Source organism: Dermacentor silvarum, chromosome 5, assembly GCF_013339745.2.
Source record: "Dermacentor silvarum isolate Dsil-2018 chromosome 5, BIME_Dsil_1.4, whole genome shotgun sequence".
NCBI classification, from domain to species: domain Eukaryota; kingdom Metazoa; phylum Arthropoda; class Arachnida; order Ixodida; family Ixodidae; genus Dermacentor; species Dermacentor silvarum.
Genome location: NC_051158.1, coordinates 78497277 through 78569365, shown reverse-complemented (window position 1 = coordinate 78569365; position 72089 = coordinate 78497277). Strand labels below are relative to the sequence as shown.

Below are 72089 nucleotides of genomic sequence, written 5' to 3'. Positions count from 1 at the left end.
TATAGATTAAGGAGCGGTACAACCGCTTTAAATACGGCCGCACATCGGTGGAGAGCGAGCCACGCTCCGGTCGGCCATCAACATGCCGAAATGACCAGGTCATTGCAGAAGTGAACGCAGTGGTGACGCGGGACCGTCGTGTGACTATCCGAGAAATTGTGGAAGAGGTGGGCATCAGCACTTTTTCTGCACATCCCATTATGACCGAAGATTTGGCTATGAAGAGAGTTGTGGCGAAATTCGTGCCGAAGCTGCTCACGGTGGAGCAAAAGCAACTTCGTGTTGAAGTCTCACAGGACATGCTGGATTCCACAAACAGTGACCCCGACTTCATGAACACCATAATCACTGGTGACGAGTCTTGGGTGTACGGGTACGACCCGGAAACCAAATCCCAGTCGTCACAGTGGAAGCGTTCCACGTCACCAACACCATAGAAGGACCGCCAAGTGCGCAGCAGCGCCAAAGTGATGCTCACTGCTTTTATTTGACTCCCGCCGTGTGTTACACCACGAGTACGCACCACAGGGTCAAACAATCACCAAAGAGTACTACAGGGATGTCCTCCGTCGCCTAAGTGATGCTGTTCAGCGCAAGAGACCGGAGTTTTGGTCACAAGGAAATTTGTGCATCCATCACGACAATGCTCCTGCACATTCCTCGCACTAGATTCAGACTTTTCTGGCTAAAGACCAGACTCCTGTCGTTCAACTGGCTCCTTACTCTCCTGATATGGCCCCCTGCGACTTCTGGCTGTTTCCAAAAATCAAGAGGTCATTGAAAAACGCGCGATTTCAGACAAGAGAGGACATTATGGCTGCAACGACTGCTGAGCTAAACTCCATTCTGAAAGAGGCCTTCTCGGAATGCTTCCAACAATGGCAGCACCACCGGGAGAAGTGTGTGGAGTCCCAAGGAGACTACTTTGAGAGTGATTAGGTTTCCAACGCTCCAGTTATGCCAGTTTTTTTTCTTCGGCCAAAGGTCGGATACTTTTATAACAGATCTCGTATGTACAACGGCGGGTTATTCGATGTTCTCAGTAGTTACAAAAATCTGAAGATCTAAGTTGATGAAATATCTTCCAAAATATATTTCATGAAACACGGTGAGCAGTGCGTCAGATCCCCTTCTGTAAGATTGGATCAAAATGAATGTAAATTTGTTTTAGCTGTCATCTCCAAACAGTCCCCCATGATACTGAATTCAAAGGGGTGTGCCTATGTCCCCTGCAAAACTGTACGCGCTGCTTAAATCAAGGCGTTATATTAAAGTGTAGTGCTCTACACTCTCGCTCTATTTATAGATTTTTCTTTGTGTTAGTTGAGTCACATAAATCACTTAAGAACAATCTTAGCGCAGACAGGGCCGACAGTACTGCGAGCGATTGCGAATAGTCTGACTGCTTCACGTCCACACATATCAACATCGGCAAAAGTTAGGTTCAGTGCTTAAGCACGCTGCGGTGTCACCATGTTTTGAGATAGACGACAGTGAGTCCACACGTCACATTTCACTATCCCAATAGCGCAATACAATAAATAATACAATACACTCAAGATGCCACAACGGGTAGCCAATGCACGCTGACTTCTAGCATGGAAAGAAAACCATGCCTAGTCCAGCAAGCCAATCCTTGTGCTTGCTTGAAGAGATGTGTTTGGTGTATTGAAAAATGAAAAAATACTACACGATGATTTCGAGTGTGTAACGCTAATGTGTAAGTGTTAGTTGGGGTGTGGGCTAAGAGTCTACGCGTCTGATCTCAAGCTCGCCAAATTGCATGAGGGTTTGAAGATTTTACTTCCTCCGCGAAAATTCAGTGCAAAGGATGTTCGGTAAATGGAGTTCTGGTTTAAACTACTGCACTCCTATCCGATACACAACCTTTCTGATCGAGGAGCAGTTGCGTGTTGAGGGTCAGTTTTTGTGGGTCAGTGAGAACGGTGCCGCTACCATAGCCTCTTCTGGGGCAGGAAGGGAGCATTGAAACGGCACATGTGACTTGTACCATTATGTATGCTGGCAGACTATAGGTGCGGCACCGTCTTCTACTTTACGCAGAGGCATATTCATTTGAATGGTGTAATGATCCCGCCACCAACCTTCTTGCGCCATCGTGGCCTACGACGCCCTCAACAATACATGAAGGAAACCGCATGAGAACTTTCCCCCACCGATTAACCCCCAAAATCCCAACGGCCCATTCGTGATACGACAAACTTATATCTCAAAATTCTGACTTAAGTACGGGAAAATAGCGTAAAACGTACTGTAGCAGAATTGAAAGCGGTAGCGAGCTTTTCCCCAGTTGTGGATAGCTCGAAAAACCAATCACTAATAACCCTTTTGCTCTACTAGTTAGGCTTTAGGTTAACAACATTTATTGCATTTTTTTGTACGTACTCTCCGTGGCTGGAAATGAGGGCGGTAATAGTGTTTTAATTGTCTTCATGTGGAATAAGGTGTTTAGCTTTGAAGAGTTAGCGCACAACCATTTCAGAATTGATTCTACAAAGTAAAATTCTTTTTAACGTCTTCGTGATTGGAGATAGAAGTGCATGCATATTTTTCTTGCATGCACTAGCAAGAGCGATACTTTGTAATGTTTAAACCTCCCTGTTTTTCCGCCTATTCTATTGTAATGCTTGTTTTCTTTTTGCTCACGATTGTGGAGTGGCTCTTCCTGTGGATTTACTATGATAGCTAATTACGAAGAGGCTTTAGCTCGGGTTTATTTTTGATTAGCCTATTCGAATACATAACAAACACAGTAATCCTGTCAGCAAACAAACGTTCAATTGCTTCAAATGACAATTGTTGCATTAAGGAAGAAATAATATGTTTACTAACTGCTGGAGCAGAAGTTTGATTTAAATCATCAAAATACTTAACGCGAGCAGCTGAAAATTGGTTGGTCTAAAAAGAATTGAAGCGCAAAGCCTACAACCCACAACTGTGAATCAAAAGTAGTTATCCCCAGCCTGTATACTACATTTTAGATCAGCAAAAGGGGTGAAATATGATTCAATAATTTGCAACATAAGTGAACTCGCTAAATTTCTTGCGTAATGTTTGCAAACAGCCTTGTCATAAGCATGGTAAAATTTTTAGCTGCGCTAATCCACACGGACAAAGATGAGGCAGACATAAGCATTAGTATAATTCCGAGAAATGTATCACTTATAAAATTCCTCAGATTTTATCGCCTCAATCAATACAGTTTTAGGCGTTGTACGCGATGCGTTTTACTGTTGAGTTTATGTAGTCAGGGTGCTTCGGTTTTCAATAATTATCTGATGTTCGGTATTTTTTAAAGAACATTGATGCATTCCTTTTTATGCTGCGATCATAGCTGAACGCGCTTTGAGCAAGATGGTGATTTCTTCGTTCGCATCTGTTTACGGCCAAACTTGCTCTTATTGGACGATGCAGAATGCAGATAACAAGTGACTGGCACTGTTTCCTAGGTGACCTCACTTGTTTGAAGTATGTGTCTTTGAAGTATGTGTTAGCATGGATTGGTTAGAGAAGCATGCACTTGCATGTGTGTAAAGTCTTCAAGTAGGTGTATTCGCTAGTACTTTGGTGGACTTCACGAACATTGTGTTCCATTGTTGTGTTGCACGAAAACACTTTCTCAGAGTGCTAATTCACAAATCAATTTTTTTGGTCCTAACACATTCACAATTAAAATGGTTTCATGTATGTACCTGCCGTCTATCTGCTAGGCATCATATGGGTGACACTATTGAAAGTGAATAAACAAACACATGGAAAGCGCAAATGTAGAAGTCAGAGTAACTCTTCGTTCAATATAACAAATTTGGCGTCATAAAATAGAAGTGAAGATAGCTTGTAATCTACCACGTCCCCTTTCCCCAGTTTTTACTAAACGTTTTACAACAGCAGTCTTCTCTTACATTAGAGATGCAGGTCACTTGTAACATTCAAGAATGGATTCACTTCAATGGCACTCATTTGCTATAGCTCCACTTATAGCCGTCCCTACACTTTGCTTCAAAATGAAATAACTTCATAACCACATTTACTAGTTTGTCCTTTCATTAATTAGTTATTATTTGAATATTTATTGATAAATAATTCATTCATTTATCCTCTCACCTTTTACAAGTGAAAGAAAAGCGCTATGCACAGATAGGATGGTTGCCCCAGACTACAAAGAATCATCAGCCTAGTAATGTTTAAGTCAGTTATATCCGGTGAAAATTTTGGGTTCGACGTCCTAGTTCAGTGCGCACAACATAAAATCTTAGACAACACGACTGATCACTTTTTCAATGGCATTGAGCTGGCTAGAATGTTTCCGGTAAGCTTCGTATGCTCGGCTCTTGTGAATAAGCCCTTTTGGATTCATCGACCAGCATAGCAGCAAGGACCGTTTCGTCGACGCAGTGACAGAGCTCCGACATGTTTTGTAAGTAACATGTGAGCGCCTTGCTGTGAAAAGTATTCACACCTTTCTGAAAAGTAGATCGAACTTGATCGGCGATGCGTTATAACCGTAGCCAGATGCTGCACAGACCTCTCCTGTACACATTTCAAATTTGTTGGAAAGAAGGAAAGTAAAGTAAATATTTCTCACCTGTAACAGCAACAGTTGTGATACCTTTCTCGCCAATGACATAGCGGCTTCGGCTTTCGACTCTCACGCCACTTACCAACGGGATAATTAAGGCTTTTGTGAAATAAGGTTGTGAAATTTGTAGGCTGAAGTGACTTGGGCAGATGGTATAATCAGTTTTGATGCGAAAGTATCAAATGGCCCATTGAGAAATAAAGCCGGCGTCTGCCATCTGAACAAGCAAAAAACGGCACCTAAATTCCCATTAGCTGCGACGCCAGACCACGTGCACGCCCCGACGGAGCCGAGCGGGCGAAAGCGAGCACTGGCTGCCGCGCTGGTGTGACAGGTGCTTCGTGAGGGGAGATGGATGGCATCGCCACGACGCCACGTCACCCTCGCTCTCCCTCTCGGAAGTCTGCGTTTTCCGCGCAAGCTCTCGCCTTCGTTCTAACTTCCCCTCGGTAATAGCCATAAAGAAATTAATGTATAAAAAGCAGCGAAAGTGGATGTCTAGCAAAGCTGTTGAAAACCACCACTACAACTGCTGATGGGGGTAGGCAATGCTTTATTTCTTTAGGGTAATAGTAGTAATTTTAATTTAGAGTAATGGCAGTAATGGTAATTTTGACAGCACGCCGCCGCTCGTCGTATTGCAGCGTGTTTTCCCCTATGCAGCTCATATTAACGCTTCTCCTTGGGAGTCCTAACTGTGCGTAGCGTGCCCATAGCGGTACTACAACAACATTGAAATTAGTTGCTAGGCTGGTTCTTTTATACGAAAAAGGCAGTGACGTAACTCCCCACGTCGCAAGCTGCCGTCACCGTGGCAGCTTGCACAACAGTAATATTTATCGGGGGACATGCGGGGAGCGCTACGTGCTTCGCATTGTTATCAAGAGCGCCTTATCATCAATTATGTGGTTCAAATGCTGGTTTTGTGCTTGTTCTTTATTGGAGCGAATGCTGTTCTGCATGTTGTATGCGTTATTTCAATAAATTTATGCACTTTTCACTTCACTTGTCTGATTGCTTAAAGCCTCTGCCTTACGGTGATACGAGCCACTGCTCCTGCCCCGCACTACCTCCAGGATCACCCCACATTTTTGCTCACGGACGCGAAAAATGCCGACCACCGAGAGGCCAACAGCTTCGCTATAAAGCGTTGGCGGTAGTGAGTTTCGAACGTAAGACCCCACGCTCAGAATCCCAGGGTTTTACCCACTGGCTAAGCCGGCGCATCCTAGATAGCAGGCGTGTGCACTCTGCCTTATGGGCAGGCGTAAGCTACTTGAACCAAAATGTGTATTGCCAAGCCTGGCGTGACGAAACCGGTGACGTCAAAATGCCCGCGGCTTATTCGGGAGTGTCCCAATTAGATTGCATGGCAATCGGGAAAGGTAGCATGACATCACGAATCGACTGGCCTTGTGCTATCTAGGAGGCGTTGACCAAGCGTCTCATCGCGCTCGCTTGCTCACGAGGATTTCAGTACTTGAAGGACCGCTCACAGCTGCGTTCAATCGGACATTAATGCTTTAGCATTCACAACTCATAATGCTTAGGTGTGCTCGTATTTTTTTATTGCTCGAGTTTTGTGCAGTGCACGTGATACACGGCAACTTGAATACAGGATAAATCCCTGTTAGGATAGTATTCTTAGAATGCCATGTTTTGTATTTTTGGTATTTATTACGAATTAGTTGTCGCTTTAGATTTCATTGTGGACACCTAACAGTGACTCTCAATTATCGAAATGAAGCAAAACTGGGTTTTGTGGAGCAGATTCTTTTGTAGCTTTCTTTATTGCGGTAATTTAATTGTCTTAAGTCGAAGAACAGGCAACATTTCTCTGGGGAATTTCATGGCCAATTATTCAGTGGCTGCTTAAACGTTCAATTTGCCTTACTGAGCATATCAGCGTTGAATCAGCTTCTTTGCCTTTTGCAAGCTGTGACTGGAGTCTCTTGGATAAGTGTGCAAAAAGGCTGTCACGTGACAACCTTTATTACTTTTACATGGATGAAAAATGCAGCACTCGTTATGTTGTCTATAATGGAATGTGGTAATTGCTCAACTAACTGCCTTATACGCAGTCTCTAGAAGAGAAAGGGTAGAGTTGCGTGCGCGCCTGTCCATCAAACGTCACGGCAGCACACGTAACAATAAACTCGAGAGACAAGTCCATAAACAATCTGCAGTCGCGAATCATAGGCCACAGGTGGCCACCATTTCGCTCCACTATTAATGTTCTCACATGACACGGGCCAGTTTTTTAATGTTATCCTAGCTCTCCATGAGAAACAATACCTTTAGGTTCTGGCAAAGGCAGACTATTTCGTTCACACGGAATGACAATGCATTACTGACTGCATTACCGATGCGATTGAAGAATAGCGAGATGATTCATGGCACAACTATGAATACACCTTACGTCCGTGGATGAATGATATCATACTTGCTCTTATGAAAAGGAAATGCTATTGATATCATAAGCTATAACAGAACGAAACTAACTGCTACAAAAGCCAGTTAAGATTTTCTGGAGCAAATCAACTATGTAAATTAGAAAATCAAGCAACGCCTATTACACCGCAACACGGTGATGAAACGCAGATATGGAAAATATAAAAAGAAGTCGCAGGAATAAAATAAAATACAGGCGTTAGCCCCTCTAACCTCTCCCCTCAAGTCGGTAACAACATTTCTGATTACTGCTTAAAAACTGACGAAAATATATATAAATAGTCCGTATTTGCAGCTACCGTAACCAGGGATCCGAGAAATGTTGTAAGATATTTTTTTTGCAAAGCAACACTTTATGAAATGAAATCTCTTTCAGACCAATTATCGGCTAATCAAGCATGCGGTCTTGGTGTATTCATGATAAAACCAAAATTGATATCTTATGAGTGCCCATTTGTCTCGTGTTTTACCATGCCTCAAACAGTAACACTTACCTTAAAGTAGTGAAACTCGCAAAGGTTATCTCTGTATAAAAAACTGGTGAACCGAGTATCTGAGTGCCTGTATACAAATTTCTATTACGGCGAAAGCCTTACGTGTCTATGTTGGCAAGCGATGCAACTGGCGCAAGTGCGCGGTGAAGAAAAATGGCCGACGCCACCGAGTAAAAACACGTCAAACAAAGCCCCGGTTGACGTCGCAGTTCTCAGGAAGGTTCCTGTAAACAGCGTAAATTAGTGGCTTTGAAAAGAAAATTTCGTACATTTCAGTCTAGGTGTGAGACGAGCACGCTTACCCCAAAGTACGGCTGCTTCACGGTGACTGCTTACTAAAGGTGTGCCTAGTGCGTACGTGACTGCACACGTGACGTCGCAGCCATCTCGCGGTTTTTCAACATATGCAGCAAAATATGCAGGACCCTGTATATGCAATTGATAATGCTTTGTCTGGCTGTATTTCACTTGGCCCAGCCAGACAAAGCGTTCTCGATTCCTGAGTCTCGATCACGCCATACTATCGATACAGGACGTCCACGCCCGGGTCATGCAAAAAGCCTTATCGCGTCTCGCCCAACGAGCACAAGATAATCAGCGAACAAGTGAGTGACAGGATGAAAAATGGAATAATACAAGAGTCCTCGAGTCTTTGAGCAGCTACGGTCATACTGGAGCTGCCCAAGCTCCAATTTAACCGGAGCTGGAAGAACGCGAACATTATATTCATCCACAAGAAGGGAGACCTTAAAGAATTGAAGAATTATAGACCCATTATCTTGCTTTCAGTATTGTATAAAATATTCACCAAGACAATTTAGAATCGAATCAGGGCAACACTTGAGTTCAGCCAACCAAGAGAACAGGCTGGCTTCAGGAAGGGATATTCTACGATGGATCATATCCATGTCATCAATCAAGTAATAGAGAAATCTGCAGAGTACAATCAACCTCTATATATGGATTTCATAGATTATGAAAACGCATTTGATTCAGTAAACATACCAGCAGTCATACAGGCATGTGCACTGCGAAATCAAGGAGTGCATGAGGTATACGTGAATATCTTCGCAAATATCTACAAGGATTCCACAGCAACCTTGGTTCTTCACAAGAAAAGTAGAAAGATACCTATCAAGAGGGGGGTCAGGCAAGTAGACACAATCTCTGCAATGCTATTCACTACATGCTTAGAAGTATTCAAGCTCTTAGACTGGGAAGGCTTAGGAGTGAGGATCAACGGCGAATATCTCAACAACCTTCGGTTTTCAGATTACATTGTCATATTCAGCAACAATAGGGACGAATTATAGCTAATAAGTGAGGACCTTAACCCAGAAAATCTAAGAGTGGTGTAGGCCCACCGCCACGAACGGCTGTAATACAAATAGAAAAGCGCAGCGTGGGCCATCTGGGCAGTGGGCTTGCGTCTCGCCGAGCTCGTTGCACACCGACGCCACTTGAGTAATGGGCATCGAAGGCTGGAACAGATGGCTATCTTTCACGCAAGTGGAAGAAACACGCATGTTTGACTCCTAACTACCGCATAGCTCGGGGAGCGGAGAAGACCACCGGCGCCACATTAGCGGTCGCGCTTTACAGTGACGAGGGGCCTCGCACCCCCTTTTTGCAGTGCGCTTTCTCCGAACCGCCGCAGGCGTGCTCTTCGCGCGCGGCAAACGCGTAGGGTGTGAACAGATTCACAACTTGAGGTTGCACCAATTAGTTAAACGGGCGGCCTCCCCTAAAGGGCGACAAACAACCCCGTCTCGCGTCCGACTTCCGCACCGGTGTTCTGGCATCGTAGCCTTGGAATAGGCGCGGTTCGGGTCTCGACACGGGCAGTTTGAATCGCGCCACGCCGACCGGATGCGCGGCCACCATTACTTTTTAGGGGCGCGCGAATGCGCGCACCGGCGTGTGGTTTCTGAGCCGCATGAGAGCATATCGGTTTTGTCTCGGACCATAAGCGCGGAGAGGATGTTTATTTCGTCTTACGGTGGAGGCACGAGGTCGGCATTTGACCTGAAAACAGTTATCCCGCGCACTTCACTGACAGGCTTACTCGAAAACAAGTGGTTGTTTATGACGCCACATGGCCCTCGACTCCTGGGAATCTGGTCGCTTCGCGCACGTGATTCGAGGACTGGCGCCATGATTCCTGACTGGCGCCATGATTGTACATGTGTGTTGCATGTTATTACTTTGTTGCACCAGCTGCGCTGGCAGGCCGTTTCTTGGAACTTTAGACAAATATGGGCAGCGTGACCCTCTCCCATTGGTTGTATATTGTATACTTTGGGTGAGGATTCTACACTGTGAACTGTGCTAAAAAAGTGTTCTAAAATGGTTGGTTGACGCACTGGCCAATCACGCATAGAAATTCTAACGAACCCAAGGATTGATGAACTGATTGTCCAGTCACAAAACAAACCAACAGCGATTCATCAGCAAACATTTTAGGCGGAGCGTTGGGCCCAGAGAATGAGGCCGCAGCGCTCCGATCAAGTAGAGTGGTTGTGGACCTGACTTCGGGTGCTAAGCACCATCGGCTCGGCCGAGATAGGGTTGCCCTTTATATTGTCCAAACCTGTGTAACTCTTTGTAACCAATGTATCATTGCAACCAAGCTTGGCGCACACCCGAAGTTTGGCGCACACCCAATCAGCGGCATCTGTGCTTTCACTGCAGTGAAGTTGACCACTTGTACCGCCAATGCTCATACCGGTGCCTTGGCCTTCGCGGCTTTTCCGAATACTCACCGTCGCCCGATACGGCCAGCGACCCCGGGACATTTAGGACTACCTCTCTCAGCAGCGCTTACCACCGCCTGCAGGACAGCAGTCGCGATCGCCGTCTCTGGGACAATTTTCACCTCCGCCCCAGCGGTATTCTCCCGAGCGGTCGCCCAGTTCGCGCCGGGAAAACTAACTGAGGCGATCTTTGGGGGCGAGGTCGCTGACGGTCGAAGTGCTGAAGACCTCCGATCGAACGCAGATACGGAAAGATACTGATCCGCCATCACCTCCAGCTGAACGGGACGACCGGCTTTCGCTCGATATACCAGTGACTATTGGCGGTTACGCAGTTAGTGCTTTAGTGGACACCGGCGCCGACTACTAAACATTAAGCGGGAAAATGGCAGCGCAGCTGAAGAAAGTAATCACGCCCAGGCATAACTCGTAGATTCGGGCGCCTGGCGGCCACGTCGTTACTCCACTGGGCGCCTGCACGACTAGAGTTGTGATTCAAGGATCTACATTCGTAGTGAGCTGCCGTCTTACGCGAATGCTCCCGCGACGGTAATCTTGCGGTTGACTTCCTGCAGGAGTACGGCGCTATTATTGATCTCCAAGTGCGTCGTATCACATTCTCAGCGGAATCAGCAATCGACGTGTAGGACGGCCAACAGCGTGACGACGTACTTCGTGTTTTTGTAGACAGTGTAAAGCTTCTTCCGCGAGCCACTGTCCTCGTCGACGTCATATGCTGTGGTTTATGCGATGTCGAAGCGGTGGCCGAAACTAACTTAGAACACCCACTGAAGCAAGGTGTTCGTGTGGCTCGAAGTGTTATAGAGCTTCGTGATAGTCATTCGCAATTGCAACTTTAGCGACGAACACCCACACCTGTTCCGCGACACTTCATTAGCGTTTGCGGAGGCAGTTGTAGTCGTTTCTTCTAACGTGAAACAACTGTTTCACGTCAGAAGTAGTAGAGACAGCAGACACGTCTCTGGGCCATATCGACCTCAATTCTGAACTGTCCACCGAAAGCCAGATAGCGCAAGCTTGAATTCAGGACCTGCTTCGCAAGTTCTTCAAAGGTACGCCAGATTTCCATCACAGGACACAAGATCACCACGTACGAAGACGATACACCAGCAGCCTTATCGCGTGTCGGCAAAAGAACCCGAAGCCATACGTACGCAAGTCCGGGAGATGCTTGACGATGACATCTTCGAACTTTCCAACAGCCCGTGGTCGTCTCCGGTCGTTCTTGTCAAAAAGAAAGACGGAATGCTACGCTTCTACGTCGACTACCGGAATCTTAACGTGACTAAAAAGTACGCGTTCCTGGTGCCGCGTATCGACGACTCGTTAGATAGACTATGGCGTGCCCACTATTTTATTGCGATAGCAATTATATGGACACTTTAACCGGATTTCTGCCGTCAGCGTCGCCGTCGCCGTGAGGTTCCGCATAAAGTCCAAGGGCGCTGAAATCGTCGCCGCGCGCCGTATGCCCGAGCGGCGCGCTATCACGGAGAGCGAACGCACGGCGGAAAGCAAACGCGACCGTCGCGCGAAAGGCCGTGGGGGTATGGGAGGGAGGCGGGGCGACGCTGTGCTCCGGCACCAAAGGCGTATATTGCAACCGGACGCAAGGGGAACTTGCCACTCAATCTCCCACGCGCAAGCAAGAAAGCGGGAAGGCAGCGTGGGAGGGAGCGGGGGGGGGGGGCACTTCTACTCTGCCAACAACCGCGCTCGTACTTTGCCCAGCTGTGTCGCTCGCCCGCACCGTCTCTTATCTCCACACGGCTCTGACCTTTGTATGCGCTGTGCATTCACCACTCAGTTTCTGTTGAATCTATAGACCGCACCAACCTTCACCCTGCTGCGGCGGGTGCGCTTGCTGCCAGCGTTTTGACAGTCGTCTGCGGTCATTCAGTGGGATCTATTCATGTTTGCTTGTGCGCGCTGACACCACGCTTGTTAATTCAGTTAGTAATAGTCGAGCCACATTTTACATAGCACGCTACACATGCAATGCTGCCCGGATCTGCAGTGCAGCGCTACAGGTGTGTCCCTTCGCACGCGCTGCCCACGGGAAGCGCTTCTCATCAAGGCCCACCGTTTCACACGCGCCTTATCGTGGTCAACGTTCGAGCAGCATCTTCACCGCCTAGGGACTGTGCTAGAAGCCATCCGATCGGCAGACCTCACACTTAAGCCCGAAAAGTGCCACTTCGGTTATGAAGAGCTCAAGTTCCTCGGGCATGTAGTAAGCGCCAAAGGGGTCCGACCCGATCCTGACAAGCTTGCCGCTGTGGCCGCATTTCCAGCTCTTGCTGATAAGAAGGCTGTCTGGCCCTTCCTAGGTTTGCGCGCCTACTATCGCCGGTTTATTAAGGGCTTTTCGAAGATAGCGGAACCCCTGACACGCCTTACAAAGGACGATACGCCATTTGTGTGGCATAATGAGCAACAGGCGGCTTTTTGCTGAATTACGACAGCGCCTGCATTCAGTACCCATTCTTGCACATTTTGACGATGATGTTGATACTCAGGTGCACACCAGTGCTAGTAACATTGGCTTTGGCGCAGTGCTCGTCCAGCGTCAAGATGGAGTGGAAAGAGATAGCCTATGCCAGCCGCTCCCTGTCCCGTCCCGCGGCGAATTATTCAACTACGGAGAAAGTGCCTGGCAGTCGTGTGGTCGATCATGAAGTTGCGCCCCTACCAGTATGGCCGTCCCTTCCAAGTAGTGATGGACCACCATGCCCTCTGTTGGTTGGCAAGCACGCGCGACCCTTCAGGACGACTGGCACGGTGGAGCTCGCGGCTACAGCAATTTGATATCACCATCGTTTATACGTCTGGCCTTAAACACGAAAACGCTGACACACTGGATCCGTTTTGCGAACTCCTCAGTTCAAATTTCTTTGCAATACGTGCCATAAGGTAATTAGTTAAAAACTGATTTATTGAATTGTTGGTTATTAGCCCATTATGTATTAAAATCTTTTTTTTGCATGTAGTCTCCGCCTCTTCAAATAGACCAGCTCATGAACTGAACTTTGGTATCTGCCACAGGCAGTTTTTATCATTTTTTGTGTTCACTGAAACACCTGGTGTAGGTTTACTAAAGGCTATAGCTACAATGTCTATTTGAGTAACGCTGTCTCTAGTAGGAGGCTGCATCAATTAGAGCGGCTGTATTGTTAACACAACACGTACGGTGTGAAGTAAATGCAGCGTGGTAGTTTACATCTGGAAGGACCAAGTTCAAAAAGGGCGGCAAAAATATCATCGCCCAAATTACAAGCTAAACATCTGATTTAAGGAGAGGGCAAAATAAATGCGCATTTGACAGATCTCTCCTTTACTGCATCGGCAAAACTCACTCGCATCCTTGCTGTCCACAAGTAAAAATGAAGGGGCTGAAGCTGTTATTATTGCGAAAAACTTTATTATGTTCTGGATGAACGTACAAGTAGGAAAGCCAAAGTAACCAACGCCGCACGAAGTCGGAAGTAAATTGGTAATATTATAGAAGCGAAAACTGGACCACCAGACGCAATCGCAACGCGTACACATTGTTTTATCAAACAGTATCTGGTGTACACTTTGTAGGTATTGACAGACGACACTCAATCTCATCAAAAACGTGATGCCCTCCGTAGTAGAATATTGAAAGCTTGCATATTTATGAAGATGCAGCAAAGTGTGGAATTGTTTTGCCGCATTAGTGGCGGTGTTTCCAAAACGAATGCTTTGTTTTTAGGCCCACCGCGCGGGCTCCGTCGTATGCGTCGGGACCGACAAACAAGGACATAGTCCTTGTATCGCTTGACTGGAACCTATCAACTGGAATACATAGACTCGGATGCACGTGTTTCTGTTAAGCAAAGACAGCAGCTATGCAGTATAACCTTAAGCCGCTGGGCAACCTTTCACTTTCAACTGTGGCAACACATCGACGACAGCCAATAAGAAAGCTTTAAAAACACAACTTTCATTGCAGTGGAAGGCTTTACTATTACGAACATGTGCTGAAAATATTTGGGGCATCATTATGCACAGTGACGTGTGAAAAAAAAATTATGGGGTTTTACGTGCCAAAACCAGTTCTGATTATGAGGCACGCCGTAGTGGGGGACTCCGGAAATTTAGACCACCTGGGGTTCTTTAACGTGCACCTAAATCTAAGTACACGGGTGTTTTCGCATTTCGCCCCCATCGAAAATGCGGCCGCCGTGGCCGGGATTCGATCCCGCGACCTCGTGCTCAGCAGCCCAACACCACAGTGACGTGTGTTCGTCGTTGTTAGGCCTCTCTGCGGTATATGTATGTGTTCAGAGCTGCGGAAGTGTCATTTGCATTATTTGTTGATTTCATTGGCTTTCGTGACCAGATTCATAATTTTCGTATAGCTAAATAGAGTAGTTGAGTGCGTGCTGTATCAGACCTCCCTAGTAGGACTACGGTGAATCCCACTTTTTTAGCCATTTGTCACAACGGAGCGTATTATTCCTGACTTTCGTGGCTATGTTCCAAACACAGTGCATATTCCAAATGAGCGATATGGTCACACTTAAAACAACAGTGCGATAAGGCAAGGACACAACGCAGGCACGCCATGTTTTCGCGTTCTTAGAACCGTGTGTTGACGCGATGTTATAATCATTGTCACGATAAAAATTCCAGAACACGTTTTTTTTTTCTTCTTGGCGATCAGTCCATCCACGGAGCCCATGTCCCGTTGTGGTATTCAGGAGAGCTGGCTGGGTCGTACAGCACGTTCGAAGCAGGCACGGCGACTGAGCGATATGCATCTAAACGCTTCATGAGGGCCGACACGATCTGTAAAATAAAGCATAACCATAAGCACCGCAAAATTTTGGTAAAGATGTGCTGAGCAAAATTAACGAAAGCGAGTTTTTACGCCCGCTTTATTGAGCACTACCAGGGAGCATTTGTTATTACATCACTTTCGGGAGGATTGCTCTGTGCCTTGCTGTTCGCTCTTGACATTCCTACCATGTCTTCTGGTGTTTTCCTTGAAACAAGGTTTTCAAAAGGAACTGAAAAGGAACTAGCGCTACGTATTTCTATAAAATAAATTGTGGGTACTGATGTCCCGAAACAGCACACTGAAGTACGAGGAACGCCCTAGAGGAGGGCTCCAGCTTATTTTTGATCACCTAAGGTAACCACGTTCACTTCGAATTATCTTTTGCGTTCTGCGCCACAACTTACAACCACGAAAAGAATACCTGAGTTAGAAATTGTTGAAGGGATGTTCTCGACTGCGGTGGGTGCTTTTCGTTCGCAAGTGCTGTTTCTCTTTACAACCGGCTTTGCTAATAATATTTGCGGTGTTACGATTGAGTGACAAGTGCTCGTGAGAGCACTTTCACCGAACAGCTTTTCTGTGAATACGGGTCCCTATTCTGCATCGAGCCGAAGTGTACCCGCGCGGCAGCCGTGGGAAAAAAGCTGCTCAGCATGGAGCCGTGGGTCGAAGTGCCGGCCGCTTTCCTGTTGGGCTGGAAATAAAATCCGCCGTGTCCCTAAAATTTCCTTTAAAAAACACAGCTGTCCCAAAAGTTAATGATACAACAGCAGTCCTATAATCGTGATCAATAAAAGTGCTTGGCCAGATAAACTTACTTCCGGATGCTCTTTGGCCAAGTTGTTCAGCTCGCACGGATCTTTCACAATGTCGAAGAGGAAGACGGTGTCGTTAGCTGAGAAGTTTTCTTTGGGTTCTTTCCCGCACGTAAGCGTCGCTCTCCGCCTCCATCCTCTGGGAAATCTCAATTTCTTCGTGTTGTAAAGCTTCCTCAGAACGCGGGCAGTTTTCGATTGAGCGAGAAGTTTGTCGAGGTCATCGGAAGGACGGCGGCCACCCGCAGTTTCGTAGCGGCCGTTATTGTCACCCGTGGTGTCGAGGAGCAGCTTATAGCGGGAGTTGCGTATCGCTGCCACCGAGAGCTCCGGCGGGTCGAGGGGGTCAATGTTGTACACCATTTCGGTACGTGGCGAATACGATCCATGCGAGAGATGTGGCCACATGTCGACTCCGTCGACTTCTCCTAGTCTGGCGATATCGCCACCTGAAATGAATACGTGCGTCATGTAAATAGTGTAAAGCGAGGCGTTGCGCTGACCATTATTAGTATAGCGCCACCACAATTCGTGCGGTACTGTTCTTGATTGCTCTTGTTAGGGTTTTCTTATGTTGTGTTCCTTTTTGGCACAAGTTATTTCTGCTGACGTGCTGCTCTGTTGCGTATCTACAGTAATTCGTTTTGCATAACTTCGTATCGATGGTCCCATTTTCAGCATGACTACTTTGGTATCCTCGTCTATATACGCGTATTTTGTCAGGTTTGTGTCACGAATTATTGAAAAGCTAAGTACTCTACTGAATTGTAAAAAAACTACAACAGTGGAAAACTTAAGGTTCCTCGCATACAGGATTGATTGAAAGGACCATCGAGGGCATGCTCAGATCTCATTTGCCCCTTGTGCCACTCCCGTATGTGGTCTTACACATAAAGTGCTGCATCAGGTGCATCATCGGTGAACTTCCACTACCAAGCCGCTGATATTGCGCGCATTGGTGAAGCCGCTGCGTTTGTTATTGCAAGGTATTGTGGCGCCATCATGCCCTTACTCATTGAATCACTACTCTTGCCTCCGAGATCTTGGTCCACACATTTGCGTCTTTCTCCACCTTTTGTTAGATTTATCATTGTTTTTTCCTTGGTTATACAAATAAGCACAAAAGGCGTGAAAGATTATGCACAAACCAGTGCAAGTACTAAGTGTACCTTGCGATAGGAGGTGCAGTTTTGAGTAATTAAGCATATCAGAAGTTCATAGCACGCGTGTGAGGTTTGCAAAAGAGGCCTCACGAACCTGTGCAATAGCTATGCATATTTCGCTATGACAAATAATTGTGAACACTTGTTAAATAGAAGTCAAAACCAAGCACTACTCTTTGTTGAAAGTCAGAAAGCTCATTAAAAACGATAAATTTAGTAGTTACTTCGATTATTGCTAGGTATTTAAGCGAATATTTAAAGTGCTTTCACAGTGTCCGCACAGTACGTTATATTTGTACAATGCTTCAGCTAGGTACCCGTAATTTATTTCTCTCTAGCATTTGTTTGAACCACATAAGTTAGTGTTCTGAGCTCTGCACACTGTTCTGCCCTTTTCTTGGTGACTTATTCGTAAGCCACGTAAAAAAAAAACTACTTAGCGCCTTATGCAGGAAAGTGTGGCAAACAACGGGACACAGAGAAATGCTTCACCTTATTTTTACTGAAGGTACTCAGAAATAAGCGCGTGCTAAAGCGTTCTAGAACTCTAATAACTAGCATGAAAGTCAGTTAATTTCCAAGTCATGATTATCGTACGCAGAATGTTGCTACCGACATGATTTGTCGTAATTGCGTGAAGGTGGTCATGTCTGAGGGAAAGAAATCATCACGGGCTTTAACATTCATGCAAAGAATCACAGCCACGTCATTTCAAACTTGTAACGGCTGAATCACGTTACCGAGTGCCCACCATTTCACGTTGAGACTGACGAATTTGCAGTACGACAAACCAGAAACATCCTTGAAGACCGTCCTTCGCAATTGTGTTAGTAATTTTGGGTTTCTAAAAGGCGAACAAAGCCTTGATCTACGACTAACCTGCCACCCTGTACAGTGTGGTGAACCAGTCTGTGAAGTGCATCATTTGGTTGGACACCCTTCGCTTGTGCTCCAGTAGGGGACTCCAGATGAAAGCAGGTACCCTGGTGGACCCTTCCCAAACCGACAGCTTTGTCCCACGCAGCGGCCAATTGAAGCTCCTGCTTGAATGCTCGCCGAACGGTGTGCCACCGTTGTCACTGGTGAAGACCACGATGACGTTCTCCAGCATGCCGGCTTCTCCGAGCGTCTCGAACACTTCGCCCACTGACTGGTCCAGCGTGTCTATCATTCCTGCATCGAACATCTGACATGTACGGTATGCCCGTAGGACTTCAGGCAAACGTCGATTCGGCCTCCGCCACAGACAGATTGCAAGAAAGTAGTTACGTGCCAGGCGGTTGCGTAGTTACCTGCTCTGCGGCATCGACGCATCTCTCACCTTTCCCGAAACTATACTTAAAGTGGGCAAAGTCAGACACTTAAAACACTAAGATAGATAAGTAATGTAACGTTGAATAGGCTGGCAAGCGTAATGTGATTTGTTATTTGTAGTGAGCAACTTGAAGCTGTTCAGGAGGGTGCCTGCCTAAGCCAAGTAGTCACAGCTGGGCTAGACCATAAGAAGAAAACCTCCACACACATAAGGTGCACAGGATGAGCACTCTAAAGTAATGATCACCAGCATACCAACGTCGATAAAAGGAAGAGCCTAGATTTACTTTATGCTACCGTCACCAATATACGTATTTAGGATTGATCAAATAATGTTCAGGGTTCAACGTCTCAAAGCAAACGCGGTGGAAGTAAGAGATGGCGTAGTTGAGGGCTACGGATTAAATTAGCAACCATGAGTTCTTTGACGTGCACGTGACACCGACGCTTTTGCTTTTCTCCTTACAGACGCGGCCGCCGTGGTTGGGATTCGAACCCATGACCGCGTGCTTAGATGTCGCAGCCACAGAGACAGTGTGGCAGGTAAAAAATTACAAGAAAACTTTGTAGCAGCTCAAACTGCGCACCGAGCTATGGAACGAGAAATGCAAAGCTGTTAAATTTGCGCATTAGGGAGCTAATGTGAGTATCTGATATGCTAGTTTCAATAAGAAAAAAAAAACAGACCGCAGTACAGCTCTGGCGATGAGCAGATTGGATAACCGGACGCTTATAGGGCACAAAAACTATAGTACAAAAAGTGCAAGTTTCAAGAGCAATGAATGGCTGACAGTCGCAATCATGAGATTTAAAAATTTTGAGGATCAATATTTAGTCAAGTGACCCAAGAAGTAGATAACGACATTGACGGAAAGGGCCTTTGTCTTATTGTTGGTAAAAACATACTGCTGTGTATGGTGATGAGATGCGCAACGAGTGTAGCTTTTAGGCTTTTATTTGAAGGACTGTTTGCGCTCCTCATTCAATATTGTTTGCGCCTTCTGCTTTTATTTCCCAGTATATATTATGACGTCAAATAAACTTGAACCAAGCCCTGCAAGAACTGTGAGTTAAGTTTCTAATGTTTTGTTAAATGATCTCGTAGCCACAAAAAAGCAGCACTGGAATCTTATAACAGTGACAAGGAGAGTCGTCGTACTATGAGCACATAAGTGAATTTTGTCCCATATTTGTAGGGTGAACATTTTTATGCTTTACAGAATTTTAAAAATCGCCTGTTGCAGATAGCATAATTCTAGTTCATGAATTGGATTATTCAAAGAGGCGGATATTGCTTACGCGACAAATCAACACACATATTCAAGTAATCAAGAAAGAATCAATAATTAACTTCATTATTTACTTTGTGGCCCATATTGCATTTGTGAATTGTAGCCGGTTAGCGTGTAAGGCGTATCCACGTAGAATGAATTTTGAGGATGACACCAGTTTTGACATATTGATTGCGAAAGTGTGCCACAAAATACATGGATGCTCCAGTTACTTTTGTGCTTCAATTCATGAAAGAGCATCTTGTTGAAAAAAAGTCGCCATCCCCGCCCTACGAAAATAGATATCCAGCGAGGCTATTGAAAACCACCAGTACAACTGCTGAGGAGAGTATGTACAATCCTTTATGGTTTTAGAGTAAGGGTAGTAGCGGTATTTCAGAGAAATGGTAGGAATGGGAGTAATCGTATTTTGAGAGCACGCCACCGCCAGTAGCGGTGCCTTCACAACATTACTATCAGTTGCTAAGGAGGTTATTTGATATACGAAAGGTTAGGGGCGTCACAACCCACGTTGCAAGCTGGCGTCGCCGCGGCAGCTTGTGCAACAGTAATCTTTACAGGGAAACGTTTGCGGGGAGAGCTACGTGCTTCGCATTGCTATCACGAGCGCCTTATCATCAATTATGTGGTTCGCATGCTTGTTTTGAGCTTGTTCTTTATGGAAACGTACGCTGTTCTGTATGCGTGATTCTAAAGAATGCATGCACTGTTTGCTTCACTTTGCTGAGTGCTTGTATCCTCTGCTTTCGGGGGTATGAGCCATTGCATTTTTTGCCTGCTCACGGGGGTATGAGCCATTCATGATGATAGTTTTCGTCATGCTTTTCTGTATGTTGTATGCGTGATTCCAGAGAATGTATTCACGGTTCGCTTGACATTGCTGAGTGCTTGTAGCCTCTGCACTATGGCGCTATGAGCTATTGTATTTTCGTTTGCTTAAGGGGGTATGAATGCTTACTGGGGTATGAGCCATTGATGATGGTAGTTTTTTTTTTTTGTCGACGGTCGCCGAAAAAATCCCGGGATCCTAGTCATAGACAACTTCGCTATAAGAAGTAGGCGGAGCATTGCATTTGTGCATCGAGTAAGATGAAGCCCATTTTAAAACATATGCTATCTTTAAAATTTGCTCCGCAAGCTCACCGACTGCAATTGTTAAATTGCAATGCGTGCTATAAAGTAATTAATCAACTTAGTGATTTATTGCCAATTATTTAATGGTGGATCGATATCTGGTGGAAGTGATGTCCGGCTTCTAATATTACTGCTCGATGATTAGAATTATGCTAGCTTTCACAGGTAATCTAAAGTGCTATTGCTAGCGGTCGCTTACATTTTAGAACATATACGACAGTATTCGTGAGGCATTAGGCACGCTCTTGCTTTAGAATTCGCTCCAACACTTAAGAAATTTAGGTTACTGTAGGCACGTCTTTCCCTTTGCGAGAAAATTATATAATAGCCATAATCTGGTGAAAACGAAGACAGGCATAAATATAACAATAATGCATGGCAATTATTAGTACTTATATTTCACCGCAAAGTCCAGTTCATTTTCGGCGCGACATGAATTAGCCGTAGTTCTTGTGCACTGTCATATGCCTCTATAGTGTCGGTAAAACTTGCTGGTGGTTAAAACTAACGTGATTATACTGACACGTAGCTTAATAATCAATCACTCCTCATTCACTCAATCAGATTTGATAGCAACTTTACTGATATTTTTCTTATAAAATGAGTCGCTGACTCGAACATTATTCGTACTTGATGATTGCAAAATTCTACATTTATAACTAAATAACGTTTACTAGCATCTATTTATGTCATGCGTTAGGATGATGAGAAACGAAAAAGTTGTAATGAAAGTTATGCGATACGAACGTGGAATTTTTTGGAGAATTACGTAATTGTGAATGGGAGACATATCGTTTACCACAAAATATAAAATTCACGCAAACGCATATGCGAAAACTGCATGTTCGTCATAAAAGAGAAAGTACGCATACGTCAAAGTAATACGGCCGAGAGAATAGACAGAAATACTAGCCTGTGCAAGTGCGCAACACATCCCCGAAGAATAACACCAGTGGGTTGTCTGAGAGTTTTTGATGCCTGTATGCTAGCGAAATGCCGTTTGATAGACCACTAATTTATGATAAAGAGCGAGGCTGACAGTACTGTCGAGCTCAGTATGAGCTACAAGGCGAAAGGGTGCGGCAAAAAGATCTCGTGCAGTAGATCATACTGAGCGCGATAGTACGCTTTGTTCTTCGCAATATAAATGAATTTATGGCCAATATATGTGTGGCTTATGAGACAGAGAAAGGTGAGACGTGCTTCTTTTTTAAGCATTCTGACGGCTCTGGCCGAGCAGGTATGATTGAAATGATTTGTGCTCGTGTTTCTGAAACAAGAATTCAGTTGCTAGTATCCGATCATGTGGGGTGCCTCGTCGTTATCACGGTCTCTCCAGCGACGTTAATAAAACAAAAACACTTCCATACATCAAATTACGAAAGAAAGAGCAGCTGGCAAATAGTCACACAAAGTTTGTTGTAAATAAATCTGAAAAAAATCTGGAGATACCTTGTAATCTGCCCACACCGATTAGCGTTGTCTCCGTTTCGGCAGAGTGCGTAGTGAGCTATGTTTTTGTCAAGCTGAAACGTGTTTGTCATTCGGTTCTTTCCTGAATTCACGCCATTTGTCAATATATTATGTACATTCCGGTGATAGCAGTGAACAAGAATTCCGACAACGAATGTGAAAAAGGTAATTGAGTATGATATATTATAAGCTTAATGCGAGAAAATACAATCAGTTTAATGTAAACTCAGGTTGGCAACTGTGATCTAAGAGTCCCCAAGACTACAAGGTACACTTACATATGAAAAATTAAAGAGCTGATACGTCGTTCCAGTTACTGCTATTTTTTAAACGAATTTCTTGTGCTTCGTCGCCGCCTAGCAGTCTCAGAGCCCCTTCAACCACAGGCACCGTGTTGTAGCCTATGTTGAGCGCGAGTGCACATATCACGTACAGGAATCTCTTCATTCTCGCCATTTAATGTAACAATAAACACCTTGCTCACCATAGGCTTTACAGACCATTTTCAGATATCTTTTATTCGCATATCTTGCCATACGTCACAATATTGTTAAATAAATGTGAGCAGTTTTTGCTCGTTAAGAAGCTGCTTGAGTGGCCCGTGAAACTTATCATCCATAATTAACTTTTCGCAATCTGTGGGCTCCTCATTTAATATACCGGTATCTCTAAACACTTTTTCTCTTTAGGCCGCAGATGTGCTCTAAGTTTCCTAATGATAGGGACGACGAGATAATTATTTTTGTCGAGTTGCTTTTACCCCCGCAGCCAACAGTTGACATTGAGCGGAATTACTAATTAGAAGAGCAATTATAACCATTATACTAACATTTTAACCAAAAGGAGTTAGGCATCGTTCGTGATGCCTGAATTAAAACTCGCGGTTTAAAGAGTTCAGAAATGCTTCCGGACTTTCAAATGTTGGTGCTACAATTTTTTTTTCATTGAGAAAATAATTTTCTATTGAAAAATCAACTAATTTCGAACTGAAACACAAAATTAATAGCCGAAGCGTGAAACTGCTACTCTGTTAAGCTGGCGCACATCATGTACATGACTGTTTCCGCCTCACTATTGTGGTTGAATGATCAAGCTTTATGTTTTTCGACCTGCGGTTTTCTTCGCTTCGCGCTCGCTAAATAATTATCCGTTCATTGTCATCCAGGCATGTATCTTATTGAGTAGCACTTTGTGTAAATGAGAAGGACGAGCACAAGGGTGGCTATGTTTTGTGTTTTTGAATTACCAGCAAAGAGAGTCCTCTTCTCCTCTCCAATGTAGGGAAACTTGTCAACGTTTTCTTGTGGTGCCTGGAGAGGTTCAGGGCCTCCTGACCCGTGCGGTGCCTGTTGGCTCAGGACCAGGAAGAGTGGCTGCAAGCGGAAATAAGTTAACTTCCCATCTCTTCGACTTCAGTCGAAGACGTTCTGCATAATGTGTTGGTAGTGTCCGGCAGTCAATCTAGAACGGTTTCTTGCACTCTAATGGAGCGTTAAAGAAAGCCACCCAATCGGGCTAGTCTATAGAGAATAATATTTATTTCTTTGTTCTTAATTTTTACAGGACCAAAAAATCTAAGGTTTGGATCCAGAAGCTCGGCTTCAATGACGTCAGTGCCATGCTTTAAATTTCACAGTATTTAACATAAGTATGTCTTTTCTAGCACAGGTTAACTTTGCAAGTGATGCCATGCCCAGTTATATTTTTGAGCGCGTGGTAGTTGTCGTAAAAAATATTTCACTAGCCTTTCCCAGCGGTAATAAAGACCTATAATGACTTGAATATCTGACGCAGCAGGTGTAATGTTGGCGTCCCCAAGATATCTTTACATATTGCAAGTGTTTCTCTAGGCTATTTTTTGCTTCTCTAGTGAGGGTAGAATGCAATGTAATGCTGTTCCTAACACATTTATACTGTAAAATGACACGAGGAACGCATCTTAAGTTTGCAGAAGTGCGTGGGTATGTGCTGATGGATGCCTATAACATAATGCACGAACAAAATTCTGTAAAAGAATTCAGTGCAGACGAAACACTTTTGCTTTGTCTACACAGACAACCTCCACTGCAGTGCATCCAACTGGAGACAACACTAACATATGATTCTTTCTACAGCTGCAAAATGCTGCACCAATCTAGCAATGATAATCCTTTCATGGCGTTCTAAGGTATTGCACTTATTCAAAAAATTTCCAGCTGCGTATCGTAGCAAGTTCTGCCAGATCACTGATGACAGAGCCTATGAGTGAGGGCACGTACTTGCTCACGTATTTGTCCGTTGATATATATCCAACAGTTTAAGCCTTGTCTGCAGATTCCAAGCACTTATACTGTTCTGTGCGACAAAGCTTTGTGCAGTTAGCTAGTACAGTGATCGATTGGGAAATCCTAACTCTTCAAAGATGACGGAGCTTGTGCCCATTTTACTGGCCATCGGCTTCATTAATATATCGAAGAGGCCAAGAAATGGGGTCGCCATCACTGATCTTTGGAGGCTCTTACATGCATTGAAAATGGCACTCCGGGACAAATAGAGGCACGTCTAACCTACATTCTAGCAAAAGAATGTATTCAAACTACAGCGTTGAAATACACGTAGTATGCCAGTGTGTTCAAAATCCTTGGGGAATCACAGGAATTGAAATTTGTTTTGATTGTGGGCAGAAGTGGCTCATACGAATAGAAAACCTGCCTCACTTCCATGTCCCAGTCCGACACCTTGCCCATCTTGAGATGCCTCAAGCGAGAACTGTGCGTGTCGAACACGTTCACAGACAGCACAAAGGAATCAATTTGACGTGCAGTTCACCCACATCTTGAGTACCAGCTAGACCCTCCGTCACCACGATACATCGAACAGCTTCTTACACCGTACCCTCCTCGGAAATGCTTACACAAATCACTTTTTATTCAAAATTTGGCGTACGACGTTTCCAACGTGTCCTCGCGGCCACGACGGCGAGAAGCACACCACACACAGCGCCTTCAACAAAAACTGCATTCATTTGACTCACATCGGCCTTTTTCACTTGCCGAGGTGTTAGGCCCTTCGCAATAAAATATTTATAACAAAGCTATGAAAGCACTTCAACGCTTCTTTGAAACTCCGCATTTGTGACGATTATTGACTCTACTGCGTCATTAGTAATTGTCTCATTCGTGCTTGTTCACGTAAGACAGCCAGGAACTTCATTGTAAATTAGAAATTCGCGAACGAGACATTCATCCTTATTGTGTTAGACTATTAAAGCATTACCCAATACAAACATTTATATTTACTTTATTTTTATTCTGTATTATCAATCAAGCGAGAATAACGTGGCTGTCATCAGCAAACGGTCACACGAACTCCTTTGTTTATCTTTATCTCTTTAAAAAAAGTGTGGTACACAATGTTTGAGAATGCGCATTACGCTCATACTGTTAAGTTCCTATAGGAATGCTTGAAATGCTTACTTTTCTTTCCCACACGCATCATTTCCTACAAGGAGACCTTCAACATTCAAAATTAGGGTGGCCAGATAAGACCATGCTTGTCGTCGGTTCTCAGTGACCTACTGGCATGGTATGACACATGCATTAAGATAAGCCTCCCAACGACAACAAAACGCCTAAGTTTTCCTTCACTTGGGAGATATTTCAGCATTTTACTCCACTAAGTAAACGAGTGAGCATCATTAAAACACAACTTTCTACGTGTTTTACTATGAAATAAAGCCACTAGTATTTCCTTCAGAGATGTCATCTGACAAAAACTTTGAAGTAAATGTTCGTGTTGACGATGTGGGCTTGAACAATGAGCCTCGTTCACCACGTGGTTCCCTCCGTGTCATGTCAACATACACTAAACCTGCCAAGCGAATCATTGCTGAATACAGTCTCAGTTCGGCACGACTCAGGTCGTGGCCCCAAGACAAATATATTAGAGCTCAAAGTGCACAGGCTAAGCAAACGAAATTTTCGATTGCATTTCTATCCTACACTGTGATAGAGTTGGTTTTCCTGATGGAGAAGAAGAATAAAAACAGAAACGATGCAAAAGCGTGTGCCGCCATTGCAATTAGTTCATGCATGCATGAAATCCTTCCCCGGCTGAATAAAGCTCTAGGAAGAGTAAGGGCAAAAGTTTGGTTCAGTGCCGTCACAATAGATCTCTGCTCTTTGCCGTATGATCAAGAAAGAACAAGACGTAAAAGCGAACGCGCTAAAGAGCACTGAAGTTTCGTTCAATGGAGGTGTGTAGCTCTATCTCTGCAATGGCACTGCCACATTAATAGAACTGCTCGGTACATCCAACAATGGCTACCGGATAAATTGTCTGTGGCAACATTATAGAAAATGCGGTTGTGAGCCCTTGTTTCATAAGTTCACTGCCATAGGACCTCACAGAAAAGCAGCCTGCTCGGCAGGTGAATAAAGTGTTTACATTCCCAAGAAACACCGAAACAGTGACTCATTTACGAGTGGGCCATCAATGCTGCTGTGCTAAAATGAAGCTCGTGGTTTATGAGAAGTGCGAAAGCCCTCCGATGGTATTGAATTCGTTAATGTTTTTCAGTGCTAGCATTCCTTGGGAACTTTGCCAAGTTTGCGGTGTGTATCTATATGTCTGCTCACGCCTAACCTCTTTTCCGTCAACTTGGGTCATCAGATAGTCCATGGTAAAAATGCCAGTTTGGGTCACAAGGTATGGATCAATGGGATGTGCCACTTTGTAGAAAAAAAATGTCGCAGTTTCGCCCGAAAGGCGAAGCATCGATTGCGATAGCAAATTAGTAGAGAGCTATTCGGAGTAGGGATAGTAGTTTTATCGGCTGCATAAACTTGGACACATTCGCTTACTAACTGAATAACCAATCGTGGTGTCAGCGCGCACAAGCAAACATGAATAGATCACACTGAATGACCGCAGACAACGTCTGTCAAAACGCTGACAGCAAGCCCAGCCGCCGCAGCGGGCGAAGGTTCGCGCGGTCTATCGCTTCAACTGAAACTGAGCGGCGAATGCACAGCGCATACAAAGGTCAGAGCCATGTGGAGATAAGAGACGGTGAGGGCGACTGCCACCGCCGGGCAAAGTGCAGAGGAGTTTTGCAGAGGAGAAGCTGCCCCTCCCCGCCTCCCTCCCGCGCTGCCTTCCTGCTTTCTTGCTTTCGCGTGGGAGATTGAGTGGCCTGTTCCCCTTGCGCCCGGTTGCAAGATAAGCATTTGGGGAAGCAGCCCAGCGCCGCCCCGCCTCCCTACCTCCCTCCCTCTCATACCCCACGGCCTTTCGCGCGACGGTCGCGTTTGGTTTCCGCCAGTGCGTTCGCTCTCCGTGATAGCGCGCGTCCCCCGCGCACTTTCGCTCGCGCATACGGCGCGCGGCGACGATTTTATCGTCCTTGGAATCTATACGGAACTTCACGGCTACGGCGACGGCGACGCCGACTCCAGAAATCCGGTTTAAGTGTCCATATAATTGCTATCGCAATAAAATGTCACGGAGTAAGTGTCGCTTTATAATGATGCTCTTTCTCACCAAGTTGTGTCAATGAGTGTGCATCACTGGGTATGTGGCGTCTTTGATAACAATCACTACACAAAACATATCAACAATTACGCACTGACTATCAGATATAGATTGCTAATACCATTAGCCACCAATCACGTCTAAAGGAGAAATGAGCTGACAATCGTAATGCTATTACCCTTCTTATGGTACTTCACGAATATCCCAGAAACTGTCTGTCTGTCTGTCTGGCTGTGTCTGTATGCCTGTCTCTCTGTGTGTCTGTCTGGCTGTGTCTGCATCTGTATGTCTCTGTCTGTGTGTATCTGTCTGTGCCTATATATTGTCCAGCTTGTCTCAGTAAGATTTATTGCAGGGAATATGAAACAAACATTGGTTGTCGGGCAACATTGTGTGTGCGTGTCGTCCTTAACTTGGTACTGTTTGGGAGGTGTTTCCACCAGCTTCAGTTCTAATTCTTCAGCAGTAATTTGAAGGGAAAGTTCTTCCGATGTTTTTTCACATTCCCATGACTTTCCACGTAACATGCTTAAAATATCTCATAACATTCTTATTACGCATGAGAGCGAAACAAATGCAAATTGCATGGTATGCACGAGTACCCAAGCTCAGCAGTAGGCGGTGTTAGCAACGACGCTTGCTTCGTTCAATGTTATAAAGCAATGGAAACTGCGGTGTGGACGATTGGGACCCGTCCTTGACGATATTCATTAAAATGGCCCTAAGGTCTCGTATCCGACCTACTTGGTAAGGAAACACCATTGAACGATACAGCGCACAAGAAGGGACTTGGCGAGTGGAAATCGAACATACAGAGCGCTGAACCTAATGTTGCCACTCGCCATGTCCTACTGTTTGCGCTGTATATTTAAAGTGTAGTTAATATTAGCAGGGGGCGAGTGCAGCTTGGGCTTGGGGGTTAGAAGGTTACCCGCGTTCAGAGAAGTGGTGCGAACATCAAACACGGAAACGAACTCGAAGCACTTTCACTCTGAAAATTATACTCACTAAGCATGGAGTTACAGGACTTTTCTTGCTAGAGTTTCCGGTCATTGGTTAAAAAGAACGAATACAAAAAACAATCACCAGTTACACATGCAGCTTCAAGTTGCCTCACCTTTTTCCTGTTGCGAATCAGGTACTGCGCCCTTTGTGTGAAGAGCGTTGTGGAGTACTTCCCAATATCCGACCACCGGGGCTCCGTCCCAAACCAGAAGTCAAGACCGGTTTGGTTTCGCTGCGCCAGAAATTGATCCATCATACATGGACCACCAAACATATCTGGATCGAGGAGGCCTCTAGAGCGTGCCTCCTAAATTGCCCCTGCTGCAGTTACTAGTAACGTGGCTGTTATAATGCACTGCGAAATAAGGTAGACGTTTCTTGATAACGTACCCAATAAAATTATTTTGAATGTAATTCTGGGCGAAAATTGCAAAACTACTCAACACAAGGCATATATCTGAAAAATGAGAGAAGTTTGTTAAAAAGGAACGTATATCGTGGTTGAAACCTGCAAGGTGGAAGGAGTTTCATGACCGCAAACATTCGTCATTATAATTATTCCTGGAAATTCGTCGGTTCGACTCCCGGAGAGAAGATAATTGCCCTTCAGCTGTGTAGCTTTCTTTTCGAGGAACTTCTACGGGTTTAGTTCGTGTGTTGCTGCTACTTTAAGATACTGGCAACTTTTTTTTCATAAAAATATATGCTGAAACCGTCACTGACGGAGACACTAAAATAGACCTTTTTCGCATTGTCGTGCCGAATCAACTTACTTCTTAGTAACTCTGCTACTATGTGTGTACATATGCAAGGTATATTTCGCTACAAATATTCCTATAGTCTTTATGTGTTGTTGGATGGTTAGCTGAGGTTATTCCAAAGGCGTGGTGAACAGTTTCGGCCAAGATATTAGAACTGATAACTGCCTCTACTCTTCGGAAATTCGAATGAAAATTCTGCTGAGTTTCCGTTAACTTTTTGTTACATTTAAACACGTTTTTGTTGTAACTGAATGCGCGCATCATTTTCGAGACAAGAGCTCTATACTAATTGGTGGACAACTTGTGGAATGGCGCAGCGTTCGCGGTACCAATGTCCCATAATTTTCACCTATGGACATCTATAACATGATCACATGTAACGTTTAGTTGCTAGGGGCATGCACGTGTGAAAGTGCTTAATGTGTCCGCCACTGAATGGTGTCCAAAAACTCATGTGCTACTTTTAAATAAGAAAAGCTGAAATTCAGGAGACTTTCGCTAAGACGACTTTTACTTACCAAGCAGGATACAGAACTTTATTGCATTCTTCTTAAAGCGAAGCGTTCTATGTCTCACTGATTCGTCCGTGAGCACCGAAAACACACTGCAGGAAAGCCTACTTACACTATGGAACTATCTGCGTGTCTGCGCACACAATGGAACAATGGCTGCGCATCTGCCAATGTCAATACAACGGTGCACGACATACGTATCGCATTTTTCCTTCGCAGTTGTACCGATAAGAACAATGGGAACTGCAACGCCACGCTACCCAGACGAACTGTATATATCTGCATTGCATTACACGCGTCACGCAATGCATTAGCGGCCGTCACCACGGGTAGGCCGCTGGTGCAGCGAACGGCAGAAGAAGCTGCCGTACGTGAACATAAGTGCGAGCGCGATCGTGTCCGCAAGGCCGATCCCGTGTATCCGCATCGGCAGAGCCTCTGACCATCTAACACAGCGATCACAAGGCAAAACTGTGCAAGTGTAGAGTCGTCCCTGAAAGTGTGAATGTGTGCGTGTAATCAATGGCTACACGATCGAAAGTAAAGGCTATGCAACTTAACGAAATGTGTCTTCATTGAAGTTCAACATTCCAAAATACAATCCTAAACAAGCGATCAAATCACATTTGCATGGCATCGGGTCGCTCGCATTTCTTGGGTTCGTTGCGTGGTCGTTGGCTTTGCGTTTTGACTTTGATTCGGTTTGCATGGAAGAAAGCTTCGCGTCCAACCATATTTTTTTAATAAAGCGGCTTTGATTTTTTTTCATAGACACCGGAGCCACAGGACATGCACATATGGAAGATGCATAGTGCGTCTTTTAATGAGTGGTGCCGGTAAAATCACGTGTCCCTCTCAAACAAGCAGCTCAGATATAAGGCTAATTTTCGTGAGACGAATTTTCTTTTGCCCAGAAGGATTGCCTACATTCATTGCCACCATCTTTATTTTACCGACAACAGCGCTACAGGACGTGCTCTTATGACAGATGCATAATGCATATATTAGTGAATGGCACAGAAGTTATGCGCCACTCTTAAAATTTAAAACTGACGTTAAGGCAAATTTTTGTAAGGAGAATTTCTATTGGTCCAGCAGGAATAAATAATTGTAATGTCGCTTTATTGTTTTACATTAACACCAGAAATGCCCATAAATGGAAATTTGCTTTAAGAGGGAATACGCCTTCTTCATATTCAAAATTGGTGCGCGAAGCTTCTAAGCGCATGTGAAATCCTCGTTTACATCGTTCCACAAAAAGAAATAGAAACTGTGTATGATGAAAAATTCTAGCAGCGACATTTTATGCCCGGAAGATAGGTGAGCACGGTAAACCGTCTCGTTAGTGCATTGACTGCCACATATGAACTAGCCTCCCACATTTTTAACTATATAGCGTGAGCCTACACCTGAGGCTGCATTGGTGCCTTGCGCCGCTGATAATCTGTAAAACTGGCAGCAGAATGCGCAGGCGCACATAGCACTTTCCAATGCGAGCGTGGTCACAGATAGTAACGTAATGAAACTTCTTCAGAAAGGAATACGTAGTCCTAAAGGAAGCAGCGTAGCGTGCGAAGATTGCACTGGAGAATGTTGTCTGTAATTGTCTTGCAAATTAACACTGTTGCAATATGCTCACTGAGTGTGCAGTTGATGCCAGTGCGATATACTGTTATAATTGCGAAAGGATGTACAGAAAGGATTACGATCTGTTCTTAATAGGGTGTCGTCTGCCCGTGCAACAATTCGCTGGAGCTCACATGCGGCACAATGTGTGTTTTACACAAACACACGCAATAATTCTTGAGGTAGAGAACGAGAAAAGCATGAGAAAGGTAGGGAGGTTAACCGGAAACAAGATTGCTTTGCTACACTACGTTGGCAAACCGGAGAGGGGCAGGTAAAGAGACTACGACTTAGGGAACGAGAGCAAAGACACACGATCACACCTGGTAAGTTCTGGAAGCTATAAAGACAATTGAAGTAAGTTGCTGATTCTCAGGACGCCACTACACCATCCGAACCAGTGTATTTAACTTCGATCTTTTATCCGCTCAACGGAAATGGTGTTAGACTGAGTTTAATAACACTTTATAGAGACCAATTGTTACAAAAAAATACTCCTGTTACGGTAAATGTAGGTAGAGAAAAAAACACCTCATCAAGGAGCAACCAATGTGAGTTTCGGTGGAAGCGGTATGGAATACGGGGCAGCATCGAGCACACTTACGTAGGTAACGCTGTGGGTGTAGTAGTCTTCCTCACCGTAGTGGAAGCCATAGAAGCTGTCGAAACCACGATAAGTCGGCGTGACACTTGTCTTGTAGGCGCCGAGATGCCACTGCAGTACGGAGATTAGTGAGACGATTACAAACGTACGAAGACAGGTAAGATTTCATGTATTCACATCATCTATCTGACGTCAAATAGTTACGAGAACTAGATGGATGATGGAACTAAACAAAAACACGGAAGAAGAACTGAGCTACAGGTAGAACATCCAACTTTCGTGGTAGGAAATAATGGTGGTGGCAGGCTTGTGAACAAAGATGTACGACACATATGTAGCGACATTTAAGGAATATGTACCCCTGTTCCAGTGTGGCACATATATGTTCTGAGAGATTGCCCAAGAACGTAGTGGCACATACCTTTATGGCTAAATCAAAGATGACACGTAAGCTGTTCTGTTGAGACGTTGGTGTGCTTTAAAGATAACTGGCCGTCGACCTTATATACTCAAGCTCTATGTAGGAATTATTTTAATTAGAGATCAAAGTTGCGCCAACTGGCGCTATTTTGTTGGTCAACATACTGGTTTTATATAAACCTGTTTTCCTGCTACTAGCATACAACACACCTATAAACTTTCTATATGTACCCAGAAACATATCCGCTGATTATCAGCTGACCTAGCATCAGAAAGCACGCCACCACTCCGAAACAGCAGGGTAGACACCGCAAGCCTTAATTAATTTATATTGGCCCTAATGTTACAGAAATATCAGTGGCTGCGCCTCTGTGTGCACCGTCAACGGCCATAGAGAGCACGCACCTTTCCAACCAGGTGAGTTTCGTAGCCAAGTTCTTTTAGGTACTGCGGCAGAATCGGCACGTCCTCGGGCAGGCCCCATGGCTCACCTATTTCGATGGGGTAGCCTTCCATGCCTGAGACAAATAAGAAAGATGAAATAGATGGCATTTGACGTTCCTACGGCATTTGGCCCAAACGCTTCATTTATTGTTACGATACCGTCTATTAAGCAAAAAAGCTTTCCTTACCAAATGCCACACAGCTCTAAATGAGTGACTGTCGCTGTGTTATGCCTCTTGGAGAAGCATTTCTACTACCCGCAGCGGTAGCTTTGCGGCTGGGGCGTTGACCTGCTGAATTCGAGTTCGGAGGCGTGACCCCGGCCGCAGCGGCCGTATTTCGACGGCGAAGAATGGCAAAGACCCTCGAGTGCTTATTGTAAAAAAAAAAGCTGGTGTTAAAAACTGACTACGAGTCCTCCCTTACGGCGTGCCTCCTAATCAGATCTTTGTTGTGGCACGCTGAACCGTATAATTTTACATTTTCGAAGCATACATCCGCCGTTGTATTCTATAATTAGCCTCTTATACGAGAAAACAGCCTTTTTAAATGTTCATTCTATCGTTGTCCATTCTGTGGGTGCAACTAATGTGGGGGTCCTTACACAGTACTGAGCTGTAGTTATTGAATCATGATTACGTCATAGCCTCCTATGTACTTCATGCCTGCCCATCGGCGCCGAGAACGCAGGGAACCGGTCGTCGCGCCTAGTGCCGTCACTCACCACCAGTTGGCGGTGCTACCCCAGAATAGAAATACAGGACACTCTACGGCGGCGTGCGCTGTAGCATAACTATATATCACGCAATTTTTTTTACCGGTGCCGATTCTATTGTTTTACAACATCTCCGGGCGTTTAACGCCGACACAGAAGCGTACAGGCCGCCGCGCATTGCTTCTTCCAAAAGAAAAGAACGATAAAAGGAAAACCACAGCTCTTATCTGTACTAGCATGAAGCTTCATTTTCCTTCTGCTTATTATTACATATGTTTTGTATGTCAGTGTCGAAAAAAATAATGTCGACTCTAATAACTGCACAACAAAAGCTTTTAATGCCATCATTTGGATTTAAAGTTTGTGGAGCTTTCGTGACAGGGGCTTCTGTGAAAAAACTTTTGCGATTTCGTTCTTGTCCGTTATCTTCAGCGCAAAATTAGTGATTAGAGGGCGGAAGAACTTTGTCACCATGATCTCAAACAGCTTCTCGTGATGCTCAGGCACTGAACAATTACATAGTTCACGCTCTGGCAGCACTTGAGCAGCATTCACGGCAGTCTCCCTCAGCGGCTGCGTAAAATTTCTTAGCTTAGCGAGCACTACTTCAACCTACTTGTGCAAAGAGTTCAGCACAACTACGAGTTCGTCTGACCGATACAGCAGACGGCTTCTGTCTTGAAGCTTAATCAGAGAATCTGATGGCGCCGAGGGCTTGGGCTTTGTCAACAAACTCAGGCATTCTTTGCAAGACACCCGCTCATAAACAGCTTAACAGCTCTCGATAGGTATCCGCCAACTATCGCTAGTGCTGCACATTCTGGCGAACGAAACGTTTCCTTGCGCCGGGTAATGTGGTTGAACAGCGCTGCTGTCGCCTCTTTGGGAAATTTTTTGGATGGTTCTGGCGTAGTACTTACGCTCAGTTGCCGGCGTAGCGACGAGCACGTGCTTTCTTCCGTGTCCATCACGTTGCTGTTTGTCGATGTTGACGCAATGCCTGTCTTCAGAGACTTTTCTGTTCCGCACAAAACTGCCCGTGAGTCTGTCTGATCGTTGCTTCCAGCTGACCTCCTCAACCACCCAAAAAAATCGTTGGCGTCAGACGAGAGCTTTCTAGTCAGAATAAATCGAAAGTGCATCTCTCTCAGCAAGTATCTGACGCATTCCACGTTTGACACATTCAAACTTGGAGCCACTTCTCTGGAAGTTCTTCATCGCTCGGAATTTCATGAAATGAGATGCCCGGGATCTTTCTCTTACTGTACGAGGTGCATCCAGGTCCACAACAATACGCCATACTATTGGGTATCAACTCGCAAAGCGCCCTATCAAACCATTTAAAGCAGCACAATTCACTCGTGACCACAATGTCTTCTTTTCGGCCAGAAGGCTCTCATTTGCGCTGCTGCTAGACATCCTCGATACCGAACCGACAGTGTCACCACAGCCACAGTCCTTCAATACCCTGCCGCAGCTCACCGCGTCAATCCAAGGCAAAAGGCAAGTTGTTTTCCCAGCCGTGGACTGCTGCAGAAAGGTGATCTCCCAGCAAACCAGCGAACCGTCGGCATGCGAGGCAAATTAATATTGTCTCGATTTGACACTAATGGAGACGCGCACACGCAATTTTTACCGCCTTTAACCTTGCACGGCGGCTAACGAACTATTCTTAAAGCCCCTTGATGTTAGAAAGTAGCGACACGCTTTGATCTACGCCGCCACACCCTCGCCGGCGCGGTCAGCCTCCTCCTTTTCTCCCCCTCTTTCGCGGAGGCAGCGCATCCGCCACGCTGAATGGCTGCGGCGCGCGAGACTACCCGGTCAGGTGACCCTGACGTCACGAAAACTGCGCGGAACTTGCTTTCGCGCGCCTTTGGTTTCTCCCGCTCGCCATGAGCAGTCCAAGTAGTGGTCGCCCTGCCGCTCCGAACGTGTGTTTCCCAAGTTTTCCCATCCTGTCGTAGGAATCTGAGCTTCGTTTTCAGTGAAAATGCCTTGTTGCTGCGCGTTTCAATGCAGCAGCAGGTCAGAGAAAGGGCAAGCCTTATTTTATATCCCCCGAGGTGAACGGGATGTCGTGCGTCGGAAGCAGTGGCTCCATAACATCTGGAGAAGGGATTTCGCCCCTTCTAAGCACGCCGTTCTTTGCGAGGCGAATGTTGCAGCTTTCCTCATATTTGCGGATGAAGTTGCATGAAGATTTTAATGCTCTTCGCATAGCCGGACTCTTCGTTCAGTTCAATACAGAGCACCGATAACTGTGCATATAGTTTTTTTTCTTAAAGTGAGTCGGCTCAAATTTTTGTTCACTCTTCGACCCGTGACAAAGCTTTTTGTGTTTTCGCGCGTGCGTTAGTTTTCAAATGTATGTAATTTGTGAGTTAATGCCTGTAACTCATATTTTGTAGTTGTGTGCGTGTGTGTGTGCGTGTTTGTGTATGTGCGTGCGTGTGTGCGTGTATGTGTGTGCGCGCGCGCGCGTGTGTGTGTGTGTGTGCGTGTGATCCTTGCGCCTGATACTTGTGAAGCCAAGGAACTATATTACTCTTATTGCGTGCTTATTGTATCTTTGCAAAGTTTCAATACTGCGAGCATTTCTTTTTCTTTACGTATTTTATGTTGCGAAGGCATGAACCGCAATATATATGTAGATAAGTGGTATTATGTATTATTCGCGCATGCTCATTAAGTACAAGCCACGCGCTTCTGATAATCTCCCTCAATTCTGATTAACTTGCCATCTTGAAGTCTGTGAGTTAATTATCAAGTGCCAGTCTTAGCAGTTTCCGTGTAAGCAATCAGCCTTTTGTTGTTGTTGTTGTTGTTGTTGTTGTTTTTTTTTTTTGAGAGAGAGACTTAGGTTACTCCCAGAGGTGATGGAATGTAATTTCTCGTCGTTTCATAGTGACGGAATACAGGCGCGTGTGTAAAGTTCTATGTTGGCTGTTTCGCAAACACAGCACGTATTTTGCACCGTGGCATTGGTACAAAGGCTTTTGGCCCACTCATTTTGGCGAATTCACTTTAAGTAAACTATCACATTTCTTCTTGGTTACCTTCTCTGAGCATTTTAAGAGCGAATATTGTGAACCAAATTCTAGTTTATACTCTACGCTGCTTATATTGTATGCACCCAATACACCTCCGCGTTACGGACTATCCAAGTGGCGACGTAGAGGTAAACAGCTCAGCCACTGCTTGGTACTCATTTTTTGGGAGCGCTTCCGCTTCTATTTATCGAAGCGTCCTCAAAAAAAAAAAAGTCACGACGTTCTATCGGAAACGTACTTTCGTCATGACAGTTTCACAAGGGATAAATTCCCATACAACGCTTGAAAGGGCCGAATAAACAAGCGCGCGCATTGATTCTAATGCGGCTGCAGCGAGCCACTGGAGGGTTCAGCGCCGCGCCGGCCCGGTGAGGGGGAGAATTCCGAGGAGAATTGAGGAGGAAAGCGCGCGCGGGGGGGAGAGTGTCGCTACTTTCTAACATCAAGGGGCTTTAACTATTCTGGGGTAGCAGCGCCCCTAGCGGGCGAGCTGCGAGGAGGTCAGGAGAGGAGGTTGAACGGCGCTCCCGGAGTGATTGCGCGGGCACAGAAAGTATATAGGAGGCTACGGATTACGTTTTGCTTTATTATCAACGTTCCGTGTACTGCTGACATACAATTTTTTACAACGTAAGCTGTTATGGGCTCATTACAGAAGCCGTTTTGGCTCGCGATGATGCCGCCGCCAACGGTGTACGCCGCCGTAACCGCTATCGCCGGAAATGCGCAAAAAGTACCCGATTCCCGCCGGGATTGAACCCGCGCCCGCTGCACGGGAGCCAGATACTCTGCCACGCAAGCGCTTGCTATCGAGCAGCGGAAAAATTCCCCATAAGGCAAGCGCGCAGGGGCAGACGACTTGAGCCTGCGTCAGTATGGTGGCGCCATCTAGGTAAGGCGCCTGCAAACGCAGCGTGCGCAGGCGCAGACGACGAGATGCGATTCATACGAGGCGCGCAATCAACGCGATCACGAGCTGCCCGAGCTCCCGAGTCTCCGCAAGTATGGTGGCGCCATCTACTTAAGGTGCCTGCAAACGCAGCGTGCCCGACATGTAAGTTGCAGTTGTAAGGTTTGATCGGGCTCACCAGACTGCTGTGCAGAGAGCATTACAAGCCGCAGCTCGCCGTCGAGGCCGGGCGGACAGTTCAGATCGTTCTCGTCAAAGTGAGGCGAACAGACTGCCGCGAATACCGTATAGTGCGTGGTGCCCAAATTGAAGCTACTTTTGAGCCGCTCCACCAGCTTACGCTTTGACTGCTGCGTGTGCCGCGCAGGCCTGAGACTTTTTTCAGCATAAGCGCCTTTTCCTGTCCTAAGGAGAAATCTGCCGTCCATGCCTGCATCATGCAAGTTTCGTAACCTTAACTATTTCTGCAAAATAAAATCAAAGTTAATGTCATTGTACAGCAACTTCAACAACACAACTAGGCTACTGCTTAGTTTTTCCGCCTTAAAACACACATGAAACTGTATCCAAAGTTTTCGTCGAAAGAAACACAGGAAATCCCTGTGCATGTTTTATAGTATTTCATATCGCAGATTATTAGTTTATCTTTTTTTTCTTTTTTAGTGTCTGCAGTATTTGTAGTTCGAGAACGCCTGTCAGCCCTTCGCTCATACGTGCGTCGTATTTAGGTAAAACGCGGAAAAACGACGACTCAAAGATAGACTGACACACGCAAACCGCCAGGTGTATCTCGGTCTATCTGTGTGTCACTGTTTTCGGCGATTTTACCTAAATATTCCAAACCAACATGCCCAAATATTCCTCCTAACGTGCGTCAGTTCCTATTGAAATCCGTCCTCGCGTGTATGTTTCCAAATCGCTGCAGCGCGTTAGGGATTTCTGTCCGATGTATGAGCAATGTAGAATCATTTCAATGTCAATCACCTGTGCGTATTGGGTAGAGGCCGGACATGAGAGCCGATCTCGAAGGTGTGCAGGCAGGCTGGGCGTACAGGCTGTTAAGTATGACACCATCTGCCGCCAAGGCGTCCAAGTTGGGCGTGGGGATTTGCGAGGACCCATGAAAGCTGACGTCATCCCAACCCTGAGAAAATGTACCATTTAGAATTCCTAATGACAGGAGTGACGGTTTATAAAACGTGTTTAATTACTGCATGTTTCTATAACCCTCAATATGGCCATTGGGAGCTGCTTGTCTAAAGCTCTGATCGCATTAACGAAGGGTCCAGCAAAGCGAATAATAGTGGCTCTTGCGCAGTTATGGTAAAGTTGTTTAAAAAATGAGAACTGTTCAACTCACTTGTAAAAGAAATGATGATACAAGAAGAGCCTGAAAAAATGTCGCAGTTTCGCCCGAAAGGCGAAGCATAAATTGCGATAGCAAATTAGTAGAGAGCTATACGGAGTAGGTGTATTAGTTTTATTGGCTGCATAAACTTGGACACATTCGCTTACTATCTGAGTTAACAAGTGTGGTGTCAGCTTGCACAAGCAAACATGAAAACATCACACTCGATGACCGCCGACCACCATTGTCAAAACGGTGGCGTGAACAAGCGCGGCCGCCGCAGCGAGCGACGGTTCGTCCGGTCTACCACTTCAACAGATACTGAGTGGCGAAAGCACAACGCATACAATGGTCAGTGCCGTCTGGAGATGGCTTTCAAGTTAGGGTGCGCGACAGCCCACACCGGCACAAAGTACGTTGTTGTGACAAGAGTAGAAGTCACCCCCCCTCCCTCTCGCGCTGCCTTCCCGCTTTCCTCCTTTCGCGTGGGAGATTGCGTCGCCAGTTCCCCTTTCTTTATTTTAATAATTTGTAAATACTGCGTTCGTAAACAAGATCTTAGCAGCGTGGTACACGAGTAAGTTTACAAAACAAAATAAATACAAAAATTGGGAACTACACTCAAAAGTTTCTTCACACAAGCGCTTCACACAAGCGCAAAGAACAAGCGCAAAAACAAGCGCTTCACACAAGCGAGCAGAAGTAGAAAAAAAAGACAAAAAATTAAAAAACGTTACTTCAGCGATTTTCCAATCCTACATAGAAACAGTGCTACCACTAACAATCTCAGCAAGTGCAAAATGTTTTTTTAAAGATATGTCTGGAAAAGTGACAATGAGTCCTGTGTTACAGTTCTATCGGCAAGCTTATTCCTATCTACTATAGTTCTAGGAAAAAATGAATACTTGAAGCAGTTGACACGTGTTGTAAATGGACTTACAGCTAGTGAGTGTCGCTGTCTCGTAGCGTAACCTGTTGTATAGGTGATAATGTGAGACGTGTCGATGTTGTAGTGACCATTTATTAATTGGAAAAATAATTTTAAATGACATACGCGATTTCTATCACTTATAGAAGGCAAGCCGCTCCGAGACAAAAGGTCCCATATGTATTGTAGATAAGTCGGACGGCCTTTTTCTGTAAGCTTTCTAGCTTTCCAATATCGCTTTTAGTGAACAGGTCCCATATAACTACAGCATATTTAAAACGCCTGGTTGCGCCCGGTTGCAAGATACGCATTTGGTGCCGCAGCACAGCGTCACCTCCCTCCCTCCTACCTTCCCTCCCTCCCATATCCCCACGGCCTTTCGCGCAACGGAAGAAGTCGCGTTTGCTCTCCGCCGTGCGTTCGCTCTCCGTGTAAGCGCGCGTCCCCCGCGCGCTTTCACTCCCACATACGGCACGTTGCGACGATTGTATCGCCCTTGGACTTTATACGGAACCTCATGGTGGTGGCGACGACGACAGTGACGGTGACGCCGACGGCAGATATCCGCTTGAAGTGTCCATATAATTGCTGTCGCAATAAAAGAAACACATTGAGCAAGGACTTGTTTGATTTTATGTCATGTTTGCGATGTAACTTAAGATGTACGGTATAATAGCTACGTTCCGATCTAACGTAAGCAAATAGTGTTCAAAAAATTTTTTTTCTGCTTTATGCTTCTAGAACGGTTTTGATTTGAGACAATACACCAGCTAGATACTCAGAACGCTAGCTTCGCATTAAAATGCGGAAGTCTCGACACAAAGGCGAACTCCTTCATGTGGCATAGCGGAATGCATCTAGCATCCCAGTCTAGAAGCCGGGTGGAACCTGATAACTGTTGCGCTACTATTAACTATTACCGGGTGCAGAAATCCCATCAAATCACGTGGACGCCGGGCCACGCGGGACTGGAGGGGAATGTAAGGGCGAACGCCTTACCTCGAGCGCTAATCAACCGAGCGGGGCAAAACCAATCGTCTCATCAATCCCCACCCTTTACCTTCGTGCCCCTGCCATCAAATTACTGCGACCGACTCGAGATCCAGTGACTCAACCGCAGGATTTATCCTCCCCCTCACAAAAAGCTCAGCACTGAAGAGGCAATAGCCCTCAGACTTATCCAAACAAACACATTCCCAAACCTACACAGATACAGCAAAATATATCCACAAACATATCGTGGCATCTGCCCCTGGTGTGGTGACACGTGCCCTACACTCTTTCACATCTCGTGGGGGTGCGGGGGCAAACCTCAACATTTAAAGACGCCTAACACGTCATTTGAGCGGTGGGAGGTACAGCTGACCGGCGATACCCTGGTGGGACAAGAAGCTCTCGTCCAGCAAGTACGTCGAGCAGCCATGACCAGTGGAGTCCTGGAATGAGGACACCACCCACTCGTCCTCAAGATCAACGACCTCGATGGTCTAAATAAATGTTTTTTTCTCTCTCTCTTGCGCTACTACTCTCTGTTACCGAAATCAAGAGAAAAATGACTTCATAAGCTACATTAAGAACAAGTTAAGGACCGTACAAAAATGATGAACGAAAAATGTTAGGCCTAACGTCAAGAGACAGGAAGAGAGCGTTGTGGATCAGAGAGCTAACGGGGATAGCCGATATTCTAGTTGAGATTAGGAGGGAAAAAATGTAGCTGGGCAGGCCGATCTAATGCGTAGGATCGATAACCGGGGATCATTAGAGTTACAGAATGGATACCAAGAGAAGGGAAGTGCTGTCCATGGACGGCAGAAAACTAGATGAGGCGATTATGTTGAAAAATTGCAGGCGCGAGTAGGAATCTGCAAGCCATGAAAGGGGTAATTGGAGATCACAGGGAGAGGCCTTCGTCCTGCAGTGGACGTAAATATGGGCTGCTGCTGATGATGAAGCTACATGGCCGGGTTTGTGGTAGGGTTTGTTAAAGCGAAACTTGGTTTGCCTAGTTTCCAGGGTTTCACGTGGCTGCCTGGCTGCATGAATGCTGGGTGTTGGGTTTGTCGCTATCTCTGCGGACATATTTGTGCATATGTACACCATACTTATGGAACAGTACCAGCGATCAAAGTGACTTGTGCAACCCGTGTATGCTGAAAAAGTATGCAGGTATAATATAAAAGGTTACTATATTAACTTCCCACATAAAACCTGAACATAGAATGTCGGCTCACAGGCATCTCTAAGGCACCCTGAATTGTTAATGGAATTGCGATTATATTTAACGAGTTCCTGGATTTACTGTATTTTCTTTGATTTAGCTACTCATTATCTTCGCTCGACAAGCATCATACATCGTCTTTGTCCTTGCGATTTCGGCGCAGCTTGTGAGCGATGCTGTGCAAAACAATAAAAATTGCATTGCAATAAAGTTGGCCTTTTTGGTGGATAAACTTGAACATTCAATGATATTACTCGCTGCACAGGAAGAAATTATTCAAAATTTCACGCATCACCGTTAGTTGTAGCGCATTTACCGTACTTTTAAAACTATAGGTAATGGACTATGCTAGTTTAAATGATTAGATTTTGCGGGCTGCCGAATATCTATGGATGTCAACTATATATGAATTTTTTTTTGAGCTCGCAAGTGTACTTGAAAAAATCAAGTTCATATTGCGGCTGTTAATATTGCCCGCGCTAACACTCCGCGATATCAGCTACGCAATTATCATCGTGGCTCACGAGCAATATTCCCAGCCTATATTGGTAGCTCATGATGTGCAAGCGAATGCTGCTCACAATACGTAAACTGGTTTTGAGTGCTTCGACTTCTGAACACATGCACGAAACCTCGTAGCGAAATGTGCCATGCATATATACGGAACTTCATGGATGCGCAAAAGGATTAGAGACTTTGACTACAACTGCTACTGAGTGACTACTACCCAGAATTTTGCTTGTTCACAATAAAATATTTGCTTATCTACTGTATACTGGTTAATCCCTGCAGACTATCGAGCGGCTACACACTATCTAAAAAAATCCCACGGAAGCTCCTCAGGATCAAATAAAGGTCACTGTCTGTCTGTCTGTCTGTCACACCCAAATTGGCCCCTGTGGAATATAGACGGGTGTGGGCCATAGTTCGAGAAAATACGGCACTTAGGCGATTTACTGAACTTCATATAAAGTGCGACATGTGCAATAGATCTGCAAATAATTTTTTTTTTCATTCTACCGCATTTACTGGTAAGTCGGCTAAGTGTCAAGTTTGATGATTGAGAAAATCGCTGAATGCCAGCGAAAATACCTGCCCTTGAAAACACTCCTTTATATCTCTGCCTCGAAGTTGCAAAAATTAAGCATATTACAGCTATATATATATATATATATATATATATATATATATATATATATATTTACAGTTATCAGAGGCTTATTGGCGGTGCGTTCGTTCCGTACAAGGACGCTACGAATACGAATGGCGAGGCAGAATGAGGCTCCGTCTCGAAAGACACCAGCGACCAGCAGAGCGCGCCACGCGTTTGAGATGCTGTTGGACGAAGGCGCGTCTTCTTTCAGATGCGAAGCATCTTATGCTCGGGGCTATGTCACTCCCTACCTCCCTCCATCCATCCAACCGCCGTGCGTCCACACCCCTACTGCGCATGCGCATCCTCCTCCTCTCCTCTCCTTGTCTCATCTCTCCTCTCGGCATTCCTCCTCTCCTCTCCGACGCTCCTCACCTCCCCGGATTGCGCAACGAATGGCAACACCTGCGGCTCCGCGCGCGATAATGCGAAGCAGCTTAGGTTAGAGGCGCGACGGTAGGCGTCCCAGAGGCACCGGCAACAGTCACCAACGCCGCGCGCGTTCGGTGCGAACGCGGGCAAAACGCCGACGGCGTCGACAACAGTTCTGCGCGTTGCTGGTGTTGCTGCATGTCCAAGTTTATACAGCTGATAAAACTACCTTGAGTCGACCCCATGGCTGCTTCGCATACTACTCAGGGTTCCCCTACGGGAAGATGGTGTAATGTTTTTATTTCACAATATATATATATATATATATATTTGCACGTTCACAACAACCAATCAAACAGAACCTTGAAGAAGCACTTTGTATATCTAAGAACTATATATTTTTAGTATAAGAACTAATACTCGTGATAAGATGCAATTGAAATAACAGTGCGCGGGTAGAGGGCGTCAATACTGAGAGTAAAGATTGTGTGCTTACGAGGTCGTCAGCTATGATAACCACGATATCGGGTGGTGGCTTATCACCCAACACTGCAGGGAGGGCCGGGAGTAGCAGTGCCAGAAATAATAGAACAGCTGCCACTGGGCTGAAGAAAGAGAAAAAGAAACACATTAGCTCAAACAACTCGTGACGCATTTGTCATACATTGCGCCGTATATCTTCCCCAGAGAATTGCCATCTCATCTTGAAAATGAAGTCAGCATCGCAATTAATTTAGGTGTAAAGCAGCTTCGACAAACAGCTTAATATGCGCAATACTAAAAGTATGTCTTAAATAGTCTGAAAAGGCAACTGAAGTTTGTGACTTGCATTCGGTCTCTTGAAGCGATGGAGCTGTGTATGTAACTAAGCCAAGGAGTCAGAGAATACGCATCACAGGAAGAAAATCTGGAAATTAGTGTTTTCAAAAGCATTTTGCGGGAGTTTCAAGGTAAAGGGCAGGTTACGGATGTGTTTGTAAGAGGCATTGTCATAGTATAGTTAAATTGACATGCAAAATCACTCAAATAGGAGGAGTGAATAAATGACTCAAAGTCTTCATTGGGCGAAATCTTCATGAGAAAGCAAAGAAAACTAATGTGAGAGTGGCAGCGGTAAGCAGTAGTGCCAGTACCCCTTAAAATGAATCGTACTGCTCAAGCCCTACTTATACATGTTTCATTGTTCATTCCAGAGCATTCGGCGGCGGTTACGTACATTTGACAGCGTAACAGCTTTATTTGAATCGATTTGCATTGTCACTTTGCAATAGGTGACAAGACTCACTAGCTTCGAATACATTACGTTGATCTCGCGGATAACGTTAACATGATAGCAATAGTAATTTTCTCTGAACTATCACCACGAAAAATAAAATCAGCCCAAGCGTTTATTCGGCAGCATTTTCTTACATTACGCATCATAATATTTCTTTTGACATTCTGGTCACTCTAGCCCTCTAACAGTTCAGTCTCACTTAGCTCTAGCAGATCATCTGAAATACACCACGACGGGTGTTAATAGAGCGGTGTGGATCACAGTGACACGAAAATCTCCTACGTCTCACTAGGTTATGCAGTCGAATAGGAGCCGGCTCCTATTGTCTCTATCAAGCACTTTGCAAGGAGGCAGAGATGGTCCTCACCGCCTTTTCTGGTTTTACACTGTGAATGGTATGGTAGCGGGGGAAATTGTCTTCATGGTGGCCAAAAAATATGAAAAGTTGTTTGGTAGGCCAGCTTTTCTTGGCCGATAGTGAAACACAGGAAACAAAACTAAGCCATGAAAATAATATTGTTACGGAGATGTTGGGAGTATACGCCGAATGTATTTGCAATATATATACAAGCAGAGTTAGTGTGGACAAGATGGCTGACCAGCAACAACACGCAGCGGCCAGCGTCTCCCAATTTTCACCTTTTCTCTTCTTTTATCCTTCCCTAACAGGACCCCCGGGTGCTGAAGCGCCGTCTCGGCGCATGCCAGGTGAAAAACAGTGAGCGGAGTATGAGCTTCACCCGCCAAACGTGCACGATGTCGACAGGCGTCGGACGTGAGGACGGATCAAACTGTAACGGCGAGATCTCATAATTGACGCCCTTAACTTGACGTAGGACTTCATAAGGCCCTATGTAGCGAGAGAGAAGCTTCTTAGAGAGGCCGACACGATGACATGGTGACCAAAGGAGCACCCAAGCACCAGGGGCGAACTTGACATCACGATGGCGCCGATCGTAGCGCTCTTTTTGTATGTCCTGCGATGACAATGGACGAGATCAGGCGACTTGACGCGCAATGTCAGCGCGATCGATGACTTCACGAGCGTACTCAGTTGCAACACGTGGCACAGAAAGTAGGATGGTGTCAAATGTCAATGCAGGGTCGCGTCCATACAAAAGATAAAAGGGTGAATATCGTGCGGTGTCATGTCGGGCCGAGTTATACGCAAATGACACGTACGGCCAGCAGTGCACGGAGTCCCAGTCGCAGTGATCGTTGCAGACGTACATCGATAGTATCGCTGTGAGTGTTCGGTTAAGACGTTCCGTATAACCATTCGAATGTGGGTAGTAGGCGGTGGACAGCTTATGCTCTGTGGCACAAGAGCGGGGTCGTCAACAACTCAATACGAGAACGAGCGGCCGCGGTCTGTAACTATGAAGGTGAACCGTGGTGTAGGATGACGTCGTGGAGGAGAAAATCTGCGACGTCAGTTGCGCAACTAGTCATCAACGCCTTTGTCATCACGTAGCGTGTGGCGCAATCGGTAGCGACGGCGATCCACCTATACCCTCTAGTCGTCGTCGGACGAGGGCCAAACAGGTCAAGGCCTACGCGATAGTAAGGTTCAGAGGGAACTTCAATTGGATGTAGTCATCCGACAGGTGGCAGGGGATATGAAAAAAAAAAGTCGGAACGTCGAATAAAACACACATACCTGCTCATATGAGCCGCGTTATTCCACCGTGAGACGAGTCAGTATGAGCGCCTGAGCTACTCAACGGCGACTGTGATCCAGTTACAAATATCGGGCTGTTAATTTATTACTCATTCTCGCTTTTCTTTAACTTCATCATACTTAGTTTGCGCGTGTCATAAAGCATTATTAGAGAAAATGTGCTCACATAAGCGCTCATTTAAAGGCCGTGTTGTTCTCCCACAAAAACGCGGATGCCATCGCTGACACAGTTGGTATATAACTGAGCGAGGCGGCTGTTTATGCTGCTGTACCGAATGTACCGTACGTCTCTTGTTTCGCGTTTGACGCAGAGATAAACCGTATATCTCAGGAATTAAGAAATGCGTGAGCATACCAACACGTACAAACCGACCCATCTACGTTGCGAATACGAGCGGCAGCCTACGGGAATGGTGACCTACAGATGTTGGCACAGCCGTTGGCACAGCCGTTGGGCCCAGCGCTGTGTCGCTGCTTGCAGATTATTGTGTAGGCGCCGTGCGAAGCCAAGAGTAGTTTATTTCAAATCGCTAAGGCCAGAACTGAACTATAAAAGCAGTTTCATTCGTCCTAACTTGCTTACTTTTCAGTACAGGTCCGCCGGTAGCGGGTGCATGAACTCGACGGAGCCAGGCCTAAGCTTCGCTGAAATCAACATTGGCTCAAACTTCATGTGCACGGCTTGAGAGGGTCGAAGCCTTGCGCATTTCAACCTTTCAACTTCGTAGGCATGTTTTGACTCACTTTGAGCGCGATTATTTATATATACCAACGAAGGCGTTGCGGCTATCGCGTTATCGGTTCGACGGCCTATCGCGCGGGTTTCGGTCGAACGATGGTATAGGCACGGCGATTTTCTCGGTGCCGTCGACAAGAAAGCCCGTCGCAGTACCAAAGCCAGTCTTACGTTACGCACACTTTCAGTACTGCACTGACGTCGAGCTACCAGTGTAGTTTCCACGCGGTACATGGCACGAGTTGTCAGTAGCGCGCGTCCGAGCGGTTTTTTTTTTTTCGGGGGACGTTTCCCCCAGATGGGGCCGCACGGCCGCGCGCGCGACCCTTCCAAAACGTTTCGCGACTAATCCGCCAGGGCAGGGCGCATGCGCCGTCGGGCCGTGAAAAAGGCGTATTCGCAAGTTGCGACATAACGACGCACAGAGCGGTAGAGACCCGGATAGAAGAGCAGGCGTCGTACGCGGTCGTATGTACGCAAGAGTCCAAGGAGTCCCGCCGTTGGTGCATCGGGAAGTTGTTCGAGAACCACGGATTGCAGATGACGAGGAAGGACAAGGAGAAACTCAGGACCCTCAGGGTTGATATTGCGGCGGTAGAGGCGGCTGCCGTGTAGCACGAACATGTGGCACGTGCCGTCGGTGCTGCCAGATTGCACACCAGCGATGGTGGGCTGCAAGGATTCGTCGCGTTATGGTTCAGCGCGCATGTCGTTCATGTGAGTGAAAGCCACCACGCAGGTCTCTGGGTCATGAGCAACAGCATCAGGAGGATTGACGGAGTGACGAGAGAGGCAGTCACCGCTCTTGTGCAGACGTCCAGACTTGTAGATGTCAAGAAATAACAATTCCTGGATCCGCGAAGCCCAGCGACCAAGCCGTCCTGTCGAATTCCGGAGGGAAGACAGCCTGCAGAGGGAATGGTGGTCTGTTCCGACCGAAAACGTGCGGCCATACAAATATGGCTGGAACTTGGCGACAGCCCAAACCGAAGCCAAGCACTCCCACTCGGTGATAGAGTAATTTCTCTCAGAAGATGACAGCAGGTGGCTGGTGTAAGCTATCACGCACTCGGTACCATTCTGCTGCTGGGCGAGGACAGCGCCGGATACCGGGGCCGCTTGATTCGCTTGCTTCAGTGTGGACTTCAATCGGTGCAGATGGATCGAAGTGTGCAAGCTATGGGAGGTTGTAGCCTCGCAGAAGAGAGTTCATTATTCGCTCAAATGTCGCAGGAGAATTGCATAGGCCAAAGGGCATCCCTTTGAACTGATATAAACCATCAGGTGTTATGAAGGCCGTCTTCTCGCAGTCCATTTCATCAACAGAAATTTGCCAGTAGCCGGATCGAAGATAGATGGACGAGACGTATTTAGCTCCGTGCAAGTAGTCCAAGGCGTCATCGATGCGTGGTAGCAGGTAATAACCTTATTTAAGTGGCGATAGTTGACGCCGAAATGCCAGCTACAATCTTTTTTGTTCACAAGGACGACTGGCGAAGCCCAAGGACTGGCTGATGGTTCGATGACCCCTTTGCGGAGCGTTTTGTTCATTTCTGATTGGATGACTCTACGTTCTGCATGCAATACGCGATAGGGAAGCTGACGAATAGGATTCGTGTCCCCAGTGTTTATACGGTGGTGAAAAGGAGATGTTTGCCCTTAAGGCCTAGTCGCCGAAATCAAAACGTCACTATACGATTCGAGCAGGAGACGTATGGCCTGGGCCTGATCAGATGTGAGGTCAGGTGCAATTATTTTCGCGAAGTCATCCAGTGAAGGAACCAGATCGAGTTGTGAGCTGCAATTGGTGCTAATAAACCACTCTCGGCATTCAGAATCTCAATGTCAAATTCGGAAGTGCTAAAAACGCTGGCCAAGAACATTGCGGCTGGAAGCACTTGAGGGCACACGTTGAAAATTCAGAAGCGGAAGAACGACGACGTTATTGGTAACCGTGACCAGCGTACGCGGAACAGCAACGTTCCGGTTCAAAAGCTTGTCGACGATGAGGCGAAGCACATATTCACCGCCAGGTTCTTGTGGCTGTGCGGTCAGTGCGACGTAAGTGACTGCCGCGGGTGACAGCCGCACTTCTTGAAGTGAGCACAGGCGCGGTGGGGCGATGCTCGGAGCATCGGGGAGTTAAGGCTATTCCAACTGAAGGACGCCGGTTGCGCAGTCTATGAGAGCAAAATGATTGGATAAAAAACCAACCTAAGGATAACGTCGTGAGGGCAGTTGTCGACCACAGCAAAGAGAACAGAAGTTGGGCGGCCGGCTATATTTAAACGCGCAGTACACATTCCAAGAACAACCAACATGCCACCGTCGGTCGCACGAGGCACTTGTGCAGATGCTGGTGTGAGGGCCTTCTTTAAACGTCTACGTAGCCTAGCACTCATCAGCGATACTTGGACTCCACTGTAGACGAGTGCTGGGACAGGTACGCCGTCTACTTACACTTCTCTTTGTGGGCACGGAGATAGGAATTGCTGCAGTAGTAGTCAATGCAGCACCACCTCCGAGGGCTGCACTTCTCAGTTTTCCGAAAGGGTGCGGCCGAAAGCCACAGGGGACGAAAGGCGGCGTGGCTGCGGTGAACGGGAAGATGAGGTGACGTGTTTGCGGTGAATGAGACTGGTGTCCGCACGCTGATGGTGAGCGACTGTACTACGTGTTCCTGGCAGAATTGCCAGCGCAATTCGACTCTGCGTTGTGCGTCACACGGCGGGCATTTCCATCAAAACAGCTCAGGTTGGTCGGCGTGGGAGGTTTTGAGGGCCACGAGTTGCGACAGTATCGGGCTAGATGCCCAATGCGGCGACAGATGAAACAAATCGGCTGGTCATCCGCAGTTGTCCACTCAGTCGGGTTGCGATAGCGCGGAGAGAATTGTCGGGGTGGAGCGAAAATAGTAGAAGGGCGTTTGTTGATTCGGGAGTTGGTGACAGCAGAGACAGAATGTAGACCAAAGTTTTCAAGTTCCTAGCGAACGATGGCTTGTACGGCTTTCCTCCCGGCTTTACTCCTTTCGCGTGGGAGATTGAGTCGCCAGTTGCCCTTGCGCCTGGTTGCAAGACACGCATTTAGTGCCGCAGCTAAACGTCGCCTCCTCTCCCGTCCCTCCCTTCCATCCCCCCACGGCCTTTCGCACGACCGGAGACGTCGTGTTTGCTCTCCGCCTTGCGTTCGCTCTCCGTGAAAGCGCGCGTCCCTCACGTACTTTCACTCGCACATACAGCAAATGGCGCGCGGCGACGAGTTTATCACCGTAGGACTTTACACGGAACCTCACGGCGACGACGACGACGACGACAGGAATGCGCTTGGAGTGTCAATATAATTGCTATCGCAATAATAATTTAGATACAAACATCGCAAAGTCCACAGTGGTCTCAAAAAGTGCTAGTCTAATTAAAATGTCATTAACGTAGAGGCTAAAAGGCATGCGGCCCAGAACGCTTCCTTCCGTTTAGTATACAAGAAGAAAAGACGACAGCTGGATTTTGATGTACATCAAATGTTACCGGTCTGACAAGTAGCCATTATGCGATAGCTTGTATAACAAAATATTGTGACTTCAGCAATGAAAAGCTTTACTAAAATCAATGAGTAGTTGCAATGTGAAGAAACAATTTGGATGTTTTTAGCACACGTTCTTTGAGTGTAAGCAAAGCTGTTTTTGTAAATCTGAGCACCAAATAAGACCCTACTTTCTTTTTTCGTGAAGATTACACACTCGAGAAAAAGAATACTTTCCTGATCCTTATAAAAGTGTAATAACTCAGATTGGTTTGCAATTTGACAAGTCGTTTCTGTCGCCTCCCGTCAGAAAATATATTTACTCTTTGCACTTCTCATTTGCTCAGGAAACACCCCTAACTGAAGAGTCACATTGAACATATGCTAATATGTGACTGGTGGATTGATGTAAACGGAATTTACAGGCTTTATCTGTATGTTATCAACGTCAAGTGCATTACTGCTCTTGTGATTCATAATGGTACTGTATATGTTCGAGTGCTAACTAGGAGTTGGAAATAAGCTTCCAGAAATGGCGTGTAACCTATATACAGGGGCACTATTTGGTTGTCCATGCTAAGAAACATTACCATTTGCATAATGCCTATTGAAATGGTCATGCGTTCTACGCGAAATTTAGCTGTTATGGATTATAATGTCTGACGGAAGGCGGCACGTTTCTCGCAATCAAGGACCTCATTTATGGTGCGCCACACTACATCATTATGCTTACTCGTGGCGTCTTCTAACAATTTCTCATGAGAGACAATCTTCCCACACCTAAGCTACGTATTTGATCTGTGACTGTTTTTGATCGACTCCTATTATAAGCAGCTATTATAAGGCTTATCTTTGTTACTTACTATATTGAATAGTTCTTGCGTAACCCCGGATTTTCGTTTGTTTTTAGTCTGATGTCCTTGAAAGGAATATGTATGCTGCTAGTTTGTGCAAACGCGGTAAAAAGGAATGTGTAACAATGAAGTCAGTTATTTCTGCTAAAAAGGATCAGTTATTTGAGCAACAATTCTTGTATGAACAATTGCATATTTCGGTTAGATGTTGTACTGCAAATAAGTTTGGCCAAGAAGGATGTTTTTCCACATTGGTTCCATAGCATAGCGTCCTGACTACCCTTGTTTAGTATCACGTATTTACTACTGTTCGTGTGCCTCCGTCCCTCTCCTTCCCCCTTAATAAAAGAAACATGTTAAAATATGTAGATACCTACGGTTTGACGGACACTGGGCAGTGATAATGAACAATTGTTGTAGCTGCTAAATGGCACGGACTAGCAACTGAATTTATATAGTCACATTGAGACAACATTCTATCTCATATAATGGCTGCCTAGCTTCTAAAACAAGCTAGGCAGCCATAAAAGAAGCAATAGCGCGTTTGTTAGTCATACCTTGTACGTCTACATATACTTGTAGGTGCGGGCAAGTACATGCTAGCTGCTTATTCATGAAGTTTGCATTCAGGGACACTTTCCTGATATCCAGCTAACCGAACATGTAGATGATACCCGCTTGTTACAGGTGGAATTGTTGACAGGAGATGACATTTATGCGGTACAAAGACACCATAGAAGCTGTTCATGCAATCATGTTTGGCAACGTGGTTGGACACTGAAGGGAATTGATGCATTCTTTATGCAGTGTACCCTGTACTAAAATTCCAAGTTTCTGATAACTTACCGAAGGACGTCACAACTTTGTTTTGACTTCAGGTAGGTATAACCTTCGCACACTACTTCCTACAGAAAATTCGGCGCGCAGAATCAGTGCGATGTGCTCGCGCTTGACGAGATCAGAACATCTCACATGCGTTATAAGCTTGTCAACATTATGACTAGCTGAGGGGAGACCATTATGCGAACTTAAGAACAATTCGGAGTCCATGCGCTCTCATTAGTGGTAATTAGTGGACCGTGGCCTTCTCCAGGCATTGCGATGAGGACATCAAGTGTGAGGCGAAATTTGCTTGCTTCGTGCAGCCCTGCTTCCAGGTACTGATAGTGTATGTATGTACGCTAGACTAGAACTTTACTGTTAGTTGACTTTAGTGTGCACTGAATATTCGTGCGTTCGAACTTTCTTTTACACTCATAAACCATTATGGGTTTTACGTGCGAAAACTACGACATGTTTAGAGGCACGCTGTAGTTGGGGCTCCGGAATAATTTGGACCACCTGGGATTCCTTATCGTGCACGTAAATCTAAGACGGGTGTTTTCGCATTTCGCGTTTTACACTATATATATATATATATATATATATATATATATATATATATATATATATATATATTCATTGTAAAGGAGCAGAGACAGACACAGCACCCGTTCCTGGGCCGGCTGTTCTATATTCTTCGTCCTCGTTTTCCCCTCGTTCGCCCCCTAGCGCCCGGTGTCCTAGCGCCCGAGCCCAAGTGCATCTCATTATCTAGATTACGCTCGGCCACGCTGCTGAAGATAGCTCCGGCGGTTGTGAGGGCGCACTGCTACTGGAAACCCGTTGCATCGTGGTCGTCGGAAGTAGTCGTCGATAAGACCGTCCAGCGCAACCAGCTCCTCGGTGGGTCGGCACTATTTTTTGCGCTCTGGTAGCACGTCTCGTCGACGACCACTCTGTCGCAGTTGGGCACGTAGGGCCGGAGACCCTGCACGATGAGCAGCCGCTCTGCTCAGCTGTCGCGTGCCCTCTCGCAACGCTGCCGCAAACTGACCGAGGCCCGCCGTTGGTCTCGAATCAGCCGCGACCGACGAAAAACCGCGACCAATGCGCGACTGGTCTTCCGCGCATCTCGTCCGCTGTCCCGCGCGTCTTGAGCTTCTATTGCGTGCGGGCAGGTCTTTGATGATAATGCCCCCCAACAAGGCCTCCCTCAGTGCGGTGTGAACGGCCACGAACTCGGCCAACGGCTGCGTGGACATACAACTATGTGGCTCCGACGAATCGGGAAGCATCCCCCTGCCACGATCCACGGGCATGTCGGGCTCTCGGAGTGGTACCGTCGGCGCCTCCATGCGCCCCGCCGTTGATGTGGTTGAGAGCCGTTTCACTGACCGTTTCACTGACAGTGATGGTACGGTGTCGGAAGCCGCCGCAGAGACCAGGACCCGTGGTGGTACAAATGGCTCTTGTTGTGGGTGCCAGGCAATCTGCCAAAACCTTCCCGGGTGCAGCTACAGCAGCAAGATGCTGCGGATTCTGAGCTATGCAGGGTTTTCATCGCAGCAGCACAGCCGGCGTAGACTGCCGCGTGAAAGTAGCAGCGGTGACTTGCTGCGTGATCAGAGGTTGTGGTGAAGCCGGCGGTATCGGTTTGTGCTGCGCCCTCCGGTGGTGTGTCGACGCAGGAGCGGTGGTCGCCATGTGCTTCCCACCGTCTAGGGGTGGAGCCGACGGCGACACCTGGTGAGCCGGCTCTCTGTCGGGGCACCCTGTGGACATTTCTGCCGGAGGGACGCAGGGTACACCTGCCGTAGTATCGAGGCTGTATCTCTCAGGAGCGCCGTGTTTACTGGGCACGATTGGTGCGTCAAAGTGGTACTCCTGAAGAGCTCCGGCCACAGAGCAGTGCGGGCCGGGCTCGTCGCAGACATACGTGAGCGCGCCCAAAGCAGCGGTCTAAGCTGTACTCTATTCGTGCCAGGACCACTGCTTGATACCTTCGTAATTGTCCCATGCCTTGGTGGCACCGCATAGTCGTTTCGCTGCAACCAGCCATCTGAAGTGGTCGGGCCAGGCATGACGATCACCCAAAGCATTGATGTTGCGAAGCCAAAGGATGGCGTCGTCTTGAAATCCGCGAAACGTCGGTATTTACAAAATATTAGGAGAACATAAGGCAACTTCAATGACAAGCAAACAGCAGCAAACATAGAAAACACTGTAAAGTCCCAAAATAATTATCATAATAAGATTATGTGGCAAATCGTGAGCGAATAGGATCTTGAAACTTAGTTAAGCCCGGTTCCGTGGTAATATCTGATGGTAAGGCTACTTATTCAGTTATTGTGCGCGGTAAGAAAGTATATTCAAAATTGGATGACTGGCAGTTAATGCGTTTGACTTCATATGGATGGTCACGACGTGGAAATATAACTGTTGGTGATGGACAGAAATCTTCATGAAGTGCTGGATGGTGATAAAGCTTATGGAAAAGTGATAGGCGAGAAGTTTTAGGGCGAAGTGCTAAGTTGTCCAACTCAGCTTTATTCTTCAACGAGGTGACGATGGTGTAACGTGAATAATCTGAAAAATAAATCTCGCAGCACGGTTTTGCAAGGCTTCGACGTTACTGATGATATAAGTTTGTTCGGGATCCCAATGACAGACGCATATTCTAGTTTAGGACGGCAGAATGTTGTGTAGGCTTGTTTTTTAACATGCATTGGGGCTTCTTTTAAGTCATGTTTAAGAAGACTGAGAGTATTGTTTCAAGAGGCAAGGCTAAGATTATTATGACTATTGCATGATAAATTCGACTGCAGATTGATACCAAGCTACTTGTAAATTGTGGTGAATTCCACAGCGTTGTTATTCAGGGAGCTGGTGGTTGGAAATCGTGGCCTATACTGGTTAAAGACAAGAGTTTAGTTTTAGAAATATTTCATGGCAATAACCAATTAGAACACCGTGCACTTATTGCTTCCAGGTCAGTTTGTAGTAAATGGCTATTAGTACTACTTGATACACATCGGTAAATTACACAATCGCCTGCAAAGTGTCTAATTTTGGATGGCACGCAACTGAGTAAATCATTAATATAGATTAGAAAGAGTAAAGGTCCAAGTACGCTGCCTTGTGGAACTTCAGACGTAACAATAGAGAGAGGAACGTGGTGGGAAAGGCAGGGAGGTTAACCGGAAAAGATTCTGGTTTGCTACCCTGCACTGGGGGAAGGGGAAGGGGAAATGAAAGGTGGAAAGAATAGGGAAGAGAAAAAGCAGTCACGAAAAAAAATCAAGGAATTAAAAAAAGAAAAAAAAACAAAAGGAGGAGGTTGGAAACGTCTGTGAGAACTATAGTCTGTCAGATAGTCCACTCAATCGCAAAAACTTCAAGAGTGCCTTGACTGACTTATTGTGTGACGACTGTATAGGCCGGCGTTCCAGGACTGTCTGCTCCGAAAGCGGCCGGTCGTCAAGACGTGCCAGCGCGGTCGCGAGTGACTGCCTATGTATTGGGGACAGTGACACAGTACGTGCTCGATTGTTTCCTCGTCGCCGCAGTGGTCACACGCAGCACTATCCTCCCATCCAATGCGGAAAGCAAATGACTTTGTAAATGCGACACCAAGCCACAATCGGCAAAGTACTTTTGTTTCGGGTCGGGATAGTCCAGGTGGAGGTCGAAGTCGACGACAGGGGTCCAGTCGATGCAGACGTGTGTGTTGCAAACTAGGTGTGTTCCACAACGATTGTGTGGCATCGTTTGCAAGCACTCGAAGTTTCGCTGCTGCATCTGTTCGTGACAGCGGGATTGGTTCCTGTGCGCCGTCTTCATGAGCATATCGAGCAGCCACAGTGGCTAGGGAGCCACTGAAAGGTGACGTCCTGTCCTTGCTCGACGAGGCAATGAAGGAGCTCTCGGATTTCGAGGACTAGTTGTTCGTAGAGTCCACGGTGTAAGGCGGAAAGCAAGCAATGTAGCGCTGCCTTGGAGTCATTGAAAACACTCCATTTGTTAGGTGGTTCCTCACGAATTATGCGAAGTGCGCTACGAAGAGCAGCAAGCTCCGCGGCTGTCGATGTCGTCTGGTGTGATGTCTTGTCATGGTGGAGACTTTCGCAGGAAAAAACACTGATCCTGCAGAACCGTCCATGGTGGTTGAACCATCAGTGTATAGATGGGTATGATCACTGTATTTTTCGTAGAGCATGATCAGCGAAAGTTGCTTGAGAGCTGGTGATGAGAGTTCGGCTTTCGTTCGAATTCCAGGCACTGTCAGTCGAACTTGTGGCTGAGCCAAGCACCAAGGAGGAAACAAAACTCTCGTTGCAGCTGTGTAACCTGATGGAAGGTATATACGATAAGGCAGTATTGTCTGACAAAAAGAGGCACGTGGTCGGTCTTCTGGCAGTGATGCTAGATAGTGGGAAGGGGCGCGAGCAAGGTGCCTGACGTGTGCTCTGAGCGCTTCCATAATAATGTGAATCTTGGCTGGGTAGTCATGTGCAATTGCAATGGTTTCTGATGTTGATGTACATCGTGGCAACCCTAGACAGACCCTAAGTGCCTGTCCTGTGCCTGAGCACTTTCGATTGTACGAATGTTAGTTTTACAGGTATTGGTCAGCACTGCCAAGCTGTACCTCAGATACCCGAGAAACAGCGTCCTGTAGAGTTGCATCATCGCGTGTACTGAAGTACCCCAGGATTTTCCTCCAAGAAACTTGAAGAGATGAGAGATGGCTGTCAGGCGCTTCTTTAGGTTGGTGACATGGGGACTCCAACAAAGGTCACGATCGATGATTACCCCTAAGAACATGTGCGTTCTGACGTAAGGGATATTTTGTCCATCGATGGTTATGGTGTATGGTGTCATTCGTTTCCGGCTAAATGCGATCAATGCGCATTTTCCGGGGAAATCTTGAGGCCTTGTTCATTAAGGTACGTCGCTATCAACGCCGCAGATTTTTGGAGCCTAGCACGTACTTGAGGACGCGTCACGCCAGATGCCTAGACGCATATGTCATCCGCATATATTGACAACTTCACCGTATTTGGTAGGCATTCTACGAGGGCAATGAGCACAAGATTGAAGAGTGTTGGGCTCAAAACACCACCTTGTGGTACTCCACGGTGTGTATGGTGTTGAGAAGTTGGGCCGTCTTCAGTATTCACAAATAGAGACCGCATATGTAAATAACTGCGTGTCCAACGATAAAGCCTACCGCCGAGGCCAACCATTTCCAGAGCCTCTAATGTAGCCTCATGAAGAACATTGTCATATGCTCCTTTGATGTCGAGGAACAGGGCGACGGATAATCGCTTACACGCCTTTTGATGTTGAACGTAAGTGACCAAATCGATGACGTTGTCAATGGAACATCGGTGACGTCGAAAGCCAGCCATTGCGTCTGGATAAACTTCATAGCGTTCCAGGTACCATTCAAGTCTGGCGAGGATCATTCGTTCCATCACCTTCCCAATGCAACTGGCCAGCGCGATTGGGCGGTAGGAAGTAATCTCTAGAGGAAATTGCCAGGTTTGAGGAGTGGTACCAGGCGGCTGGTCTTCCATTCTTGAGGAACGTTTCCATTCTCCCAGGACTCATTGAAGATGTTCAGCAAGGCACTTCGTGCTAGTTCGCCGAGGTGGCACAAGGTACGGTAAGAAATACCATCTGGTCCAGGTGACGACGACCGATTACATAGGGCAAGTGCCGCGTCGAGCTCTTGAATGGTGAACGGCAGATCCATGCGTGAGTCCCGTGTGTCCGGAACGTAGTCAAAGGTAAGGGAACTTGATCCCGCTGACTGGCCTGTAATCATGGCACAGAAATCTTCCGCCACGTCGAGGTCTTGTCGGCGTTGGAAAAGTGCTAGTGCCTTGAATGGAAAGCGTTGTTCCGGAACGGAACGTAGGCCTCTCACAGTTTACCACATTTGAGACAGAGGCTTGCGTGGGTCAAGGGACTCACAATACTTTGTCCATCGCTCCGATTCCAGTTTATCTATGCGGCGTTGTATCTTCTTTTGAGTGCGCCGGGCTGTCCTTAGATCGTGAATGGACTTCGTGCGTCGGTATCTTCGTTCGGCGCGACGACGAATAGCACGAAGTCGCTCCAACTCCAGGTCGAATTGCGAGTACTTCGATGAGCACATGAGCGTGCACATAGCGGTCTGCGCCGCTTCTTTAATAGCTTCCTGCTGTCCAGATAAAAGACCTTTCTGACAAGCGTCCTCCAGGTGGTTTTTAAACACAGTCCAATCAATTCTTCGTAGTGTGCTTGGCGTGTGAGTGTTAGACATGCCGTCAATCTTGAGGTAGGTGGGGATGTGATCGCTGCCATGTGTCTCAATGTCCAAAAACCACTTAACGCGCGTGGCAAAGCGGCATGATACAAAAGTCAAGTCCAGGCAGCTGCTGTACACTGTGCCCCGTAGAAACGTATGACTAGCGTCATTGAGCAGCAAGAGGTCATGATTGGAGGAAAACGAAGCGAGTCTTCGTCCGGTTGCGTTGACTTTTGAGCTTCCCCAAATGGTGTGATGGGCGTTAAAGTCCCCGGTGATAATCCAAGGACCAGGAGACGCTTTTATTATGTCTTCTAGTCTTTTGGTGTCAAACCGGCTTGATGGAGATAGGTACGCGCCTACAAGTGTAAAGGTGAGCTTTCTATTTTTGACGGTTAAGCAGACATACTGATTGTCGTCATGAGGTTGCACAGGCTGGATGACGTAAGTAAGCTCACGGCGAATAAAGACGACTACCTTGCTATTTCCGTTGTTATTTGAGGACGTAATTGACTCGTAGCCGGATATTCTGATAGGGCGTGTTAAATTTGGTTCACAGATAACGATTATTGGAAATTGGTTAACATGTACAAACTGGCGAAAATCAGCAATGCGAGATCTTAGACCTCTGGCGTTCCACTGAATAATCGATGCTTCTTTGACCTCCTTACGAAATGACTGGTGGTTGTCAGCCATGGTTCACTCGAGGGTTGCTAGGACTGGGCTCAGCGAGTCCAGCACTTGTAGTCCCCTCCGAGCGGATGGAGTTTCCATGCTGGTCAGAATTACTCTGATGACATCAATTATGGACCGCAACATCGGGATGATTTGGCGGTCTACTGTTGGCAGAACATCAACTGAAGGTTGCTTCGATGGAGGCATCAAACGTGTAGTCTCCTTGGAAGGCTGAGCGCTCGGGAGCGCTGGCCAGTCTTCTACACGGGAAGGATTTTCCGTTTGAGGCCTCCTTGTGATCTCGGGTTTGCTTGTACTCGAAGCTGATCTCGTTGGCACAATCTGTGCATGAACTGCACCTTGAGTTGTACGTTTCCGTCGATGATGTCGACGCCGACGCCGGATCTTTTCAGAAGCTTCACTGTGAGATGAGCTGTCCCTGACCATCTGTTTCAGGATAGCAAATTCTTTTTTGATCCGTGGGCAGTCTTTAGATGTAGCTTCATGAGAACCGTTACAGTTGCCACATCTAATGTTGGTTGCGCGGCAGACGTCTGCAGTGTGCGACTCCGCACACCGAGGGCACACTGCAGATTTTGCACAGGCGCCCTCGACATGTCCAATCTTGAAGCATTTGTGACATTGAAGCGGCTTAGGGACAAACGGCCGAACAACATGTCGGAAGTGACCAACCTTGACATGCGAAGGGATAGAGTCGCCCTTGAAAACTATCTTCACGCAGCGGCTGTTTCCGAGGCGGCATACGTGCGTTATGGCTACTCCTTCATACGCCGGTTTAATCAGAATGGGCAGGTCTGAGTTCGTAATTGCCAGGTCAATGTCGTAGATTACGCCGGCAGTGCAGGTTTCTTCCATTGGTATAACCGGTCTTACTTTGATGTTTCCCAATTCTGTTATCTGTCGGAGCTTATCCAGCGCATTTCTCCGGGTCGTGTCGACAGCCAAGACATTCTTCCGCGTGTTTATTCGGACCTCCTTAATTTCGTTTGGTGCCATTCTCTAAAAGAAAACGGAGAGAGCTTGCCTGTTTAATCCTCGAAGGCTGATGGAATTATCCACAGGGATGAAAAAGATGGTGTGCGGCCAGCGCTCAGGTTTTGCATGCAGGGTTGATGTACTCCCGGGTGATGACGTCTTGATGAGTCTTCTTTTTGCCTTTCGGCTCCTCACCGATACAAAGCTGTCGTCCGATGAGTCGTCGCCTGTGACTGAGTAAATCTCAGTGTCTTCGCTGGTGCTAGACCAAGTACCTCGCTTCCTTGAGGAGCTTGTCAAAGTAGACCTCCGGCCCGGCGGGATTGCAGGATCCGCATCCATGACCACGAGAGCAGGAGCCTCAGTGGAGTCTTCACTTCTGGTGGACCGGTTGCCCCTTGTCAATGAAAAGCTCGCCGCGGTAGACTTCTGGCCACACAGGACTGCGGGAGGCTCCGCGTCCATAGCCGCAAGGCTGGACGCATAAAGCGCCTCGGAAATCGTGGAAAATTGGACGAAATATAGCTAGCCGAGATAGATGCGTTCTAGCAAAGAGCAACTTCGTCGTCGTTCTCGCCTTTCAATCGACGTAACAATAGCATAACATGAGTTAGAATTGTTAACTGGTGTAAATTCTAGATGAGAGAAAATCGGTGATCCATGCAATTATAGTAGGGTGAATGTTAAACTGTGTAAGGTTGAGTAACAACCCATTGGTGTGGAACACGATCAAATGATTTAGAAAAATCTAAAAATATTGCGTCAACTTGAAATCCAGTATCTATTAGTGCCTGTACGTCGTTAATAAATCCGGCAAGCTGGGTGTCACATGAGTAGCACTTGCGAAAACCGTGCTGATGCTTGAAAATAATGTTATGGTCTTTGAAGAAGAAGTTGATGATTTGACTGTGTAGGATATGTTCGAGTAATTTACAAATAGTGCTGGTTAAGGAGATGGGGCGATATAAGCGGAGCGGCCAGATCACATTATTTGAAAATAAGTATCATTTTAGCAATGCGCCAGTCATTAAGAATCTATCCAGTTGATAGTGACAGGGAAAGTAGAGCGGTTAACATAGAACAAATGCTGTGTGATGTATTCTTTAAAAAAATTATTATTGAAGCCTCGATGATTGGCACAGATGACGTTTTAAGATTGGTTAGTAGAGATCAAACACCAGACTCTCTGATGACTACCTCGAGCATAGTGATTCCAACTGATGCCTTTAATGTTGGTAATGAGTTAGCGTTTTTATTAGTGAGAATTGTTACAAACGTATCATTAAGAAGTTGAGCGCAATCTGAATCGGGAATAGGAGCACCATTAGAATCAGTAAGACTGATGTCAGCGTGAATTCCAGGGTTGACAACACGCCAAAAGCAACGAGTATTATTTTTTAGCATGGATGGTAAATAATGAGAAAAAACTTCTGGCGAGTAGATTTTAGCAACGCCTTATAAGCCTTTTCACGCGCTTTGTGTTTATCATGGGCACTCGCTAGACTAGTGAGTTGTGCCTGCCTGAACAGTCTCTTCTTTTGGTTATTAAGCTGCTGAAGCTTGTTGGTGAACCAAGAAGAAATGCTTTTGCAGGAAATGCATAACATAGGAATGAACGTGTCAATGAGAAGACTGAGGGTGGCTTTAAAGAGGACCCAGTTCTGTTCAATGGACGTGAATGAAAATCATGCAGAAATTTATTTGAAAAGGTTGTAAATATTTGTTAACTGCGTCGAAATTTGCTTTACTGTAACATAATATTTTCTTTTCGGTAATTGTTCTTTTGCTCACGCAGAAGTGAATGAATCAAGTTATAGCATCATGGTCAGCGATGCCTTCTTCATGAGTTAAGTCGGAAAATATATCAGGATCATTAGTTAAAACTAAGTCTGGTGCATTGGTAGAAGTTTCAGTGGATCGTGTTGGTTGACTAATAAGATGTGTTAAATCGCCGTTTTCGGAGCATAATCACATCACCTAGAGAAAGGGCGAATATAAAGCTCTCCGCACGAACACCCCACCGAGTGAGTAGTGCCCGATTGCTCTTGCCTTCTGAAGCGGCAGTTTTCCACATCAGACCAGTGGGTGTATCTGTAAGCTTCGTTTCATCGGTGACTGAGTCCGTCGATCGATCGATCACTGTAATCAACGTTAGATTGCATATCGTCGCGGCCATTTCCAACTTTGCGCGTTCGGACTGACGGTTTCGTTGCGCCGTTCGTGGGAGGAGCAGGTAAACTCCTCCACAATGTACAAAATTTGGGCACATGCATCTGAGGTTTAAATTTAGTTGTCTCTCACAATAACGCAGATTTTTCAATGCTCGCTTTCTGTTCAACCGCATTTGATGACTTTCCTACGCAAAGGCACGAGCTTTTTCTTGAGTAGCGTCCGACGGCAGCCTTGAGAATACGTAGAGAAATATCCTAAAACAACTCGACTGGGCTGACATGGAAACCGAAAGGGGTCTCCTGGATCACGCTGCGCGAGCAGCGCCGGCCGCTGGAGTGTGGGATTGGGAGACCCACCCCTGACAATCTCCCCTCCTTATGTTTATTGGATGCAATAATCATTTTTCCATGCACCCATCCAAAACAAACAACTTCAAGGTCGTGTTGTCAGCAATTCCGATCCAACATTTTGTGACGTCCGATCCACATTTCCCCCTCATATTTATTCTCATCAGGAATTTCCACTCAAAAATAGGTTTTCCCAAATGACAACCTGTCCAGTTGAAGCTGTGTTGATATATGAGCTATATCCACAATGTCGCACTCATTGACACATCTGTACAGGTGTTCGATCTCGCTACCCAGTTCGTTTCTTCAAATCCTGCATGTTATTCGCAAATGCGATAGCGCACTACGATAGTCAATCTGGTGAGCGTATCTACGCTATTTAATGGCAGAGCAATAACATGTTTATCTATGTAAGTCAGTGACATGTCGGCTCAGTTTTTTATATTTGTTTTGTACTTTCGCTCGAGGTACCTTACGTATATGCGCGGGCTTCTTTCACGCTCGGGAAGACACTTTTATGTAGAACGTATTCAGCATCAGAAAGCGGTGTCGGGTGGTTTTGGTGTCGCTCTACAATTTTCTCATTGACCCTTTCATCTCAGTATAATATTGGAGAAGTTTATTTACTCTTCCTGCAGCGCGCCCATTGGGCATCGTCAGCTCTCTATTAAAGGTTTGAAACGCCACTTTCGAGATCTTGCGCGCCGCTCACGTACATACTGCGCTATCGGACGTGAAATAGGAGAAATGTATTTTAGTGTTCTAAGCAGTGCGCTTTTTTCCCGTGACGCGGTCATTTTTAAACTCGCTCCGAAGTTTCGCGATCGTCAAAGGAGAACGAAAAAAAAATGGCCGCCTGCTATCGATGGTTTGAAACGCCGCTTTCGAGACCTCCCGCACCATTCACGGACACACTGCGCCATAGGACGTGAAGAAGGAGAAACTATATTTTTGTTTTCTAAGCAGTTCGCGTTTTCCCACCAGGCAGTGATTCTTAAACACTGTTACGAAATTTCGCGATCGTCAAAGCAGAACACAAAAAATATCCGGCCCCACAAACGGCACGCGCGCTTCGAGAGATCGCAGGTATCGAGATTCCGCTGCCTCTGCGGCTAATCTTATCGATACATATCATAGCAGCGAGTCAGAGGACAATGAATTTTCGTCGGACTTTGGGTCTGAAAGCGACGACGACGCCAACCAGCCCGAAACATCGGCGGCCGCAGCCCGGCACGCCCAACTGTAGTGCTAATGTTTGTAGTGGAATACCGGTTCAGTGAAACATTTTGATTTTTTCGGAGATAGTGCATAATAGAAGGCAATAAATTTTGCATATCTTATAATTTTCTAATGTTTTTTTTCTTTGTAGATACAAGCGCTTCTTACAAACTTTGCTGAATTTTAATGCACAATTTTGATTTTAACAATTTATATCTTTTTTATCACACATATCCCGTTAATAAAACTTTTATGCATAAAAATTGCATTCGTTTTGCTTTCTGTTTGTGTAATACATTAAATATTGAGTGCAGTCGTTCTTTCAGAAAAGAAAACTTATGCCATAACATAGAAAAAACACCCATTTTCACCATTTTAGGGGAAGGAGTTAATGAACTAAGACTAATGATGTAATGAGCGGAATGCACAAAAATAATCTGAATATCTCCAAGCGACTGCAAGCAACATTACTTTGGTTCTTTCCAGCTACATGGTATTTGCATATTTTAAAATCTTATTGGTGCATGATAGTTAGGACTCCCTGTATAAACTTCCCTCGAGAGTTCTAGCGACAGTTTGCTGTCCAAAGAGCCAACTTTCGCGGTAGTTTAGCGACTTCTTTTTCACAATTTAATGACACGCTTGGATAAGATGGTAAAACTACGCTGGGTTGAGGGACGCCGATACCTATTTATTTAGCGATGGGCGTCCGACGGAATATTCCAAACCGCCTACCTCCCGTAGCCGTGATAGACGCCCTAATGTACGACACAATGGCTATGGTCATAGGAATTTAGGTTTAGCCCCATTATACAACCCACACCGTTATTTATTTACCAGCACATCAACCATAATTCCCTCGTGGCTGCCAAATAGAACTTGGTGCATGATTAAGTGCCCTCAGGACAAACGGCTAAACCGGTATATAATGTTTTCGAGCGCTAGCAGCTTATCTGTAATATCATTGCAGCCACTCGAAAAAAGTGACGTAGTTGGGGCATCGGCGAACTTGATTAAGTATCCAACAGAAGTTGCTTGAATTAGACTAGAAATGGAAGCCGTCAACGTGGGGGCGCTGCTCTGCTCCGTAATCAGTGATGCCAGAAAAAAATGAACGAGGAAAGCTCGAGTTGAAAGAATCAGTGTTGATTGACGGACAGCGTTAGCTTTTTAGAAATGTACCGAAATTACTTCGAGTGACATTTTACATAAACCAGCTAATTAAAGCACAGAGCAAGGAACAAGGGCTCCACACATCCGGGAAAAGAGGGGCGCAATACGTAGCAAATCCATCACGTGACACCATCATGTAATGCAGGCGACCGTGTACTACACAGTCTCTGGGTCCGGCCCACTTTACTCGGCTAGAAATGGACCGAGCAGACGCGCGAAGCCACAGGGAGGGGCCCGTGTCGCAGAAAATCCGGTGTCGGCAACCGGCGTCTGATCGCGGGTGGCAGAGAAAATCACCCAACCGCATCGACCGTGCAGGCCCTCCACGGGGTGCGAGGTTTTGGTGAACAAAAATTGAATTTCTCACTGTGAAATCCGTGAGAAAAATGGTAAAGTACGACTTTACCATTCGGCGTCGGATTCGCCGTCGGATTGTTTACCAATCGGCGTCGGATTGTAATTTGAATGTACGACAAAAGCTAATTCTGCTACGAGGAAACTCAAACACAAACCCCTTTTCCAGCATTTCCACCAGACCTGCGCGCGTCCGGGCAATAGCAAACAATTATTAAAATAATATTAAAAGATGTTAGGGCATTCACATTTTAATATAAGACCACTTATATTGCCCATGGAAAAACATCTTTCGAGCAATGCACTTCAGTTTAAAAGTGAAGCCGACTTTAAGGCGTACGGTGTAAGCTTGATCTTTGTAAGCTGGCTTTCCCACGTTCAGTGTTGCAGTGAATGAAGCCTACTTGTATGTGAACGATGGGATGCGAACGGGTCCCGATAACGCTACCGCGTTCTACTCTTAGAGGCGAAGCTTAAGCGTCTTCCAATTTTATAATTCCATTATTAAAGCGTGGTTTAAAATATTACGCCGTTGAAGGTGTATATAAGCAGGAGAGTTGGTCTAGTTGGAATTTATACAAAGACATGTTCCACCGCGTGGGAAAATTTAAAAGAGCTGTAGAGCTAAAAGAACAGGTTAAAATAACTATTCTGCTGTCCTTTTGTCCCTGCACCGCTTTTCATTTTTCTTATGTTCTGCAACATGCTTTTGAATATTCATAATTGTTGCAATGGGTGACTTAGGTATGGTCTGTTGTTTCTTTCCTGAATTTCGTGCGAACCAGAGCCGGTGCACATTTCTAGAAGTTGTATAGGTGAATATAGTATACGTCTATGCATTACATGTGTACTGCACCCTGGCTTTTAGCTTTTCTGGTTAGAAAACAACCAAGCAAATATGTACTGAAGAATTAGATAGTTACATTACCTCTCAAAGCAAAAATAAATTAAAATATCTCCACAGCTCTTCCGGAACTTAATCACACAAACAGCGAAAAACGTAATACTAGCTTGACGACACATTTTCTTCTTAGTTGAGCAATAAATGACTTTCAAAATACTTCGTCACCGCTTTCTTTCCGGTGATAGCCTATAAATTGACTCTTCATGCGAATTTGTGCCATCGTAATCGGTCTCCGTCACCGTGATGTTCCGTACAGGGGGGCGAGTACTGCCACTAGGAAGGCGGGTGCTGCTGTCGGTGTAACGTGGCATGCAGGAACACGTCAGTCTGGCATTTGCGGCGAATGGCGTGGATGAGCGCACACGGGGCCCGGATGCCTTATCTTAAGGTAATCGGCTGTGGGTGCAAAGTTGGGCCGAGCCTAGCTTGCCGGTGGCTGCATGTGCACTTTCTTTCCGCACGCGTAGTGTTCAGTAAATTCGATGGTTGAGCAAGTTGATATGCGTTCGTACTTAAAAGAGGCAGTGCCGAAAGACTAAACACATGGAAGTTTGCTTGTTATCTAATTAAGACTACGTAGTTTCAAAATAAATATTAGTTGTAACTGAAGCGTTTGCCTGGTCTATTTTATTCTGTTAGCTCTTTGGTATACGCTTCCTTCCTCAGTTTCAGTATTAACTAATGATGTAGGAGGACGCGTAATCTAAAGTTTCAGAAACACGTAGCATGCAGCGTTCATGAAGCGGTAGCATGAAGCGTTCGCTCCCTGCTACCGGTGCTCTTCATAGCGCCGGTGTTGTGACAGCGCGCGCTCGTAGTCTTAGAGTCAGATCTGTTCGTGCTTGCATGTGCGCATGCGACACCATGCTTGTTAATTTAATTAGTAAGAGTTGGTGTACTGCCATTTATATGGTCAATAAAACTACGCTTTTCTTGTGACTTTTGTACCCGAACTCATTTCAATTAGGCGTCGTTAAATTAACAACGTATTACATTTCCCAGTTGCGCTATTACATATCCCCGTGAGGCGCTGTACTGTATATTGCGCCTTGCTGAAACCTGCAGCACTGTGCTTGCCATTGCGCTCGCTGCTCAGGATGTCGAGGGGAACATGATGTGTGTGCAGATTGGATACGGCGAGTAAGAGCCAAGTATGGACTGACATAGTACAAAGGCACATTAGCAAAGGAGGATAAGTTAAAAAGTAAATATATGGGGTTAGTGCTATACTCGAAGAAATCGGATGGCCCTTGACATGATGCGTCGCAGTAAACTCAAATTAGTCATTTTAGTAGAGATGCTCAGGTTCTCAATACAAACAAAGCTCTTATATGTGGCGTTTTCTAAAGGAAAAGAAAACAAAACGCGTGTGTACTCATGGGACTGACGAAGTTTGGAAACCACAAATTTCAATGAACGGCCTAAGTGCCATTAATAGTCCGTTGCTTTCATCGAACACAATCAGTTCCGTAGTGTTTCCATTAAAGTGATTGGGCGCAATATAACGTAACGTTTTGCACATAGAGTACGCGCGTGGGTTATATGTAAGGACTGTATATGGGGATGTAATTGGTCGTTGTGATTAGTGCGGAATAAAGCATACAACAAATGAATATGTTTACGTTTCACGAGTGCAAAAAGCCATTATTGTTTCATAAATACTTACCCTTGTGATGCGTTAGCTGTCTCTAAGTCTCGCTTTGTTGAAGTTTTCATTCTAACGAATGTGGACGTTTCTTTAACTGTTCCCCCAGCCTTGCCTGCTCCAAGCACTGTTCTGTAGCAGCAGGGTCCTGAGTAGAAAGTCGACTGCCCTAAGTAGCAGCTGCAGCGTGATAAGTCTGCCTCACATGTACGTCATGCGGCGGTCTTCTCGCTCTGGCAGCGGCACCATGTTTTGACAGTTCATTGCTGTTGGGTGGGTCCTATGCAGGACTTGAATGAACTGGCATCTGCGGCTGTCCATCACGCGCCGCCAAATTAGCGGGGAGTGCTCATCCGCGGTGTAGGTCAGAAAATCGAGCCAGTGGAATTAGGCCCCCACGTACCGCTATTCCAGGTGTCACTGTCGAATTGTCCGCAATTCGTCAAGGCACCTCGGAAGGCTGCACTCTGACGTATTTTGACATATTAGCAGCCTGTAGATTGTCTACTCACTTCTTGTGCACCACTTATGTTGTTATGGGCTCTTACTATTGGCTATACCGGGTGCTTTATTTTATCCCTAAGATAATTTTTAACGATCGCCTGTGGCATATAACACAAAGGTTCTTGCTATATGCCACCATCGATCTCACGGCGTAACCCTTGTGAAGTGGGTTTGATTCCGCTCAGCATCGGAGAAATTTAATTTTTGCGTCAGTGTACAGAGGCGTATTACCAGAGGAATATACATAGCTACCCAAGTTGGCGTTAAAGACGCACACACTTACTGCCACACAACCAGTGACCAAAGTTGGCATCAAGCAAGTTCATGGAAGACGAGCACAGACCGAGTGTCACATACCCAGTGCACCAAGTCTTCGTCCAAGAGTTTCACTGAACAGCGGTACCGACCCTGTCCCGCATCTACAGTGACTCTTGTCTGCGCGAAAGAGGTTTGTTAATGAGCGACACATGTGAACACATTGCCACATGCGCAGTGACCCAAGTTGGCCCGACGGTAGACTTCGAACCCAGTTCCCTCGACACCGCAGCCGGATGCACTATCCATTCCACCATGGCCTGCCCAGTGACACGGTTCGATACAAACATACAGACAGATAGCTAGTGCCCGGAAAGTGCGTGATACACCCTAAGGGTGCTAAGACAATAAAATGACAGCTCAGCTTGAATGGCGAATCATTGAGAGCGGCACTAAGAGAGAGCCAGAGAGAGAGAAAAAAAACATGTATTGGTAATGAGGTGGGGCGACTTCATCGTAGAGTGGAGTGTTTAGTTCAGGGCCCCATTTGCTCACGCTACACCGCGTGCCCGCTGGATCAGCCGTCGCTGCTTTTGCGGGTATAAGCTGGTCAGAGCAGTCTCCCAGGAGGAAAGTGAAAGGTGAAGGAATAGGAGAGTAGCCCGGGGGGTGTGAGCATTCTCAGGTGCAATGATATACTGTGGGCTTTGCTCCACAGTAGGGACAGTATGAAGGATATTGTGTGGGGTGGAAGAGGTGAAGGTAAAAGAGACCGGGGAATGAATTAGTTTGTAGCTGTCGCCACGCGATGGCATCTTTTCGTTTAGGAGACTGGTGTGGGGGCGGGGGAAGTGTCTCCTGCTATCTCGGTAATGTTCTAGAGTTGCAGTGTAGTTCAGTGGTTCTGTCGGTGCGTCATCTGGGTTGGACAGCTCTTCCAATGGCGCCCAGTTAGCGAGCTCTCGGGCTACCACAGTAGCGCGTCATTACCACGCAGAGAGGCGTGTCCAGGTCCCCAGACAATACGCACCCTGTGTAATGCTGTTAGGTGTAATTATGTAAGGATACGGTGTGTGTAGGGTGTCACCATCAGGGGCGTAGCCAGGGGGGGGGGGGGGGCTGATGGGGCTTCAGCCCCCTCCCCCCCCCCCCCCCCTAAATTTTTTTGTGCTGGCATGCACCACCGACCAAAACTACCGCCGGGAATCATTCTGGCTTTATCTAGAATGTGTTTTTCACGCTCGACAAGACGTTTCGGCACGACCATTGGGAACTCGGGCTGGATTTCGTCGTAACGCCCTTGCACCTGGAGTAACGTAACGCAGGAAGCCCCATCCGAGCACAAACTTACAAGGGCTTTTCGATAGCGGGCGGGCGCGTTGCGGAATCTCGCAGCGGACGCGGAATCTACGGAGCACATGGATTTCAATTACGAAACTTGATGGGTATCAAGTTCTCATTAACTTTTGACACGAAAGGTGCACTGACATTTCCAAAGGCGTGCTTTAAAAGATTTTCAATTGTGGAACTTTATGGGGTTAATGTTCTTATAAACTTGGGACAACATGCGCGCACTGGATCCCTCGTGTCCGAGCTGTTCCAGAAATTGAAGCACGCGCTCGCAATTTTCCACACACACGAAAATACTAAATATCACCGTGACTGTCAGCTAGCAGCTGACAATTTTCTCCAAACATTTTCAGGAATCGTGCCCAATGTGACTGATCAGCTGGACCAGGGCAGGCAAAGTAAAATATTAGAAAACAGAAGAAAGTAAACGGCCTATTATTGAGGATTTTTTTTTGCGGGCGGCAAGGTCTGGCTCTCTGTGGCCACAGGGACAGTGGCCCTATGGATTTAAGCATAGCCCCCGCTGAAAATACAGGTATTTTCAGAGCGCTTCTTCGCATGCGAGCTGAATGTGGAGATACATATTTGAAGAACCACTTGGAAAGTTGCCCCAGTAATGCCTCGTATTTAAGCCCAGATGCACAAAACCAAATTATAGAAATTTGTGGCGAAATTATCAAAGAAAGCCTAGATGCAAAAGCAGGCTGCTTCTCCATACTTCCTGACGAAACGACAGATATTGCTGAAATCGAACAACCTACTTGTTTGTGCAAGGTACCTAAACAAAGATGCCAACGACATGGAAGGAGTGTTTTTAGGTTTTAGCACCGGAATAGATGCCCTCTCTCATTGCGACTGCAGGTTCTATGTAAATGTGTACAAACTGCTGCAGCTTCTAGTTACTCTTCCAGTGACCACTCCCAGCGCAGAGAGAATATTCTTTAACAAGAGCTTTCTAAAAAAAACTACTTGCGCTCTATAATGTGTGAGGGACGCATGGTTGGGCTGGCGCTTCTATACACCCACAGAGACGTCGGCATCAACGTGTTCAAAGTCATTGACCGCTTCGCTCAACTTCCCCGCCGAGAGAAGTTTGTCCTTTAGATAGCGAAGCAGCAAAAGTCAATGCAAGTAAAAAGCTCTGTTCCTTCAGGTCCATAAGCTTTTAATTATGAAAACGTATGACTGTTCATTAGCTTTTAAAACCGCAGAAATTTTAGCCGTTTATTCAAGCAGTTAGCATCATGATCAAAATTATCATGCGAATACGAAAGTTACGAAGACATCAATAACCAATTTTGACCGACCTTGCTCATTGAAAGCCCGGCCCACGCGGCGTTTGCCAAAAACACACTCGGATATTGGGAAGTTGAACTTGCCGCATCATCTGTGGCTTTCGTTTGTCCTTTTCTT

General features: G+C 46.1%; 1 protein-coding gene across 1 annotated transcript; it reads right to left on the bottom strand.

The window, feature by feature from the left end:
* Window positions 1-14579: 14579 nt before the first annotated feature.
* On the bottom strand, window positions 14580-68957 carry LOC119454191 (arylsulfatase B-like). Its single transcript, XM_049668207.1, has 10 exons — window positions 68589-68957; window positions 44394-44502; window positions 38863-39022; window positions 33162-33274; window positions 32337-32447; window positions 28946-29065; window positions 23564-23690; window positions 17984-18277; window positions 15945-16390; window positions 14580-15134 (listed from the first exon to the last, which is right to left on the bottom strand). The coding sequence occupies exons 1-10, from the start codon at window positions 68636-68638 to the stop codon at window positions 15006-15008; spliced, it is 1659 nt and encodes a 552-aa protein (XP_049524164.1). The 5' UTR covers window positions 68639-68957; the 3' UTR covers window positions 14580-15005.
* Window positions 68958-72089: the final 3132 nt, after the last annotated feature.

What these genes read in the sequence shown, in the direction of transcription:
- LOC119454191 (XM_049668207.1), bottom strand. Translation starts at nt 68,638, where the DNA reads ATGAAAACTTCAACAAAGCGAGACTTAGAGACAGCTAACGCATCACAA. An exon ending in GAAGAGGACTCTCTTTGCTG is followed by an intron (nt 18,278 to 23,563) that starts GTAATTCAAAAA and finishes TGTTCGATGCAG; the next exon opens with GAATGATAGACACGCTGGAC. An exon ending in TGGCCAAAGAGCATCCGGAA is followed by an intron (nt 15,135 to 15,944) that starts GTAAGTTTATCT and finishes TTTATTTTACAG; the next exon opens with ATCGTGTCGGCCCTCATGAA.